The 72,089-nt window shown below is 41.7% G+C and overlaps 1 protein-coding gene across 1 annotated transcript; it reads right to left on the reverse strand.

The window, feature by feature from the left end:
• Positions 1-4,282: 4,282 nt before the first annotated feature.
• On the reverse strand, positions 4,283-53,886 carry smarca2 (SWI/SNF related BAF chromatin remodeling complex subunit ATPase 2). Its single transcript, XM_084551401.1, has 34 exons — positions 53,763-53,886; positions 52,422-52,680; positions 51,840-51,969; positions 51,158-51,577; positions 50,716-50,817; positions 49,744-49,996; positions 48,649-48,775; positions 47,105-47,278; positions 46,239-46,412; positions 45,775-45,945; positions 44,977-45,027; positions 44,759-44,889; positions 42,945-43,002; positions 42,593-42,690; positions 42,101-42,248; positions 39,236-39,399; positions 36,996-37,062; positions 36,787-36,897; positions 34,422-34,664; positions 32,857-32,970; positions 32,159-32,263; positions 31,266-31,352; positions 31,090-31,136; positions 30,149-30,315; positions 27,835-27,998; positions 26,342-26,569; positions 26,164-26,241; positions 25,005-25,223; positions 21,628-21,851; positions 16,820-16,925; positions 16,300-16,401; positions 14,893-15,019; positions 13,332-13,465; positions 4,283-6,693 (listed from the first exon to the last, which is right to left on the reverse strand). Exons 2-34 carry the CDS (start codon positions 52,647-52,649, stop codon positions 6,658-6,660), a joined length of 4,788 nt encoding a protein of 1,595 aa, XP_084407527.1. The 5' UTR covers positions 52,650-52,680; positions 53,763-53,886; the 3' UTR covers positions 4,283-6,657.
• Positions 53,887-72,089: the final 18,203 nt, after the last annotated feature.

Below are 72,089 nucleotides of genomic sequence, written 5' to 3' on the forward strand. Positions count from 1 at the left end.
ACAGGATACCAAAGCTCTTCCGGTTTCGCGATGTCCACCGTGTGAAATGTCACGGAACGGCAGTTTCAGGAGGTCGTGACTAGATCTAGAGATGACAAGAAAAACTTTCTGATAAAACTGCATAGAAAGTTTAAACAAAACCAGGCAGCTGCAGGAAGGTTTATCAGGTGACACATGGAGGGATTTCAATCTTCTGCTAGAACCTTGAGGCACAGCAGGTGGATTTTGGTAGAAAGTCTCTGATGAGTCAGTCAAACTCACCCAAGTGTCATCTGAATACTTGCTCTGGGGGGTTTCAGGCTCCGGGTTTGGTAAAGCGTCTTTTAATGAACTAGGATCCCAAGATTCATGCTTAAAATTCATAAACTTCAATCTTTCAGGGACTCAAACTAAATTAGCATCGAAAGAAAAAGCATCCTCTTTCCATTGCAGAGGTTCTGAAAGCAAAGTGTGAACTTACAAAATAATAATAATGGATATCGAGGTGATGCACTGCACATGTAATCATACTTGTATTTGTGTATAACCACAACTTTACAACAACATGACTTCAGCTTCTTAGCTGTGCAGGCAGGTACTGGTAGACGCCCGCTAGAACATGTTAGCACTATTAACTACATGAGCATCAAATTTTATATTATAAATATGATAGGGGTTGCACAGGTTCAGATTTGTTAAAGTCGACTATTATGTGATGAAAATCAAGTCGACACCGACTAGTCTCTGGCGAGGTCTCTAATAAAAACACAGTAGAAAGTAAAGAAATCTATATTCCTGACCTGAGTACATGTGCTGAGAAAAGACAGCTCATCAGTCAGACATTATTTGTACAGCACTTTTCATACAAACAAAATGTAGCACAAAGTGTAATCCCACCCTTCCCCCAACACAGACATACACCCACACAATTTAGTAATCCGTTAAGCACTACAAATAGAAACAGCATTCATTAAAACAAGAGCAAGAACTGTGGAAACGCTATCGTAGGTAAGGAAACACCAGAGGCTAGATAAAACCAACAACAGCAAGGTAAAAGCAGTCAATAAATATAAACTCCAGAGTAGTAGAAATGGAATAAAACATAAGAGCCTAAAGTGAGCAAACCAAAGTAAAATAATAAAAATGCTAAAAGGCTAAAATGCCTAAACTAAAACAGTGCATACGTACAACCTTATGTAGCTCATGTGCTACATACTGTCAGCTGCAGATGTGTATAGCCTGTATAAAAACAGGCAGCACATCAGCACCTTCAACAGCATTTAATAGTACTCCACAACGTGTTGTTAGATGTGATAGTGTAGCCGGGTACTTCTCTGAAACATTCTCCGTGTACTGCAGCTAAAGGTCTAATAACTTTGACGATGAAACTGACTGCTGTCCAGAGGATATAGACCATTCCTCTGCTAGCGTTAGCGTTAGCCTTTTCAGATGCATTGCAGTAGCACTTTTGTTGTATTTCTGGACTGCTGTTAGTTTGCTCCAGCCTGCTCCTGTCTTCTTGGAGGCGTCCATGTTGTTATTGTCACGTGAAGCAGTGTACAAACCGACAAGTTGACTAATCTGTACCACCCCTAATATATGGCAGCATATAAGGAAATTAGTTAACAGGTCCCCTTTCAAACTGCACAATAACAGCCAAACGCAGGTTAAGCTATTCACGTGGACACTCCACATCGTTGAAGAGGAGCTGCCTTTTATTTTTCAAGACGAAATTTAAAATTCTTCTTCAGGCAAAAGACTGTCACAACAACACAAACTGCCAGACGTAGAGAGGTAGCATCCTGTCACCGAGGTCCCACTGAAACCGTGAACTTTCATAAACGGTATCACGGGTGACAGGAAGCTTTTTGCCATGAGGAGTTGCTGCAGATCTGCGTTTTATATGTAAACCAAATCTATGTATGGGATAGTGAAGCATGCGTTATGCTAAATCTAGGATTTGACAGTATATTGTATAATGCAGTATGTTTTTTTATGCAAGCTACTGATGGAAATTGGTCAAACAACACCAGCAATTTTAAAAGAAAACACGTTTGCTGCTTTCCTAGTGTTTTGGCTTATTGTACATTTTTTTAAAATCTAATATACACAAGCAATTTGTAGATGAACATTTTCTACTATTTTCTGACCTTTTATAGAACAAACGATTTATCATGAATACAACGGAGCGTCAGTCAGTCGGGAAAATCCTTACGTGAACTTTGATAAACACATATCGGTGTTTGAACATGAAACCCCTGGTGTCCTCTGTGATGTAGCCCTCCAGATTACGGGGCCTCGGCGCCGCAAAGAAAAATGAGCCTTTTCCTCGATCATGCGTTAAACTGATAGTGAACCCCGGAATCCGAAGGGAGACAAAGCCTCTTCCCCGCTCTTCCTTTTAAGTTGTGCAAGAGTAAGCGTCGATAGGGACCGTTTCCCCCGCCTTGAATGCAGACGGGTTACAACACCAGATAAACTGGATTTTCTAATAATAGAGAGCACCTGGCCCTTTCAGGTCACCATTCGTGAGTTATTAGGAGGGAAAATTCCTTGATTCAGTTCGGGGGTTGGAGGGACCTGCATATGCTGCTGCTGCTTGGGAGAATGTGATGACGGTGGAGCCCCGGACAAAAGCTACAGAGGAATAGCGGGAATTGCACTGGCACCTGAGTTTTTCCAGCTGACATCTCTGGCACTCAGACAAGGATTAACATCCAATTTGGCCCTCTCTTCTTGGGCTCAAGTCTACCCCAACAGTTCGGGACTTCAAAGGGGCAGATAAAAAGGGGGCGATGGATGGTCATTCTTCAGGGGGAATTGGCTTAGTGAAGCTCTGTTTAAAATGGCAGGGATACAAAAAGGAGGGCTGTTTTGATGTGCAGTGGAGTGCGAGGGCCTCGCCAGCTGTACAGTGCAAGCGGCCCTTCTTCTGCCCGGCAGCGCTCGAGCTCCAAAATAAAGCCGTGATGCCATGAAATACAGTATGAAGCCGAGGGTAGAGCGCACGGAGGCATGGGCCACGGAGAACTTGCAAAGCATCAGTGGGATCTCAATGTTGAAGACGTATCACTCGGGTGAGGGCTACAAAACAAACCGTTAAAGGCTACATACCAAGGTACACTTGTTTTTTCCTCAACAAGTGGTGGGAAAAAATATATGATACAACAGTGACATCATCATGAACAAAAGCCCCTCCAAAGTAGAGGGTGGCAATTTTTCGGGACTTTAGAAAAGAGAACCACTTACGTTTGTTGTTGATTGGTAGCCTATCAGAGCAGCTGCCTTGTTCACAAGTCAATTAATCGGCTTCAGTGAGACAACATAGTTAGCGGGACGGGATTTAGGAGTCTTTCTCTCTGGATTTTGCGGGACAGGAAGTTTTTTGGGGGGGGGGGCAGTCACGTGATCGGGATATGACGGGAGTATTTTTGTGGAATTGGGATGGGATGGGAGCGTCAACTGACTCCCGTGTCACCCTCTACTCCAAAGAGAAAACTGATCAGGGAGTCTGTTAAGAGGCCAACAAGTGCGGCAAGACTCGAGCTTTTTCGAGCACAGCTACGTTTTGCAGAAACATACATACCCAGAACCATGTGGAAAAATGTGTCACAGAACATTCAAAATTGTAAGAGGTATGTGCGACATGAAAACAACACAGAATATCAGTAAAAGAACATCTTACCCACGATGAAGCACTGGGGTCTTCAGCTGCAACGCATTTCCTCAACCGGGCTTCATTTTGCTTCCCAAGATGGCGACCGCCGTTCCCCGCCAAGCTTAAGCTTCAAAAATCCAAAGGGTGAGCTTGTGTATTGTTACATACAGTTGATTTATTGGAGGAGGAGGGAAACATGACTATTATGAAGAACCAGTCAATTTTGAAACTAAACCTTCTGGTGTTTGCTTTAAAGTTGAAAATGAAGAGAGCTCTAATATTTCAGCGACTGAGCGACGCATAAAAATCAAACCAAAGTATGAATTCAGGATGTCTAGACTTTTTCTCTGAAATATGTTGCAGTATTTTACAAAAGTCACGACTTGATTTATCTTTGTTTGATTATTTCTAAGTAACAAAGCTGCTTTTTGGATTTCTAAGCACTGTAAAGACCTTGGCAAACACTTGCAGACATCCTGTTCCTAAACTCTAACAGAGTTTACCAGCAGTTGCTGTCATGTAACCAAAAAACTTGAAACTAAATTCCCAATCGAGTTTTCCACTTAAAATGGAACGCATGTCATAAGCACAGATGGTAGAAAAACAAACAAACCAAAAAAGAAGAAAGAAACAACATTTTTGTGCTGAAAGTCAGTGATATTTTATTTGCCCTCGGCTATGAAATACAACCACAAGACACTGTGCAAAGAAAGCAAAGATTAAGTTACACTTATGGAGAGTTGGCAAGCACATATTACACAAAACAAAAAATGAGCTATCTGCAGGTGCACGGTATACTGTCAAAGGAGTTCATGCTACAAACATCTAAATCAATAAAATGAGGGCTTATGTAACCAAGTCACAAGGTACACCTCAATCCAAAGGTATAAATCAGCATTTCTCTTATTTTTTTATTTTTTTATTTAAACGTACTGTTATACTGAATGTCACTCGATCGATTTTAATACTGTTTCTTGAATTCACTGTTGTCAATCATCACTGCTGGAGTCCACATTTATTCAGACGCTACATTTACTGCTACGACAGATAGAGTTCATTTTTAAAAAACAAAACAAAGCAACATGAATCTGATTGTATTGCTTTGAAGGCCAGTTCCTCAGTAATTATAACAACAAAAGCTGTGATACACAACTTCCTGAAAGCATTTGGACAAAGAATACATAAAATACAAATGATGTGCCTGACTGTGTGTGATTACATGTCAATAAAAGCAGTTTGAGAAGCATTCAGCGTTTAGCTCAAATGACTTTGCAGCTATAGATACGTGTATGTGTGGTTCACAACTAAATTGTCTTGTAACTGACCATTAGCTAAGCCCCGCCCATTGCTTTTAGAGGCGCTGCAACTGTTCTTCTTGTTCTTTCAGACAAAAACTGACATTTTGAGCCAGCAAAAAGGACAAGAGATGCTAAAAGACATCATTAGCCATTGCCAGTACGCTAATTAGGCTAATGCTAATTACAATTACTACCTGGTAATGACTGGGAGAATTAGAGCAGTGTGAGAGGTGGGTTGCAATATATCAGCTCTCTCTGAAATAAAAGAAAGGAAGGGAGGTCTTCAGATCATGTCCCGTTATTTTGATCCTGTTTCTGGACAGAAGCTAACGAGGACAGCAGTGGAGGAGTGAAAGGAGTCAGATAAAGACCGGACTGTCCTTTGAACACGCTACACTGTATTCTATGTTGTTGTTGTACGTTTCTACCATGGCTGTCTGACAGCCGACTAAATCACTCATGTACTCCTGTGGCTTTGTGTCACGCTCTGGAGCCTCTGAAGTTAAACAGCTTGACCCAAGTAATGCCTTTAAACCGTTCAGCATCGCTGGCATAAATAAAAACCGTCACAGTTAGGTCTCAAGCTGCCCAATTAAGCTGAACTGATGAAAAGATAATTTGTTGCTGCTATAAATTTAATATTAAAGTGCTGCTCAGGGCTGCTTTTATTGACTTTAAAATATTTGTCTTGCTCTTAAGTTGGATTAACAGCAGCAGTGAATTAAAACAACACAGAGGACTGTGTTATCTCCACGGGACTCCATTTTTCCACACCAGTGGTGATTCGTCTAGAAAACGCTGCTCATGAATCGCAATGTAGTACTAGAAGACGTTTAAGATCAGATTAGTGAAGAGAGTTTTAGTTTGAAGGCTCAGTAATGTGTTTGTGCCCATACTTCATCAAGCAACGTTAGGTTCTGGTGCTAACTTTTGCTACGTTCCTTTTCGCTGTGTCTTAGTATCCATAGTTTCCATCCTTGTATGCTAATTAGCCAAACGTTTGCTAACGTTTCATTGGAGAAGAAGCCACATTCCAGCAGATAAAAACTCTCTTAATTTAATTTTACTATTTGTTGGATTTTGTTCCGTTAACGCAGAGATTTATATGCAAAAAAAGTCACAGTTATTAAGCTATGATTGAGTCTTTGCTCGTGGGCGGGGCTCAGCTAATGGTTCGTTTTTCTACATTTGGCACTGCACAAGGTGAAAATCCAAAAACTCTTAAAACTTGATTGATCATCGGCTAGTGGTTCTCCAAATTAACTTGGATTTCCTTGAATAAAGTGTTTCTGTGTGTGTGTGTATATATATATATATATATGTTATATATGTTTTGACATTCAAATTGGGATTGTTTTTTCTAAAAGTGCAAGCAAGCAAGTACAAATAAAGCAAAAGCGCATACAGAATGTCTTTTTGTTTTCATACAGAATTTTTTTGTGCTTCGTTAAAGCACACAGTTAAAAAATATACTACAAAACTGTCTTAAAAACAGGAAAATAAGCGGATTGGTATTGCTGTATGTTATCGGTTATTAGTAATACATTTCCAAGCTGGTGGCGGGGAGGAGACGACGACAATAACACGCTACGGACACACGAAAAAAGACACATGAAGTAAGATTTTTTTTTAAAAATACAGAATATGAACCTGAACAACAGCAATGGAAGATATTTTCCTTTTTGTTTATAAGTGCTATAAACAATATCCTCACGTCCTTCCTCACTCATCGTCGCTTTTGCTCTTGTCTGACAGATCCTGCAGAGAAAGAGAGAGAAGAGAGGGTGAAGAGAATTAAGAAAGAGGGAGGTTAAAGGCAGACAAAGGTACATAGGGGAGAGGGATGTCTGTAGAGAGGCGCGGCATGAGAAAACCATAAACCGAATATATGAACAAGGAGCGGACATCTGAAGTTGAAGCTGCTGCCCTTTCCTCAGATCCTCTCGGTCTGTTTTGATTCTGATTCTGCAGGCAAAATAACGAGGGGAGCAGTGATGGAGGAAGAGGAGTCAAACTTAGAGAAAGACAAGAACGTCCTGTGATACTGTGAAGAGTACGTCACTACCACGGCCGGCAGACGGCTGATGAAATCACTCGCTGGATTAATATTCAAAGTAATGTGGGTCTGGGCCGTGCTCTGCAGCCACTGAAGTTAACATGACAAAAAGATTGTGTTTAAACTGTAAAATTTAAATGGACTGATGGCATTCCAGTATAAAAAGACGATACAGGGCTGTACTGATGGGAGCGTTTTGTTTAAAGTGCTGGAGATAAATTTACATATGATGCATTTAAAGGCCTATTAGTGTGATGAGATAAAAAGTAGAAATACGACATGTGACAATGCAGTTAAAAGTTAAATCTTCTAGCCACATAACCCTGGTAGCTGTTTTTATTTAATGGTATTAAGGGCTTTTACAAGTACTGATATACACCGATCAGGCATAACATTATGACCACCTTCCTAATATTGAGTAGGTCTCCCATGTCCCTCATGGGCCTTCTGAGGGTGGCCTGTGGTGTCTGGCAACAGAATGTTGTCACGGGGGGAGGGGCTTTGAGGGGAGGGGCCTCTGTGGATCATCCCACAGATACTTGATCAGTTTGGGATCTAGTGAATTTGAAGGCCAGGTCAACACCTTGTGCTGTTCTTCATGTTTGTTTGTTTTTTTAGTTGTTCCTAAAGTGTTTTTGTGTGTGTGTCTGTGTCAGGCTGCATCCTGCTGGGGATGTCTGCTGCCATCAAGGAGTGTCATTGCTATGGGGTGGGGGTGCCTGGTCTGGTCTAGGTGGGTGCTACATGTCTAAGTAACACCCACACCAATGAATGCCAGGTCCAAAAGTTTCCCAGCAGAACACTGAATTGTCACAAGATGCTCAATGTTATTTACTTCTCCTGTCAGTGGTTTTAATGTTGTGGCTGATCGATGTTGAGCTTTTGTTCTACATTCATGCCTAGCATCCACACTACTCGGGCGACACCCAAGATAGAGACTTAAACAGGGAGCAACAACACAATGCAATAGATTTTCAATGGAAGCCGGTGATACTGAAGTGACAGCGTTCGATACTCGTCGCCATGTGTGGCTCCATCTTTTTGTCACTCCACAACAAACCAATAATATGTGTTTGATTAAACAGTTGCTGTGCTATTCAGTCAGTGTCTGTTCCAACCCCCCCATCGATGACACTAAATGTTGCTGGCAACCCTGACAGATAAAGGTTTTGTCGTCCGTAGTGTGAACACAACATGTTTTAGTTCAGGGACTGAACTGTAGTCCGGACGGGCAGACTTTTGGAAATAATAATTTGAGGAACACTCAGGTCTTATCAGCACATCCATATCATGTGACCCTTTTCCAACACCAATGACATCAGCCTTGACTGAAAGGGGTGGTCTATGCTAGCAGCTGTTGTGTAGTTACAGTCTGGATTTTAAAATATGGGAGTCACTGAATAACAGTCATGTGACATGAGTTTTCTGTGTTAAAAATGCTGCACCGAGATAATATTGCTTTTAAAACTAATCAACGGGTGTGGACGGCGGAAATCCATCTTTACTAACAGTCTAAACACCCGTCTATGCTCCAGAAGGCGGGTTTGTGAAGTTGTTTACATAAAATTAACATTATTCATGGTAAAACTTGGAGCCACATGTAATAAATAATGCATGGTCCCTTATGCTGCACCTTTGATGACAGCATCTGTAAATGTTAGATTCTGTGGAGTGGACCATGGACCTAAATCTGTTTCTGAGTGAAATACCAGGTTTGTGAGAATACTGAGATTTCAAAATGTGTAAACGCTTGTAAATGTTTTGCCAGCGATGCTAGATGTTGCTAGCTTTATAACCACTTGCCAACAACCAAGTAAAACACGTCTCCAAATGTAAATTTCAGCCATTCCTGACAAAGGCTTTGTAAAGACACACTTCCTGCAAAAATGTCAGAGGGGTTCCATTATACCGAAGCCTCCTAGGGTCTATTATTCAACTTTCCGGTGTGATATAATGTGTATCGCCCAGAATATATTACAGAGAGCAGGAGGAAATAGATGTTTTTCACATTTCCATCACTTTAAATGCTGTTTTTTGCGGTGGCAGTGTACACAAAGCCACAAATGATGGGCCGCTCCTAAAACACGTAACTCCACATTCAGGCTGTGACAAACTGTGAGCTGTGTCTGCGGTGCGTATTGTTGGCAGTGAGTACAACATAAAGCAAAGCTGTTAAGTTCTGCTTTTCAGCTAAGCTTCTGCAAATGACATCTCTCCCCTGTTGTCTACCCCAGCGAGTGAAACAAGGTGAGAATGATGACTGCACACAACAGTTTGATATTCAGTAATAAAACAAGCCGGCCGCCTTCCCACTGTTTGTATGCATAGAATGATGTGGTAACTGAGGGGAACCGAAGCAATGATATGGTGCAATCATGTATAAACACATTTAATCTTCAACTGTCAATCACAACCTACGCTGCAGGTGTCTACAACGGGATTCTTATTCCGACTTTGTGCCAAATATAAATAAATCTCTCTGACTGCACATTTATTTTTTTGTGAATATTGACAGCAGCGACAGCATGATGTGTTGTTTTAATTTAGGAGATCTGCATGTGGGAGCCTCCGCAACCGACAATTATCCATAACAGCCGTCTCTGCATTGATTTAAAAAAAAAAAAAAAAAAAGAAACTCCGGTGAGTCAGACGACTTCAGACGGCAGTAGGGACAAAGCTTGCAAATTTGTCCAACACTCGACAACTAACACAACACAAACATCAATCAGTACCTTACAAAACAAATTACTTCATTACCACTGCTATGCAACACTTCATTTAATCACAATTATAACAAGCCTGTGTTTTAAATTGTGGTGTTTGCTATATCAGATCTAGGGGCCCTGTGTGTGTCCTGGTAATCGGATCATGATCTGAGACAACAATGCTGCTTTTACGTATGGTCAACAGAAAAGACGTGAGCACCCCTAATAGGCCGTTTATACTTCTGCGTCAATTTGAGGCCATAGCTACGGTGACAGTGCAGACCCTACGCCGACCCTAACGCCGTAGCCTGACGTGCACCTCACAAGAAATGTAACTCTGCATCGCGGCAACACAGACCGCAAGAGATGTAATCGGTCCGCTTGGTAGCAGCGTATTTCCTCTTTAGTGTTTCCGGCTGCTTCTCCATCTCCGCAAATTTCGAAATGAATTGTTTTAGACCAGTAAAGGTGGAACACATCGAGGAGAGGTTAACTGAGGAGGTTCGGAGATACAAACGTTTGTATGACTTGTCTTCGACGGAATTTCGGTGAAAGTTTCAGTCGCCTTTATTGAAAGTGAAGCAGGAGGAAGAAACAAAAATTAACCTGACTGGCACCGACTAGTGTTTGGGTGGCGTTGTTACAGAGTGAGCCAGACTGACGAGCACACAAGTATAAATGGCTCACACTGGTGTAGGCTAGTTAGTTACGGCGTCTAGTCCCGCAGAGGTATAAAGTAGCCACGTAGCTACCACATCCTGAATGTGGCTGGGTCATTTATTTACCTTTATTATCAGAGATTTTTCCCACTCACTCTGCTGTAAACAGAGCAGCAGCAACATTACTTGTTTATATGGATGCTTGTAGGGTTGAAGTTCAAATCTGAGGTTGGAGAAGGTCTCCGTCTCTAAAATAACTAACGTCAAGGGCATAGATAAGTAAAATAAAACAGGCGCACTTTTGGGTGAGCGAGAGAGGCATCACAGTTTTATATTCATATCACATCATATTACCGTGTGTGCACACAACAAACCGAGCTGTTGTTTAAGACAGCAGCCAAATGATTTAGGTGCTTATAAGCATACGAGGTGTTGTGGGCCTAACTTAACAAAACATCGGTGATGGGAGGTGCCCACTTGAAAACCCCAATGACATGCTGCATACTGCTGTTGTTTAGGCCAGGTTCCTGATGTCTTTATGTTGCTTGGTAGCTATGGTTAGCTGCTGAGCGGGCCATACAAGCCAGCAGCGTTAGGTTAGCTCATATTTCACAAGGTTCGAACTATCCTCTGCTGCTCTGTGGGCCTACAAGCCAGCAGCATTTACTTAGTTTATTTAGATTGTAGGTTAAGCTAGCCAGAAACATTTGGTTAGCTTATATTTCACAAGATTTGAGTTAGCGTCTGCTGCTGAGCGGGCCATACAAGCCAGCAGCATTTACTTAGTTCATTTAGATTGTAGGTTAAGCTTCATATCACATGACTATAGGTTTGTTAGGGTTTCTCAGTTGAACAGGGCCTTTTTGGCACAAGGGATTGTAACATCTAATCCTGTGTATTAATGAATAGAGAGTGAAACTGTGATTGAATCAAACATGGACACTATGGACATGTTAATGCTATGTGTGAACGCACACGTACTTGTGATCTGATAATCCAGGACATGTCTGTGAGGATTCTCAGTTGTCCAGGTTGATCATATTGTTCAGGTTTTTACTTAAATGTACAACAGAGAAGGCAGGAGGAAACGGATGGGAAGATACAAGGTACCTCTTGGGTGCCAATTATTTGACAATGGGTACAGCAGCAATGGCTGTCATGGCTTTCATTTGCCTTTACCAGCTTCATTGTATGCTGACAACAAATTAGATGATGTTAGACTGTTTGAAGTGAAAAGGAGGATAAACAGAAGGAAGCGGACAATACGGGAAAATACAGTCATGCCTGAATGGAAGTATAATGGAAAATTTAATAGAAAACTGGCAGTTTAATTCAGAAGGAAAACAACTGAAAGTACAGTAGTACTTCAAAGTATTTGCACGCCCAGAATTCAGCATAAAAATGACTCAAACCTTCTGTGGATTTTCAAACAAGTCCTGACAGTAGACAAAGAGAACCCAATCAAACAAATGAAACTGAAATATTATGGTTTTGTACTTGTTTATACAAGAAAATTAATCATTAATACCTTGTGCAGCAATAACCGCTACTAAATCATTTCTGGTAACTGCTGATCAGTCGTCTACAGCAGCTTGGAGGGATTTTAGCCCATTCCTTAGTACAGAACAACTTCAGTTCTGAGATGTTGGTGGGTTTCCTCACATGAACTGTTTGCTTCAGGTCGTTCCACAACATTTCTATTAGATTAAAGTCAAGACTTTGATCTGGCCGTTCCAAAACATTAATTTTGTTCTTCTTTAACTGTCCTTTTGTTGAACGACTTGCGTGCTTGACTCAGTTTCTCTTCAGATTCAGTTCACAGACAGATGTCCTGACATTTTCATTTAGAATTCACTTGTGTATTTCAGAAAGCATTAGTCCATCAGTGATGACAAGCCGTCCTGGTCCAAATGCAGCAAAACAAGCCCAAACAAGGACATTACCAGCCCCGTGTTTCATGGACGGGATGAGGTTCTGATGCTGGAATGCAGTGGAATGCAACCAAACAATTTAACTGTGGTCTCGTCCATCCACAAAACATTCTCAATAGTCTTCTGGCTTGTCTATATGATGTAATAAACAGCAAATGGGCAGAAATGTTCTTTTTGGATTCATGAACGTTAACATTAGCCAATGTGAGAGAGGCCTTTAGCTGCTTAGAAGTTCTCCTGGATTTCTTTGTGACCTCTCAGACTGTTATGGAGTGATCTTAGTTGGTGGACCACTCCTGTGGAGGGTAACAGTCATCTTAAATCTCCTCCATTTGTTGTCAATCTGTCTGACTGTGGATTTGTTGATTCCAAACTCTTTACAGATAGTTTTGTAACCTTTTCCAGCCTGATGAGCAACAACAACTCTTTTTCTGAGCTCCTCAGAAAGCTCCTTTGTCTGTGCCATCGTGCACGTACTACAAACATGTGTTGTGAAGATAAAACTGAGACAAATCTTAGCTTTTTAAACAAAACGAGACACTGAACGGAGGATGGACTCTAATTTGGCCTTATAATCCTAGAGGTGCACTTACTTTTGTATCTCACATGTAACATTTTCCTCAGTAAATAAATACCAGACCATAATATTTCTGTTTCATTTGTATGATTGCATTCTTTTTGTCTTCTGTCAGGACTTGTGTGAACATCCATTGATGTTTTAGTACTTTTCAACCTCACTCTTTCCTGCTGTAACACTGATGCTGGTTTCTCTTTGGTATTGCAGGTGTGAAACAGCTTCTGATTGAGCAGCAGGACTGAAACCAGCAGGACAGTAGGGCATGTGCACCTGCATGTGTAACTGTGTAGGAATAAGCAGCTTCTGTCAACCTTTCTTAAGCTGTGGTAGCCAATATTTTTAAAATGATTTGACAGTTGCAATTCATGTCAGACTTTTCCACATAAATTTATTTCTATCATATGACTGTTCAGAATGACGCTCACATGAAGGAGACCTTATGAAATGCAGTGCAGCGCAGTGACCTACATTATCGTCCTGGTCCTCGTCGCTGTCGTCATCGCTGACCACCGGCTTTGCCTTCCCTCGGCTTAGCCTCTTCTTGCCTTTGTCGTGGCTGCGTGCTTCTCTGCTCAGCTTGATCTTAACCCGCACCGACTTAGCTGCATGAAACAAGAGACCACAAGTAATTTAAACAAGCAACAGGTGTTATTTGCACAGAGTACATTGTGAACGCTGATAACATAAAGAATCACTTATTTGTTCAGCATGTATGTAACTAGGGATATTTGATGTGCCGATAAGACCTGAGTGTTTCTCAAATTATTATTTCCAAAAGTCTGCCCGTCCAGACTACAGTACAACCCCTGAACTAAAACATGTTGTGTTCACACTACGGACGACAAAACCTATATCTGTCAGGGTTGCCAGCAACATTCAGCGCCATCGATGGGGGGGGGGGGACACTGACTGAATAGCACAGCAACTGGTTAATCAATCACATATTATTGGTTTGTTGTGGAGTGACAAAAAAGATGGAGCCACACATGGCGACGAGTATCGAACGCTGTCACTTCAGTATCACCGGCTTCCATTGAAAATCTATTGCATCGTGTTGCTCCCTGTTCAAGTCTCTATTTTGGGTGTCGCCAGAGTAGTGTGGATGCTAGGCATGAATGTAGAACAAAATCTCAACATCGATCAGCCACAACATTAAAACCACTGACAGGAGATGTAAATAACATTGACCATCTTGTGGCAGTTGAATGTTTTGCTGGGAAACTTTCGGACATGGCATTCATTGGTGTGAATGCTACTTAGACATGTAGCACCCACCTAGACCAGACCAGGCACCCCCACCCCATAGCAATGACACTCCTTGATGGCAGCAGCCATCCCCAGCAGGAACAACTCAAAAAAACATGAAGAACAGCACAAGGTGTTGACCTGGTCTCCAAATTCACTAGATCCCAAACTGATCAAGTATCTGTAGGATGATCCACAGAGGACCCTCCCCTCAAAAATTTGTTGCTTTTCCCTCTGTGATGTTTTATTATTTTATCAGCCGAACATATAATTACTAGATAAATTGAAAATGAGAATAATCTGTAGCACTTACACTAATGTCAGTTGTTAAAAAACATGATTGTATTGTATGCATTGTACTTTAGGATTGACTTCTTGAATAACTTGGGAATACAATAAACATTTCTTTATTCACCATCTAATTAATAGCTTAGCATTGTAGGGCTTTCTTTTATTCTGTCTTTGACTCATTTCTTCTACAACTTTCAACTGGTTTTACTCTGCTTTGGAAGAAATGTCCTTCCAAAGCAAAGTACTTTCAGTCGAGGTTGTTTTTCTTTCCCCGGTCGTCGTATTTTAAAACCCCATTTACAATATGCAAACAACAATGTCATCTGTGTTATGGTTTGAAGGCTACAGTAGTCCACGACACACTCACTGGGATGGCTGTGAATGTAAAATAACATCGACTGGTTTCACAGAATTTATATGAGCTTGGACAAGGTTGCCCCTGTTGAGCGTGTGTCTATGTAACTGTGCACATTCCAGTAAGTGTGTGCCTCACCCTCGGCCTCTGAGTCATCGTCGTCGTCATCATCCTCATCGCTGTCTTCCTCGCTCTCTTCATCCTTGGCAATTTTCTGTCTGGCACTTTTAAACACAGACTGAAGAACAATGGAGTCCTCGTATATCTGTGAAGAAAAAACAAGATTGGATGGTTTGAGGAGTTCCTGATGTTCCCAACGGTTATTAAAACTGCCAGATGTGGGTAGGAATAATTAATTTTTTTCAATTTGATGTAGAATTTCAAACCTTTTTGAAAATTATATCTTTTCCTAGATATACACCGATCAGGCATAACATTATGACCACCTTCATAATATTGTGTAGGTCTCACTTGTGCCTCTAAAACAGTTGATCAGAGAATGGTGTCTGGAAAACACAGTCTTGTTACTAGGGGCCTTTGAGGGGAGGGGCCTCTGTGGATCATCCCACAGACTCTTGATCATTTTGGGATCTAGTGAATTTGGAGGCCAGGTCAACACCTTGTGATGTTCTTCATGTTTTTTTTTGAGCTGTTCCTAAAAGTTCCTCTTTGTGTGTGTGTCTGTGTCAGGCTGCATCCTGCTGGGGATGGCTGCTGCCATCAAGGAGTGTCATTGCTATGGGGTGGGGGTGCCTGGTCTGGTCTAGGTGGGTGCTACATGTCCAAGTAACACGAATGGCAGATCCAAAAGTTTCCCAGCAGAACACAGAATTGTCACAAAATGTTCACCGTTATTTGTCATAATGTTTTGGTTGATCGGTGTATTTTTAATTAAGATAATGAAACAATGATCTATCCATGGAAACCTGGGCTCTGTCTTCGTCACAGGAGAAATATTCAAGCCACGTCCACAAGTGGTTCCACAATTAAATCTGCTAGTTTTAATTAACAGTTTATTCTCGTCATTGCTGTCAGAAGTGCTCATAATATTTTTCTAGTTGCCTATGGAGATCACTTCAGTGCAATTTGTCTGATAAACAATCCACAACCCAAGGAGATTTAAATTACAGTTATGTGACACTTAAATAAGCAGCATGCAGACATGAGTGGTTGGAGGTAAAGATGTCTGTACGTGGGCTCTTCCTCTCTTACATTTGACCAAACAAATGAAGGTGCGTCATTCAAAATAATTGCTTCACCTCAACAAGGTCATGAGGAGTCATCTCAATCAAGCTATTCATAGATAAAAGGCTATGTAAGGGGATAAACTAAATCACTCTTGAGACTCAATTGTTTTGAGGCAAGATCATCCTGACAATTTACGTCCAAACTACAGAAAGCTGCAGTGTCAAAGTCAAAGTGGCAAAGGACAGAGAAATGATTACACATTGAAGGTTGCAGATGAGTACTCGCTTACAGAGTGTGTCAGCTGACTGAAAGACAATAAAATATTGAAACAGAGCAGGTAAATCAGAGACTTCTGACCTGAGATCCCTCCAGGTTAAAGGTCTGTGCATTTTGACAGAGCAGCATCACGTCCTTCTCCAGGTCTCCCACACTCCTGTATTTATGGTTTCTCACACGTTCCTGTACAACAGAAAAACACCTGCACTGAGCAAAAGCTTGATTCAACTCTTCTTTAGTCCTAAAATGTGAAAATTCACTTCTAAATTGTGCTAAATATTGTTTTTTATTATGGGTTTGCATGTTTATTTTCTGCAGAAACTGATTAAACGGTGGATCCACAAGATATCCAAATTCATTTCCTATATGTTTAACAAACCTTAAAAGCTGGATCCAGACAACCAGACATCTACATTTTTATTATCACAGTTATCAAAATACGCATCCACAGCATGCCAAAGATGCCAATTGTCTTTTTTCTTTTAATTTATTAACATTACAAAACCTTTATAGTTTATATATTCTTCATCAATTTGTACGTATCATCGTCACCACCATCAAATCCACCACCGACATTATTTGCTATTCTCAGTAAACGCACCTTGATCTTCTTGAAGTCCACAGGTTTCCTGATCAGCTCATAATACTCTGGGAGTTCCTTCCTGGAGGGAAGCTGCACAAAGACCTCACTTAGTTGTCTTCCTAACCTGGAAACAATAATAATAATTCAACATTATCACTTATTTCATGATCTACAATGTTGCTGATGGTAAACAGAAACTCCTCTTGAGGAAACATTACTTGTCCACTTTTTACTTTTGGGAATTCTTAAAAAAAGAATGATTTATATATTCACATTGTGGACTTATAAATATAAAAACGTGGGTTTCCTCTATTTTCATACCCAACAAAACAACATTTTCATTGTACTGATGGAAAACCTGAGACATCGTATCCAGACATGTTTCTCGAGTGACCGCTTGTGATTTGATCGCAGCTCTGCGTTCTGTATGAAAATTCATTTATCATCCAGAAAGCAAACAGCCTGCTGTCAGAGCGCGAAACGAAAATCTCTGTAATACAAGCCTTGATTTTACATAAATTGATTTTAGTTACCAGATGAAACTTACCAAAATAAAAGACCCCTGCAACACTGTGCCTGGGCCAAAAAAGTTTCACCTGAACACACCGCCAAGACGTTGGCATACATGTTGTATGGTTGCTTAAAACTGGAAGTGCTCCTATTAGCTAGTAGGCTAGGAAGCTAGGAAGAGCTACACACCATCATACAGGACTGGCCTCAAGGGAATCATGGCAGTCAGTACGTCTACAGTTTATTCATTGTAGATGAATGTGTCATTGTGAAAATATTTGAGTATTTGAATGTTCAGATTAGATAAAAACTGGTTGTTGATGTTGAACAGTTAGTCATAGTGACGTCTCACACTGACTCGTTGGAACAGGGGTCTGACTAGTTCCAACGGTGTGGGACACACCGAAACAATAGGAACACAGACGCTCACCAGAGACAAAAAAAACCCAAAAACAGCTGTGAAAGAAACTGAAAAAATGAAATACAGATGCATACAATGTTGTCATTTACCATTAGATCCTGACCTATTATTAAACTGATTTTTTGCAACTCTGTCCTTATTGGATCCTGCTGCTGTATGACGCAGAGGCTCCTACAAATAGCTGGAAGCAATGGAAACAACAAAGTCTCAGCTCTGTTAATGTTGCTGGTGAGTCTTGTTAATCTGACCTGTTACACCTGTATTTATCTCAGTAAATTAGTATATAGATAGATAGATAGATAAATATATATAGAGATAGATAGATAGATAGATAGTATACACATTTCTGTATAAAACGTAAAATTGTGCATGCAAAAGGAATGACACATATCTCCACTTATGCAGAGGATGTCAGCTGAGTGGGTGACACATATGCAAAACACTGCAAAAAAGAAAGTCGCTGCATGCGACACAGACCGCCTCTGAGAATACAACGAGACTTGAGCAACATTAAGTCAGAAGGTAAGTCCTAACTGAAATGTGCAGTACGCCTCTTGAGCTCACTTCTAAAGCAGGACCACTAAAGCTTCACACTAACAGTCAAAGTAATACCAAAAAATGACTTGTAAATGGGCCTCTTGAACTGTGAAATGATATAAACCAATCAGGCGTAACATTATGTCCACCTTCCTAATATTGTGTAGGTCTCCCTTGTGTCTCCAAAACAGTTGTGACTCATCAGAGAATGGACATGGTAACTGAGAAACGACAAAGTAACAACAAAGCAGCTGATATGAGAAATATGTTGAATTAAACCCACAAGCACAGAGCTGTAACGTGGTTGGCCTTAACATAGGAGCCAGTGGTAAACTGAGACTTAATTTAAGTCAAAGAATTTCAATTATTCTACAAGATTATATTTACTAAGGTAATATGAATAAGCTAAACATTTCAATTTCTCTGTAGGCTCTTCTGAGAGTAAGCATGACGAGCCAATAGGACGAGGAAGTGAAAAATCCAACTATCCTTGGATATGTATGTCCTGAAGCATGCATACAGATTAACAGTCTTAAACGACAATTATCTTCAACTGATTTCCCCAGACTGTGGGAAAATGGGAGAAGAGACATGTGAGTGAGAACTAATCAGAGTTAATGTTTTTTTTTTCTTTTCATTTTTACATAAACCTCGTAAACAGGCACTTGTAACACCAACCGCTGCTCATCCGCGTTACTTAAGCCCAGAGAGTGATTTGAGACTTAGGATAATCTCTAATATTCTTTTAATAAATTTAAACAGATCAGATACTTTAAGGATCCACTCGTGGCTTCGACTAATAATTAGCAAAGAAGAGGCCTGATAAACGGGTCACAGACACAAGGACACAATGGTGAATTAGCTGAGAAAAGCTGTGTACGGAAACTGAACTCCTGAAGTCAGTTCGCTTGGTGCGACCCTTAAATCTGCAGTGATTGATTTATGGCCACAACATAAACAACTGCTAAATGTCATTCCCTATTAGAAAACAACCAGCTGGGGTTTCAATGCTTTCACTCAGCTGCTCGGATTATGAGCAGCTAGACAAAATGATGTGAATATAACAACAATCGAGAGACGGACGAGATCAAGAGTGCAGGACAGTGTTTAGTCGTCCTATTGTAAAATAACTGGAACCCACAAAGATGCACTCAACGGAGTGTAATGCATGACAATAGAAAGCATTTATGCAATTTTTAGTTATCAGTTTCATTATAATAATCAATTTCTGGGTTTATCATTTTATCCTTAAGAAATAAAACTTCCAAATGAGCCTCACTAGAAGCAGCCGAGTAGCTCTGGCTGATTTCAGGGCTCCTCCTCACAGATTACTGTCTCTGACTTCAGAACGTGCCTTGAGCCGTGCTAGAGGTAGACAGAGGTACACTTGAGAATAGATTTTGGCATCTCCCTTGGGAACACACCCAACTGTTGACTTCCATCAAAGACACTGGAATTATCTGAAATGTGACAGTGATAACAAGAGGCTTGGAACGCGAGGGTTTCTCGCTATGGCTTGTGATAGGGAGGAAGTAATGCCATTGCTGATTTCCAAACAATCTGGTCTGTGCGTGACACACTTTATTTGGAGAGCGCAGCGTTCTCTGTTGCAATGAGATCTCCTAATCTGTCTTTTCGAGGAAATGGTGGCTAGACCGTTGCCTGGACACACTGAATAGATAAGAGTTTAATAAATTCCAACAAGTTCCCGAATCAAAAGTTGCACAAACATTTGCTTTATCTGGATGTGTACTTTGGTTTATTAAGTAACAACACTGCAGCCTTGGAAACCAAATTCCTAAAGGAAAAATTTTAAATTCTGTCCCCGTCTGCTTTAGTGAGAGGAACACAAGAGCAATGATTGAGACGCTCCAGGAAGAACAACCACCAACTGGGAAAGAAAGAATGTTGTGGCTGATCAGTGTATGTTCTTTGATGCATGAGTGCACGTCTCAGAAAAAACACACACTTATGCCTTAGTGTAGCCTCAGACATGAGTTTTCTTGTAGTAATCTAAAATACTTTAACTAAACAAAATATGTTTTTTACAGTCATTTCATAATATGATGGGTAAGGTGATACTGATGAACCCCCGGTTGAGCTGGATGGTTGAGCAGACACTGTCCCTCCTTCTGGCTGATCTCTCCACAAGCTCCTGGTGTATATTTATAGATTTTAACATATTTTCACTGGTGTGCTCTAAAGCACTAACACGTTTATTAGGGTGCAACAATTGAACTGAACACATTTAATGATACTGCTGGAACAGAATTTCAGCCGAGACAGATGGTACAAAGCTATCAAACAGTTGAGCCGGATGGCCGCTCACCATCAGCATCACCTTAAGCGATCCCTCCTCAGTCCTATGGGCATGCCTCTTAAAAATGTGACCTAAACACAGGACCTTTAGAGATCTAAAACTGTTTTCATGGGGCAGAGACTTGGTGCTTTTATTTTGTCTCAAAGGTTTATTTTGTTTTTGATAGCAGCACAAGGCAGAAATAAAATCTACCTGTTTATAGAGGTAGGAACTTGTCTATTTCTGCCTGTTACCTTAGCTCAGTCTAAAATCATCCATTATTTATACTGACCATGCAATATTAAATATTGTAATTATGCTGTAAGTTGTAAAGACATTAATTTGACACCTTTGCTCTTATATACACCGATCAGCCACAACATTAATGACACTCCTTGATGGCAGCAGCCATCCCCAGCAGGATGCAGCCTGACACAGACACACACAAAAATGCACAAGGTAATGACATGGCCTCCAAATTCACTAGATCCCAAACTGATCAAGTGTCTGTGGGATGATCCACAGAGGCCCCTCCCCTCAACCCACAGGACCCAAAGGCGTCCCATTAACAACATTGTGTTGCCAGACACTTCAGGACACCCTCAGAAGGCCCATGTCCAGTCTCTCATGAGTCACAACTGTTTTGGAGGCACAAGGGAGACCTACACAATATTAGGAAGGTGGTCATAATGTTATGCCCTGTTGGTGTATTTTCCCTACAATTATAAAACTTCACCTACATCAAATTAACAGTATGAACTTTGCAGAGTTTCTACTGCTCTGGAGACGGGATGTTGTTAAATATCACTGAAGACTGTATTTTATTTAGTCTCAACAGTCGCAGCCTTGTTTGATAGATTCAAATTGTAAATACCACCTTGCATTATTATTATAAGGCAATTTCTGGCTATTGTTTAAAACTATCAGGCAGTAAATAATAATAAGCGTGTTATTGAAATCACATGTAGTTCTGATCCATGTGGCTTTATTTTAATTTCTACCTGAAGTAACAACACCTTAATCTTCCATGTTTTAACTCATGCAGATACATCTCCTTACCCATCTCTGTAGTTAATCACTGTATCAATGATGGTGTTCATTTGCTTGGTGAGTTTGGGCGGGTTAGGGGAGAGCTTCTCCGCCGGCGGCCGTCCGCGTCTCTTCTTGGCCTTCGAGCTTCCGTCCTCTCTGCTCGATGAGTCCTTGTCCTGGCGTCTCTTGCGTTTGCGCTTTTTCAGGCGGATCTCCTCCTCCATCTCTTCTAGATTTCCATCCTCAATGGCCTGGAGGCGGCAAGAGACAAAGTTAATCACTACAGTCACTTCAGCTTGCACACACGTGATGTCGAGCTGTGAGGGGTTGCTGTCAATCAGCGACAGTTTTACAAAACATCTTTCATCAGATTTAGCTGCTGTGTGTTGCTTTAAACGATCTCTTGTTCTTTTTACAGACTCAAAAGCAAATCTCAGTGTTTCATCACGCCTGTTAGAAAAAGGCCAAATAGGACATGCTGGAGTTAATTTAATTTCACGCTTTTTGACGTTTGATATTATAAATCCATTATTGAGCGTTGAGAAACAAACATCTAATTTCCATGTGCAGCATGTAAGCAGTCTCGACATGTTGATTTTTGTTTTTCTTGCATTTTAATTGGGGCTTATCTGAAAGGCAGCTAACAGCAGTTCCAATAATTGCCTGTCACCTTGGTCTCAAAGTTTCTTCATTCTATTTTCGTTTTCCCTGAAACACCAGAGTCAAGTCAATAAAATGGATCTGCCAGGTCTGAGATACACTATATTACCAAAAGTATTCGCTCACCTGCCTTTACTCATTCTATGAACTGAAGTGCCATCCCATTCCTAACTCATAGAATTCAATATGATGTCGGTCCACCTTTTGCAGCTATTACAGCTTCAACTCTTCTGGGAAGACTGTCCACAAGGTTGAGGAGAGTGTTTATAGGAATTTTTGACCATTCTTCCAAAAGCGCATTGGTGAGGTCACACACTGATGTTGGTCGAGAAGGCCTGGCTCTCAGTCTCCGCTCTAATTCATCCCAAAGGTGTTCTATCGGGTTCAGGTCAGGACTCTGTGCAGGCCAGTCAAGTTCATCCACACCAGACTCTGTCATCCACGTCTTTATGGACCTTGCTTTGTGCACTGGTGCACAGTCATGTTGGAAGAGGAAGGGGCCCGCTCCAAACTGTTCCCACAAGGTTGGGAGCATGGAATTGTCCAAAATGTTTTGGTATCCTGAAGCATTCAATGTTCCTTTCACTGGAACTAAGGGGCCAAGCCCAGCTCCTGAAAAACAACCCCATACCATAATTCCTCCTCCACCAAATTTCACAGTTGGCACAATGCAATCTGAAATGTACCGTTCTCCTGGCAACCTCCAAACCCAGACTCGTCCATCAGATTGCCAGATGGTAAAGCGTGATTCATCACTCCAGAGAACGCGTCTCCACTGCTCTAGAGGCCAGTGGCGGCGTGCTTTACACCATTGCATCCGACGCCTTGCATTGCACTTGGTGATGTGTGGCTTGGCTGCAGCTGCTCGGCCATGGAAACCCATTCCATGAAGCTCTCTGCGTACTGTACTTGGGCTAATCTGAAGGTCACATGAAGTTTGTAGCTCTGTAGCAATTGACTGTGCAGAAAGTCGGCGACCTCTTTGCACTATGCGCTTCAGCATCCGCTGACCCCTCTCCGTCACTTTACGTGGCCTACCACTTCGTGGCTGAGTTGCTGTTTTTCCCAAACGCTTCCATTTTGTTATAATAGAGCTGACAGTTGACTGTGGAATATTTAGGAGCGAGGAAATTTCACGACTGGATTTGTTGCACAAGTGGCATCCTATGACAGTTCCACGCTGGAATTCACTGAGCTCCTGAGAGCGGCCCATTCTTTCACAAATGTCTTGTTTCACAGTCTGCATGCCTGAGTGCTTGAATTTATACACCTGGGGCCAGGCCAAGTGATTAGAACACCTGATTCTGATCATTTGAATGGGTGAGCGAATACTTTTGGTAATATAGTGTACATCTCAAGACGACGCGGTGGCACAGTTTGTTCGGCGGGGGTGACTCGGTGCAGTTAGTATCAAACTGAGAAAAACGCTGGGGTCCAGTTGTAGTTCTGACTTGAAGTGCTGACAATCAATAGTAACTGCTTGGTGTATAAAAAATATTCAGGCGTTATATGCCTGAAATGTCCCTCAAGTATACAAAGATCAGCCACAACATTAAAACCACTGACAGGAGAAGTAAATAACACTGACCATCTTGTAACAAGTCAGTGATCTGCTGGGAAACTTTTGGACCTGGCATTCATTCATGTGGATATTACTTAGACATGTAGCACCCACCTAGACCAGACCAGGCACCCCCACCCCATAGCAATGACACTCCTTGATGGCAGCAGCCATCCCCAGCAGGATGCAGCCTGACACACCCAAACTGATCAAGAATCTGTGGGATGATCCACAGAGGCCCCTTCCCTCAAAAACCCCCAGTAACAAGACTGTGTTGCCAGACACCACAGGACACCCTAAGAAGGCCCTGATCCATTCTCACAGTCACGACTGTTTTGGAGGCACAAGGGAGACCCCAATGTTATGTCTGATCAGTGTGTATTTTTTTATTTTTTTTTTGTAGTTGTAAACGTGATGCTTTGTAAAAGTTCATGTTCAACGTGGAGCTGAAATGGATCAAAAACTAATTTGAAAAGTAGGATTATCACTGTATACAATCTTTACTAAAAGGCCAACTACAATGCTATAACATCATTATAATATCACAGAGATCTCAGCAATTTCATATAATTTCAGTCTTCTATTCTTGTCAACAAAAGCACCATTGATCCCACTAATGTATCTTCTGAGCATGAGGACACCTGATATATTTCATCCCTTTTAATGCGTGGGTGAAAAAACAAGCCAGCAAGAACTACCAAGTGCAGTTTGAAAAGTATCTGCTAAAGAAGCTTTTTTTTTTTCGGGGAAAGCTAAAAAAAATATGTAATAAATATGTTGTGTCTTATTCTTTATGATGTGTGTCTTTGGTAAAGAGCCTATAAATAATGTAAACTCTACAGAGTGACTAGAAACACTGATTTCTAATTTGAGGGTGTAAGCAGAAGCAAAACAAAATGTCTTAATGTAATTAAACTACTGTGAGACTGCTCATTACATTGTAATGTACACCGACTGAATGACTTAACCAGTGTGGTGTAGAGTACAGAAGTTCCTTTTTATATTTAATTACTCAAATTAAATTAATGCAAATGAAACCAGTAAGCATGTTACACACGGCCGCTGTACTTAACTGCAGCGGTGGCAAGTGAAGATATGGAAAACTTTTTCAACTATTCTGCAGTATGGTACCTAATTATGTTTACATGTGTCACCTTGTTTGCTCTATTATTTCAGTCTTTACCCGTAGCCATTGTTTTTCGGTCAGCGTGTCACTGTAGTCCACGTCCCGACGGCAGCGTGACCCTCGGCCGAACAGCTTCTCTTCCTCCTCTTCGTAGGTGAGCCGCTCCACCTCGGCGTCATCCTTGATGATCCAAGAAGGCAGCTCGTCCTCCTCCATCAGACGGGGCTTACGCTTGGGGTTCCTGGCATCTTCCCGCCGGCGGTCCATGTCTATGCGCTGGAGGAGAAAAGTAGGAGAATGGCATCAAGCAGCAGGTGGTAACGCAAGTTAGTTTATGTTGTCACCTCAAGAACGGTTGAAATAATAATAATAAATGGATTTAAACGTGGACAAGGAGATTAATTTATTTCAGTCCCACTGCAGTATTAGAACCATATTACTCCTCTAGATTTCATTACCATATATCTACATAAATAGTGGTTGTATCAACCCATGGGTAATGTGTGTTCTTACTGTAAACTAAAAGCTCCAGGGAGCTATCGCCAGCCAGCTGAGGCCACCTTCTCTAAACGGGCTCAGCTCGGTTGATGTGTCCTGAAACGTGAGTGACTACATGCGTTCCCTGCAGCCCAGACGAAGGGGGCTGGGTTAGTTTGTTTTCTACCATGTCTCATTGTCAATCACAGCGTTCACATCCTTTCCTTTACTGTGACAGATACCTGGGGTCACAATGAATGAATGATCTCAGGAAGCAATGGGTTTGCAATGCAGATGGCTTTGTTATACATGCGTTACTAAAAAAACCCAAAAAAGACAACACCGTGGGCAAAGTGCATAACCACGACCTTTGGCTTGCTTCAGGTTCTTATGAATATAAGGTATTTGCACCCAGTCACCCCAATTCGAAATGGATGGAGATGCAGAAACGCCACCAAGAAGCAGCAAAGCCGGTGGTTGTGTAGAGATAAGTTTTTATAAAAAGCTAAAGTACTGTGAATGACACATCAGCTGTGAATCCTGTACAAATTACAACATTTAATCAGAACAATGATCATAGACATAGTGCGCAACCTACAATTATTTTGGGTTAAATGATAAGAGAAGCGGGTGTCTCTCTTTTCCTCTTTTTAATATTGTAAGAAATATGATACCAACTGTTTTACCCTGTAATTTAAATAATGTAGTTTTGATCTCACCAAAATGTGTCCTTGCTTACCATGAAGAGCTCAAACTCGTCTTCATTGCGGGCAATCATCTGGTTAAGGGTTTCATCATCCGGTACCTCGTCTTCCTCCTAGAATTACGAATGACAGAAAAAAGTCCTCCTGCATAATTCAGCTCAAGGTGAAGAAATTATTAAGGACATTTTGAAATATTTTGAAAACAGACTATACCTCGTTCTGCTCCTCGTGCTCTAGAATGGCCTGGAGGAAGGCACGGCGCTCGTGGCTGGAGGACTTCTGGTCGAACATGCCCGCCTGGATGACCTTCTGATCCACGTTCAGTTTGTATTTGGCGGCCGCCAAGATCTTCTCCTCTACGCTGTTGACGGTGCAGAGGCGAAGCACACGCACCTCGTTCTGCTGACCGATGCGGTGAGCCCGATCCTGAGCTTGAAGGTCCTGGGGTGAGCAGAGAGAAAGGGAATGTTTCACCAGCGCTTTCGCCAAGAACCGGGTCCGAAGTGAACACCTGATGATTGCCAAATGCTAGAAATGATCTATACTGTTAAACATACTGTCACTTTTCTTGCCGTTGTACTGAGTAGTTTAGAATAAACTGCTGCTTTTTGTTTGTGGAACCAGAAAATATGAGAAAATGGGTGAATTATTCAAATTCACTTGATTTAACAAACAGTCTGAAAACCGTCAACTGTGCTAAACACGTCACAAAAACTTAAAGTGAGGGTCGGCTGCAGACATCCAGTGACGGACCAGTGGCACTTGACGTGACGCCCAAAGTATCAGCTCCGTCAGCTCCCTCAACCTGCGACTTTCATCTGAATTTCCTGTTTACTAGTCATGTCATAACATGATGTTATTGCAAAAATGAGCCAGTGAATTCTAGACAAACAAGAGGGGGTTGTTTACTGAGCCCATCACACACTAAATGTTGCATCACCGCAACGCTTTTAGTAAAACATAAAGCAGCACAGGCACCCTTCAGCTAATTTGAATAGACTATAACTTTTTAAGTTGAAAGAATTTAGCCAGAGAAAACTAATTAAAGTTGTTTCATCAAACACATTCACAGAGAAATAAATCTTTGAGCTCAAAACAAGTCAGAGCTGTGTGCTTGCAACTGTATTGATTTCTTTTATTTATTTATTTATATGGACTGATTGCAATGAAATGTCCCTCTAAGGTGTCCCTCTAAGTATTTTTCTTTCTTTTTCTTGTCTTTTTTCCTCTGATTGTGTTCTGTTTACAACATAATAAGTAGAAAATGTCACAGTGGGAAACGGATTGTGGGAAAATTGTGGGGAAAATAACAGGTTGCCGGATTGCTGCCCACCTTCAGGTCCATTAAAGTAACTTTAACCACTGCATGGAAATGACAGAAAGTGCAGGTTTATTCGGATATGAGCAATCTGATGAAATAAATATTTCTTATCCATTCACCAAAACTTTGCACCACTGAAACAGGCATGCCTTAAAATGTATACCACAGTACATCTTGCATGAGACAAAGCATGCAATCTTCAGCACAGACCCTCAGTGTGGTCATTTAGCAAATAGGACGAAAACAAAGGTTGTAAATCTGGCAAATATGTCTCGAAATCTGCTCACTTTACAGTTTCCTTTTGTTGACTTCCTCAAAAGTGGAGCCACTACCATAAACAACTGCAAACACTCTATTTTTTATTTTTTTTGCAGTCGTCGCGTACCTGGTGTGGGTTCCAGTCGCTGTCAAAGATGACGACAGTGTCGGCAGCTTGCAGGTTGAGGCCGAGGCCGCCGGCTCTGGTGCTGAGGAGGAAGATGAAGTACTGAGAGCCTTCCTCGTTAAACTTCTTCAGCAGTGCTGCTCGGTCCTCAGACTTGGTGGTTCCTGAAATATCAAACCTTATATGTCAGAAACCAAAACAAAACAAAACAATATTACACTGATAGAACCATAACAGGACTCTTACCTCGTTGAGCTTTTGGGGGCTTAATACATTTGTAATTTGTTCCATCTATTCTATCCGTACTATAAGACTCTAGATGTTGCAGGATTACTCCTAGAAGCCCCTAATAGGATTTCTAGAAAATCCCTCAAATCCTTTTGTAGTACACAGAGGAAAACCACCCTGAATGGCTTTTCTGACATAAAATATGTCCTTCCAATAATTTTTGAACTCTAGACATTCTGAGCCACAATTGAGGGGTTCACATTTTCTCAAGCTTCTTCTTATCTGAGCTGTGTGGCCACCACTTTGCCAGTACCTGTGGAGTCTGGCAGTATTTTCTTAATAATAAAAACAAGAATAGTTATGCATTTTTTTTTTTTTATCCCTTTCCCATTTGTCATGCTTTATTCTTGAAATGCAAAGTCTGTCAAAATAACTTTGAAAAGTTTGCTTGGATTTCCTCTTGTTCTAATGATTTTATGTCCCTTCTATCATGCGTCTCATAACTCAGACGTGTCTTAAAGGAGTATCTGGTGGACCCAATTAAGAAGGCGGCTTCAAAATGTGACGAAACCATCCAACAAACGGTTTATATGTCTGATTTAAATATGCTAAACAGGAAAGTTCACTCCTTGACAATATGCAGCTGTGTGACTACAGGGTGATGTGAGGTCTAGCTGTGCTTAATCCTGATGTATTACACGCAGAAGCAAATGTCAGACTTGGTTGTTTTGAAAACCACTTTTAAAAAAAATAATTATTTGTGGAGTTTGCTATAAACTGCCACCAGCTGCCACTGCTGGGAATACGTCTGCCCCTCACACACAGAAGCCAAAGTACAACGGAGTGAGGAACACATTTGCTCTCACGCTGCACATTTTAATCAGCTTCAAGAACAGCCCCAAAAATCAATCAGTAAAACGTCTGCCGTGAACTCGGATTACTGCTGCCAGACCCGGTGGCTAATTGGATTGCTTTTTGTTTGAGATATGGATCGCGCTCAATGGATGTTACCCTCATTATTTTTCTTTTAGTCTGACAAGTACGAGTGAGACGCAAATTAGGAATAATAAAAAAAAAAAACGGATAAAGGGATTAAAAGATATTAAATTTAGGTTTAATCTCACATAAAGAGTTGTCTTGATACAGGGACAGACAAGGAGAAAGCTATATCTCTTCACGCAGTGTACTAACTGGATAAAGGATTTAGATGTATCTGCTGGGTGCATAAAATACTCTGTGTACTGATGTATAATATTAGCATTTGCTCCAGAGTTTGGGACTTTTTGTACAACACGGTTGCATGTTTGAAAAGATACCATGGAGAGCTTTATATTTTCTCCCACTTCAATATAATACTGTCCTGAATTACACAGAGCTGGATCGAGAACATGAAGTGTCATTCAGCCTTCAATAAGGCTAATTATTTCTGTTTGTAACAAAGTATGATGTGGTCCTTTAGAAACTAACAATTATGAGTCTGGTCAGATAAGTTCACATTTTCCTTTGTTTTATCAAATATGATTAAAAGAACAGCTATCAAGCCTTATTGTCAGTGAGCTACTTTAGCCAACTCCTTGTCGATACTATTCAGCTGATATGAATGGAAGCTTAACTACAATGTGATTAGATTGAGAACATTTGTCACTGTGCAAAGCTGATTTAGTTTTATAAGTACCTGGGTCTACAGCTGGAACACAAACTGGACTGGTCGGCTAATACAGACTGCCCTCTTCTACGCTGTGGTGTGCTGGGGAGGCAGCACTAAGAAGGAGGGCACCTCGTGGATGGACAAGCTGATACAAAAGGTGGACTCTGTGGTAGGGGCAGAGCTGGAGTCCCTGACATCGGTGGCAGATGCAAGAACACTCAACAAATTCTTTTATTCTTTTTATTTCAGCCGTCACATGTTGCTGGAGTCAAAGAAATCTGGCTGGGCCTTCACAATTAAACCTGCAGGCGGCTGAAGCTTGAAACACATTGTAATGACGTAATTGTAATTTATCTATCTATTAAAATATGGCCAAATTTGACTCAGTGGTAATCTTTAAATCCAGCTCTGGACACCTCACATCTACGTGTATCTTACCGTCCAGACGCAAATACTGAAAGTTGCGATAGCCGAAGTAGTCCTCCATGATTGTCATCAGGGAGGTCATCTGGCAGAACAGCAGGACTCGGTGGTTGGTGGCGTGGAGCTTCGGCAAGATACGATCTAGGAGCTCAAACTTCCCAGAAGCTCGATACAGGTCGGGCCTGAGTGGAGACGACAAAATATCTTAAGTTATCATTAACCAGGCTGATTCTGACAGTGGCTCCAACTTGCAGTGATGGGACTGCTTGTTAACACTGGCTTTGGCGGCTGCAGCCTTTTCAGTGAAAACTCTTACATCCTGGAGGACCATAACAGAGTGTCAGCCATTAGCCCTTTCAATCAGCTTCGCCTGGCACCTTCACAGACACAGTATATTATAACATAAAGCAAATTCGATATTTCCATGTCTTACTTAATCCGCTCATAAGAAAACCTTGGAGAGGTTCATAACATCCATATTTAATATGACAGGAGACCAGTCCACAGCTCATTATTTTAATTCACTCCTTCAGTCTCCCACTGTGACTTTTATTGCGACTATACTGTAGTCAAACTCATGCCTTCAACTAAAAAAAATCTGGTAAAGTTATTAAAGCAAATGATCAGGCATAACATTATGACACAGCACAAGGTGTTGACCTGGCCTCCAACTTCACTAGATCCTAAACTGATCAAGTATCTGTGGGATGATCCACAGAGGACCCTCCCCCCAACAACATCCTGTGGCCAGACACCACAGGACACCCTCAGAAGGCCCATGTCCATTCTCTGATGAGTTACAACTGTTTTGGAGGCACAAGGGAGACCTACACATTATTAGGATACATCCATTAGGTCATAATGTTATGGCTGATTCTTGCATACTAGTTGGAAGATAAAGATACAGTAAAATGAGGTGTGTAACTGCAAAGGACAGGCTTTTTTGTGCGACTCACCCACTGATGATGCCGTTCGGATAGCCCAGGTGCTCGGCAAAAGATTCCTGAATCACAGAAGATATTGTTAGATTTTTAACAAATGTCATAATAAGACAGTACAGTAATTTGTCAGGGCATGTTGCCATATATATATATATATCGTTTTAGTCAAATATCATTTCAGAAGAGCTCACCTCAATGTGCTGGAACATGTACGGATGGTTACAGATCTTCTTCAGCTGCATGATGGTGTTCATCAGGGTCTTTGCGCCTCCTTTGCCCTGGAGAAAAGTGTTATTGCGTTTATAATAGACAGTCCAGACCCAAACAATGACCAAGTCTTGCAATAATGTTTTGATGACCAACTGTGTGAAGCAGGAACACAACATAGACGAGTAAGGGACCAGCGTTTACCACCTCTTCGGACATAAGAGACTCTGTTTTTGGTCTCAAAAAACTCCTGAGATAAAAATGTGTTCTAAATGATTTATTGTGTTTACCAGTTAGTCATTAAGCGTGTTGGGGCTTAGTGCTACTTTTTTTTTTACTTCAGGTGATAATTCTCTACAGGTTAATCACAGCAAATTCACACTCTGTCACAAAGTTTTCACACTATTGTGATAAAAATATCTAATAATATCTGTCTAACATCTGCAGATTCAAAATCCCTAGGAGAGTCTTGTCATAGTCTGATAATGGAGACAGTTTTACAGGTCTCAGTAAATCTAAACAACGTTGTGGTGAAGGAGAAACTTAACGACAGCTGCGTCTGAGTCTGACATATTCAGATCGATGCTGTTATCACGTTGTCATCACATTTTCATCGTACGGGGTACAACAACACCGCTACAGCCCCAAGCAACACGCTGCCAACAACTATAATCTCACAAAATCCTGTGGCAAACATTGTGGCTGCTGCAAACTAACCTAATAAAACACAATATACCATTAGTAAGCACAACGGGTTTGTTTTTAAAAGTGAAGCACAGAGTACTACAATTATACAACAGAAGTCAAGGACCTCCTGATTGAAAAAAGAGGGCAATTGTAAAATGTTACTGAAGTCTCCTATCTTGGTAACATTTACCTTCTTGTCCTTCTCTGAGCCGTCGGTGAGGAGGATGCCTTTCTGCATGTGGCGGTACAGAACCTTCTGAATGGCAGACATGTCACACTTAATGACGTACTCCACCTGTGTGAGTGACAGAAAAGAGTCACAGCTTCAGTGGCAGAGTCGTGTCTTTTCAGTGGTAAAGAGGTTTGAGCTGACAACACAGAATTGAAACCATGAGGAGAAACAATTAATGAGGAAGAAAATAAAACCAAGACAAGTTCCACTAGGTAACTTTCAGTCTGTAATCTCTAAGGTAAGTCCTCTACTTTGCAAACTTCTTAAAGTTTTAAAGAAAGCAAATGGTCACAACAAGTCTTAGTCCGTTTTTGTGTGTGCATCCTGTTGGGGATGGCTGCTGCCATCAAGGAGTGTCATTGCTATGGGGTGGGGGTGCCTGGTCTGGTCTAGGTGGGTGCTACATGTCTAAGTAACATCTACATGAACGAATACCATGTGAAAAACTTTCCAAGCAGAACATTAAATTGTCACAAGAAGGTCAAGGTTATTTACTTCTACTGTCAGTGGTCATAATGTTATGCCTGATCAGCGTATGTATGCATTAAAAGCTATTTTCTCAATTCCAATGCCAACTTGGAATATATTAATTTCAATTGACGTGAAATAAAACCATGCTACGTCAAATAAAGTATATAAATCTGTCTCAGTCTCACCTTCTCTGGCAGCTGAGACTCCACCTCTTTCTTCAGTCTGCGTAACAGGAAGGGGCGGAGCACCTTATGCAAACGGCGAATGATCAGGATCGTCTCTTCCTCATTTAGGTCAACCTACACAAGTGAGAAGGTTCATGTGATTAGAGCTCACACATTGTTACGTTCCACATACCGGGCAGCAGCTTGAAGCAGTTGACACGTAGCTAACTGCAGCTTAAGCTCCTGAGATAACATGATTAAACAGAAACAGGACACATCATTCAACCATGTATGTGACTGAATAAACGTTGGCTCTGTTTAGGAAAACTGGTTACCAGATTACATGATAGCACCTCATTTATTCCTAGCTGCTCAGTGGTGCTTGTGCCTCAGAGATACAAAGCTCCCAACATGAGATACTCCAAGGTTCCACTCGTTTCAATAAAAGTTGGCCCACAGAGCATACAGGTGTTTTCTGCGGAGCATGCATGACAGAGATCTCTGCTGGCTGAGCTGGCTGGCACTGGAGAGATGACAGGAAATGTCACAAAAGTCTCGAGCCAGACCCGATCTTTGACGTTTACGATAGCTATCTTGACGCCAAGGTCGGCACATAACCTTTATTTGTTTACAGCAAAACATCTCATGGCACCTTAAGCCTCAATCCAGTCGTCTAAGTCAAAGAAAGGGCACAGAAACAACGATGGAGTGTAAAAAGTTTCAACTATTATCAAATTTCATTAACTTTATCTGATTATTTACTTTCTGAAGCAAAAGAGACTCTAATGTGCAAACCTAGTCAAATGTTAAATGTGGGGTTCACATAGACTGACTATAGGAAGCAGCTGTTTGTATTTTGTTCCCGTCTAACTCGTGCTCTCAAAGCATAAACATCTTTTTATTTCACAGTTAGTTGGGTTTATAAGTTCCTTGGTGTAGATGCCATGTGAAGATTGACATCTCAACCTTGAGCAATCTTTGTGTGAATGAAAGAGGGATGTGTCATGAGTCCTTGAAGAAGAAGAAAAAAAATATATTATTAAAAACTAAATGGTACTGTATGCTAGGGTGTAACTGACCTTCTCTATAACTGCCCTGAGGGCAAAAATTATTATTACATTCATTCTTGAGTGAGCGTATAGAATAAACCTGTCTTATGCCTTTAAATAAGCTTTGTTAAATCTTCATGTCATTGGACTAAACTTTATACTTTCTTTTCAGGGGAAATGACAGATGAAATATGGATGTCCTTGGTCAAAGGGATTTGAAGACAGACCCATAAAAAAATAAAAATAAATAATAAAAATTCAAATGGGGACATCTTTGAAGAACACCTTCACCTTTTAAGATACTACTACTTTTTAAAGATAAATCAAATACTCAGTAGTTTTGTTGTTCTCTGATAACTAATCAGATTTAACAACGTTAAAAAGATAAAATAACTTTCTGTGCTCAATGCTTTGTTGTTAGTGTGCTTCTACTGTTCATGATAAGCAGGACAAAAGCCACAATCCATACCAAAGCAGCCAATTAAAATGACTTGTTGACCTAAAAATAAAACACAGAAAGTATCTCCTGGCAGTTACCCTCTCCCCCGTCATGGCGAACGGTGCGTTGAACCATTGCTCGAAGGTGCTGCAGCTCTTGAAGATGGTGGGGAGGAGGAAGTTGAGCAGGGCCCACAGCTCGGGCAGCTTGTTCTGCAGCGGTGTCCCGGTGAGCAGGAGGCGACGCGGGGCCACGTAGTGGGTGTTCAGCACCTGAGTTAACTTGCAGTGGTGGTTCTTCATGCGGTGACCCTCGTCCACGATCATGTACTTCCAACGAATCTGTCGGGGGAAGAAAACAAATGAAATCCCTTGTACACGTTTCTATTTGAATACTTTTTAATTGCAAAGGAGCTCGGGAGCTGCTGTAGGGAACAAGATTCCGACTCACTACTTGCATTATTCATTTCAGAGTACACAACATCATTAATTATAACAAAATCCCACACAATTGCCTAATGGAGCAGCCTCCTGTTAGTACACCACAAGCTCATTGGTTTTGCTGATGTTGAGCTTCACGTGACGGTTGTGGCACGAGACGAGGCAGTGTCTCAGTCCTCTTTTCAGCGTCTAACTGAAAATTGCATGTTTGTCTGGAAACAGAATGTTGTTAGTGGGGCTGCTGCCATCAAGGAGTGTCATTGCTATGGGGTGGGGGTGCCTGGTCTGGTCTAGGTGGGTGCTAAGTTACATCAATACCAATGAATGCCAGATCCAAAAGGCTCCCAGCAGAACATTGGATTATCACAAGATGGTCAATATTATTTACTTCTCCGGGCATACAAACAGAAGATGGCAATTCTTCTTGTTTATATGCCTGCTCATGCAAACCATTTTTACTGAACAGTCCATTGTTTTCTTAGTATCTGATGTATTTTGGCTCCTTGTGATTCCATTTACTGCAGCTTGTATGATACAAGAATTGTATAAAATCAAGGTCTTATACAGCTGTCACGTTTTGTATGCCCACCTGCTCAGTGCCAGATAAGAGCCGCTCTGCTCCCCTGGGCCGCCTCAACACTTCAAGCCAAGGACTGAACTCTGTGATTGATTGTTTAGGGGGGGTTCTGGCCCATTGTTACAACAGGTCATGCTGGTCCTGCAGATTGTTCAACCGACCGTTCACGCTTGACACGGCCTGCAGAACTTACAAATGAGTTGCATCCACTCCACGCTGATTTGCTACGACAATGATTAATGAATAATCCAAGACCCACTGACGGTTGTAGTTTTTAATGTGCGCTCTGAACACATGACTGATTCTGATCCAACTCCCCTATCGCACACAAAGGAGCACAGCAAAACAAGTGTGCTATCATCAAAAGAGCATTACTGACATCAGGCCATTTGTTTCTGCAGACACTCTGCAGCTTGTGCGTTAATTTAGAACAAATAAGATTGACCACTGTGCTACGCTGCTCTCAAGTCTCCCTGAAGAGTCAATAAATCTATTACGGCTCATTCAATAGCTGCTGTCAAGAGTTTTAACAGGAGAAAAGAATTGACAAACTTAACAGAAGTTCAACAGTAACGTCTATAAACCTCTTCATGGACTTACCAATGATTATGAAGGCATTTGCTTTTATATTGTGCTTTATAGAGCTGATGAACCGCTCGATTAACACAATTTTTAATGCAAATGTTCACTGTCAGTACTAAAGACAGTGGGTGGTAAAAATTGCTAAAAAAAACAAAACTTCTTAGCTTTGGTTGAAGTGTTAAAGTTGGTGTACTGATAAAAACTAAATGTGGCAAAGTTGAAAAGAAATGCCAGAAGTACATCAATCAGCCATAACATTATGACCTAATATGGTGCAGGTCTCCCTTGTGTCTCCAAAACAGTTGTGACTCATCAGAGAGTGGACATGGGGCTTCTGAGGGTGTCCTGTGGTGTCTGGCAACACAGTGTTGTTAGTGGGGGGGTCTTTGGGTCCTATGGGCATCCAGCTGGGGATGGTTGGAGTGTCATTGCTGAGTGTCTAGGTGGGTGGTAGTTTCCCAGAAGAACATTGTACTGTCACAAGATGGTCAACGATATTTACTTCTGCTGTCAGTGGTCATTATGTTGTGGCTGATCGGTGTATAAGTTGAATGTCTACTGAAAAAATGTTTTAATTTGCATGAAGTTATGAGACTCAACATGAAACAAACAGAAAGGTCATATTTCAATCACATTTTCCATATTGTGCACTTGAGGTTAGACTGGGCGTTTGCTAATCATATGATCTCACTAGCGGATGGAAAAGCTTATTAATCTGCATTTCATACACTGCTTTCTGGATGTCTGGTCAAACTTTGAACAAAATTTTAATGGAAACTTGACTAAAAAGGGTGTGTGTGTGTGTGTGTGTGTGTGTTGCAACAGGAGGCAAGCGAGAGAATGTATTATACAGAGAGGACAAACCTTGGCCAGTATGTGCTTGTCCTTGATGATGTATTCATAGGTGGTCAGCAAGACATTGAACTTCCCGCTGCGGAGCTGAGGCACAAGCCCACGACGCAAAGCGGGGGTGCCCTTATAATGGAAAAGACACAAAGAAAAGACAAGTCTGTGTCAAAAGTCGGGCGAGACCAAAGAGAATAGATGGAAAAAATGACGGGAAACGTCCGTACCTTGTAAGCAATTTTGACCACGGAGGGTGACCATTTGTCAAGTTCATAGACCCAGTTAGACAAAGTCCTGGAAACAAAAGTCAATAACAATCATGGCACATGTGTGAGAAAGTGGTTTTTTGACAGCAATCGAAGACAGACTCTTATAAGGCTACGGCTTCAATTACTCAGTGTGGCACTACTTCTGGACTCTACATGCTAAGACATGAAGAGAGTAAACAACAACCTGAGGAGCCACGCTTTAAGGGACCAGGTACTCAAAAAAATGTCTCCCATCAAGGCTCAGACATAACACACAGGCTCAGAGTCAAAAAAAAAATAATACTACTAAAATCTTGCAGAAGCAATGTGTGCTAGCTTTCCAACAGGTCAAACTAATTTCAGTTCACAATAAAAGACTTAACTGAAATGCTTTGTTCACAACCAGGCACCCCGGGGTAGATAATCAAAAGGACAGAGAATAGGCGAGATGCAGGCTTTTCTCCACATTTGTTCACTGCGTGTATTTAAAAGCACATTTAACACAGTGGTCTCCAGGCTCAGATTTAAGCCTCAGCTGTGCTCCGTTTGACTTCAAATAAATGTGCTCCCCTCAGTAACCATTTAAAAACATGCTTCCTGCCAAAAACAAAACCATTGTTCCTTCTAATCCTTTCACACCTGCACTTAAATCATAACTGAAAAGGAATTATTAATTAAGTCAAATTGCAATAAGGTGAATCTACAACATATGTGGGAGCAGCATAGGGGCTTTCATCAGCATTGTTTAAAGAGCTGAAAAGAGAAAAGAATCCAGGTCCAATAGCCCACTCATATATATATATTTTTTTAAATTGAGTGGGTTTGCACCTTGGTGTAACAGGGTTCATGCTGTTTGCAAGGAAAGTTTGGGAAGGTATTGGTGGATGGTGGGAGCTGAATGAAAGATTGACAGATTCCTTTTTAGTTTAATCAGTAATAATTCTATGTGAAATTTTAAAAAATTCGTTTTGAGCCTTAATGATACACAGCTAGCAAGGCTCTTCAAGTTTGTGTATATAAGAGTTATTCAAAGAAGTGTTAAAAGTGTTTGGGGAGCTCTGATTATTAGCTTGTGTAATATTTTTCCTCATGAACACGACTCAAAATGTGTCCTTCCTGCCAAAACTGGCAGCAGACTGAACCATTATGTAAAATTGTGATGTAATACACACCAATCAGGCATAACATTATGACCTAATATTGTGTCGTATTGTGTCCTTCATGTTTTTTTGAGTTGTTCCTAAAGTGTTTTTGTGTGTGTGCCTGTGTCAGGCTGCATCCTGCTGGGGATGGCTGCTGCCATCAAGGAGTGTCACTGCTATGGGGTGGGGTGCCTGGTCTGCTCTAGGTGGGTGCTACATGTCTAAGTAACATCCACACCAATGAATGCCAGGTCCAAAAGTTTCCAAGCAGAACATTGAACACATTTCTATTTAAATACTTTTTAATTGCAGAGGAGCTCAATAGTTGCTGTAGAGAACAAGATTCCGACTCACTACTTGCATTATTCATTTCAGAGTACACAACATCATTAATCATAACAATAACCCACATAATTGCCTAATGGAGCAGCCTCCTGTTACTGTGTTAGTACACCACAAGCTCATTGGTTTTGCTGCTACTGAGCTTCAGGTGACAGTTGTAGCACAAGATGAGGCAGTATTTCAATCCTCTTTTCAGAGTCTAACTGAAAACTCCATGTTTGTCTGGAAACAGAATGTTGTTAGTGGGGCTGCTGCCATCAAGGAGTGTCATTGCTATGGGGTGGGGGTGTCTGGTCTGGTCTAGGTGGGTGCTACATGTCTAAGTAACATCCACACCAATGAATGCCAGGTCCAAAAGTTCCCAGCAGAACATTGCATTGAATTGAATTGAATTGAATTGACACAAGATGTTATTTTCTGCTCATGTCAGAGGTCTTAATGTTGTGGCTGATCGATGTATTACTGCCCATGATTGCTATAATAAGTTACATACACTTGTCCCGTGTGAAAACCTTTTCACTGATAATACCCAGGTGTCCGATGATTGTTCCACCAGTTTGCTCAGTTTCAGATACTGACAACGTCTCAATTATAGAAGAGACAACTGGTTCTAGTGTTCTCTATTACAACTCTTGCAATTTAGCTTGATGCGGTAAGTGTTTTCATCAAATATATTATTTTTATTATCCCCCAATTATCCCCCAAAATGTTTTTCATAATGAGAGTCATACTGACGAGAGAGGAACGATGATGAGATAGGGTCCGTTGAGTCTCTTGTACTCCATCAGGTAGGTGATAAGGGCGATGGTTTGGATGGTTTTGCCGAGCCCCATTTCATCAGCCAGGATGCCGTTCAGATTGTTGTTGTACAGGGAGACCATCCACTCCAGCCCCTGGATCTAGAACACACAGAGAGATGAAGGTGTTCCTTAACATGTGGTTTTCTAGCGCCATGTGTGGATTCTTAAAAGGCAGAAAAGTCGAATATATTAAAGAGAAAGAACACTTGGAGCTGTGATGGGCAAGATCAAGGGAAATTACTGTAGTTTTAATTGCATGTGAAAGACAGAAAATAGGTGAAGTAAGCCACCTTAGGTAGCTGCCTGTTCTATGTGTGACCTGAAGCATCCAGTGTTTGTGTGAGTCTTGGCTCTGTAAATGGGAACAAAACAACATCCAATTACTGTATCTGTTGGTCAACTGTGTCAACACTGTGTTTGTGAGGGAGAAATGTGTGAGCAAGATGGAAATACAGTGCATTAGAAGATGAATGATAAATCCAGCTAATGCAAGTCCAGGAAGGAGGTTGAAAAAGAAGAGTTACGATCATGCAATAGTCATGGTAACCATGTCAAAGCCTTCAGTAGTGATGCGACTTCTGAGCGTTGAAGGGTCTGAAGATGGATGTGGAGGTTCTGCCCTAAGAATGGCTTAATGACTTTAAATGACCACAGTTTAGTTTGTTTCAAAACGCAGATGCTCCTCTGATTGGCTCCCTTAATGAGAGACCAAAATAAAGTTCTTGTCACTTTTAACAAAGAAATAGAAGAAAAATAAAGTAAAATAAGAACATGTTTCCTCTGCATCTTAACTTGTAAACGTGAAAACCTTAAGATATGTGTCGGCGAAGAAGTTAATTGGATGTTTTTGCCAGTGCACTTCGAACTTATTGCCACAGTGGCATTTTATATTCCTAGTGAGGGTACAAAAATAACAACTGTGTGACCACCTGAGGTAAACAATCAGCAAGTTGCAGCGTGAAGGAGAAAAAAAGGGCAGGAGGGCACAGGCAGCACAAAAAGGACCAATTACCAACTGAGTGTTGCTTAACTATATGTCTGTCAGCAAAGCCAAATCCACAGGAAAACGACTGGCTGTGGCTGAAAGAACCCAGAACCTGTCCTAGATAAACAGCTGACATAAATTCTTGTTGACAATTCAGGTTAGTTACACAGTCTGATCTCAGAACTCCCTCAACTGATCCAATTACGCTGCAGCTGAAATTTTTCCAATTTCCCAAAGGAGCAGCCACCACATCACATTAAAAATCTGGCACACCATAAATCAGAGGAACACTAAGACGGCTCCCTGTCTGAAGGAAAGTTTCCGGTCCCTGCTAATATACTACCGTATCTCTCACGAACATCTACTACACGACAGTGAGGACAAGATTGTAGAGCGCGGCACTGGAAAAGTGTGAGGTTGCGTCGTTACAAGCAGACAGCTGTCTTTGAGCTTGACAAAGACGAGCGAGCATGCGTCTGCCTAGCAGGGGGCTTGTTTGGTGGCACACTCCCTATCTGTGATCAAACTGTTTTTTTTTCCCCCTCACAGACGCAGAAATATTATAAACCCGACATGATGAAAACCAACAAGAACACAGCTCTTTAACGGTTTGTGAAGGAAGCTAACGTCACCATCTTACTTTACTGCTGCTGAAGAACATAAACACACTTGTAAGGATGATTACTATCACTGGTTTCACTTATTAAATATTTAATCTATGGAAAATGAGAAAATAATAAACTCTTCTAATGGAGAGAGATGCATTCGAGAGCAATAGAAAAAAAAAACCACAAGAACATCGTTGTTTGTGACATGCAAAAGTATATCTGATTCGTTATGAGACCACAGCGGAGCAAATTACACCCTGGTGGGCCGCCATAGTATTAAGATTGTATAGGAAACCATGTAATTTGCCTACAGTTCATTATTGCAGAAGATTAAGGCTGCGTTCAGCAACAGCTGCGCTTCGAAAATTGTTGATAATTACTTATTGTAAAGAACTAATCAACTAGAGATTTTTAATCTGTAGGTGTTTACAGCTGCTGCTACATGAAGCCTAATTAAGAAGAAACAGTCAATTTATTATTAGGTAACATCATTAAACAGAATGACCTTTAACAATAAAAACACACTAAAAAATATTTATCGAAAAAGTACACTGTGCAAGTGTGCAAATAAAAGTTAAACTTCAAGAGAACATTTAAAACAAATTAGATTTGTCTCGTCGTGGCAGCACTGGGTCAAACTGTGCAGCCAGGCCTGAGACAAGGTGTCCAGGAACATCGTTTGAAAGCCAATATCCTGGTTGCAGCAATCACAACTGAGATCAAAGATATTTGACAACAAGGGCAACGTCTTAGAGTAGCCAAGGATGATGGAAACGCGGTCTGACAGCTTCGAAGAATATCAATGATAACACAAAGGCTTCGTTATCTGTGTAGAATGACTTCACATCACTGTCAAAATCCATTTAAATGATCTGGACATACTGTAAGTAATGAATTACAGTCGATTCTCTGCTGGAAATGGCTGTCAAGTTAACTGATGACTTCAAGTAAATCAATTCTCCACTCAAAGTTTGAGAAAAGGCTTCAAGGTGTATTTTTCTTTCACCATCCCCTCTGGAAAACAACAGCCCAGTAGGAGTAATGAGTGAAAATGTAAATGTTAAAAGGTTGTCTGAATTCAATTTGAAGCAAGATGGATGAAAAATAATAACCTAAAATAATACTGTGAAAATGCGACGATGAAACTGCAGGAAACTGAACAAAATAAGAGGGAGAGCAGCTACACAGTATGTGTATATGTGTGTACCTGGTAGTGTTTGAGCAAGCCGTTGATCAGCAGGGACGACTGCCTCTCCACCCTCTCGATGACGGCGTGGGCGACTCCATAGTAAGACTGGGAGGAGGTTTGCCCGGTTGGAACACTGTACTCATCATCCACATCCTGCTTGGCCGACCTGAATGTGTGTTTGATGATTTATATGAAGAAAAAAAGACAGAAAAAGAGAGAGAGAGAAAGAGGGGGCATTTGAAACTATCCTTATCCCAAAAGAAGTACACACTTTGAAATCGATTTTAATGTTTCGAGCCTTAGCCGTGTCTGCGCAAGGGGCTCAGCTTGATGACAGTCTGAGCTCCTTACACCTCTGCACGTATAGATCCATAACAAGGACTGACAGAGCCTTACTGCTGGGTAAACCAGTAGTCTCTGCTGTGTATTGTTTTATGTTTAGTACCTTTACAGTAGTTCAAAATACTCAATTACTGTCAAGTATGTGTAAAGAATGAAGTAATACAATACTCTATGATGTGCTTGGCTGCTTTCACGGTCACTACGTGTCCATTGGGATCGATTATCTTCGTCTCCTCTGTTTCTGCCTTGGCCCCCTCGTCGTCCTCCTTGTAAGGGAATGTTGATAACACATGGCTGAGTGCATATGTAATACAATCACAACAGCAGAGACAGAACAAAGAAGCAGCTCTGATGAGGGTAAAACCGTGTGTTGTGCATTCAGCTACAGCCCCCTGGTGGATTCTGATGTGACTGAGATTTGTACTAAATGTACTCAGATAATTTATGGGATGGACAGGACCGGGGGGGGGGGGTCTAAAATCAATCACGGTGGAAGTTCATTATTGTTAAAGCCACTGACCTCCTCCTCGAACTCTGAGCCACTCTCCTCGCTGTCTGAGCGCGGGGCGACTTCGTACCTGTTTTTAAAACAAACAACGACAGGAGAACACAAATTCCAGTTACAACATTTTGTTTTTATATATTAAATACACCTTCTTTAACCAAACTGTCGTGGTAAAGAACAAGATCGCGAATACAAGTGGCCGAAATGAGTTTCCTTTGCAGAGTGGCTGGGCTCAGCTTTAGAGATAGGGTAAGGAGCTCGGACATACGGGAGGAGCTCAGAGTAGAACCGCTGTTCCTCCATATCGAGAGGAGTCAGTTGAGGTGGCTAGGGCATCTGGTAAGGACACCTCCCGGACGCCTCACAGGAGAGGTGTTTTGGGCATTTCCAACCGAAAGGAGACCTCAGGGCCGACCCAGGACATAATGGAGGGATTATATCCCTCATCTGGCCTGGGAACGCCTGGGGATTCCTCCGGAGGAGCTGGGGGAAGTGGCTGGGGAGAGGGTTGTCTTGGACGTCCCTGCCGAGGCTGCTGCCTCCACGACTCGGATCCGGATACGCGTGAGAAGACGAAGACCTTCAGTAGAATGGACGTCTTAACAAGCACTGGTTCCCCACACAAACAGGATTCACTCAACCTTAGCAGACTTTAAAAGCATGAAGCAGCCTTTACCTCTCTTTAAGGATGGACTTCCTGAACTCACATTTTTAGCACTAGCCTAGTGTTAACATAGGCACTCCCAAGATGTGTGCTAAATATACAAGAGATGTTCTATTTCTAAGATATTGACATTGAGAATATGCTAAGTGTGTTTTAGAGCAAGGTTAAAGTTTGTATTTTTTGAATGGTACGAAGAGAGACTCGGATGAGTCCATCAGATATGTCCTGAAGGATGCACATGACTCTAGATGGGACCTGGTCTGACTAGAGTGTTGTTCTCTCATTTGCACAATTCTGTCCTACTATGGATATGGTTCTTCTGTTCACCCGTCGATGTACTGATATAAAAGACATCTTTAGTAGCGCCACATATGCCACTTTTGCACCACATATTCCTGGAAAACCGAGGTAGGACTAACGGAGTGTGAGTTAGGGTGATCGTAAACAGTTTGACTGATTAGCAGCATAGTGTGTGCAAAGATGTGTGATTACAGTTGAATATATGTTATGATTGTGATTGTGAGTGTGTGTATTGTGTATGAACCGAAGCCAAAGCCTGTGCCGCAGACTAACGTACACATCCCTAGAAATATAACTACATGTCAGCTGTGATTGGTCTGAAATGCGTTTTCCCATTCATGTCTCTCTGTGACAGGACAAGCACAGAAAAAGCACCTTTGTCCGGCCTGTCCTTTCTATTTTCTGTGCTGCAGTGGTCTGAGCAAAATGCTTCCTTCAAAATGGAACTCGGGAGCCTGTGGTTAAGACATGAGAAGTTGTGTGCGCCACTTGTGAACTTGGACTTTAGCGAAAAAGTCCACTTAAGAGGTCTTGAACACCACAAGAGGGGGCAGATCATAGCGTGACACCAATTCAAGACAACAAAAGCAACTGTCTATCAACATTTATCACCTCCAACATGAGTCACTCAGCTCCAGTGGCTGCTGTGTGAAGTGCAGAGAGAAATTCAACACAGGGGGCAAACCACTCAGTGGTGTTTTAGTGGGGTAATAACAGAACAATGCCGTCACAAATACAAACACTTAAACCAGTGTAGAATCCACTTCCAAGAACTTCTGGAAGTTCACTTGTACTATCCAAAAACGCACTCAACAACACATAGATCCTGACAACAGTATTACTCATCATCAGTGTGCCTCCTTACCCTGGGTTCATCTCGAGCCAGGCCTCCAACTGGCTTGATTTGGGAGCATCCGTTCCCTGCAATACTTTCCCGGTCTCCGTCTGAATGACTTTGACCGGCAGCTCGCTCATCTGGCTGCTCTCGTCCATGGGCTGCAGGACAAACAAAACACAGAGGGATCACGCATAAATACAAATGAATTCAGCGTAAACAGAACACAATTTAGCTTTGCAACTCACCTCTCCATCAGGTCCAATGGCACTGGTGCCTTCACCATCTCCGTCCACCTTCTAGACGCATAACAAATGCATAAAATCAATAACACGTAAATGCAAATGCTGATACTCCATATCTCAGGTAGCACCAGCATTCAGAAGTAAATGTGGCTCCACAACGGTTTTTGCTGCCTGTAGTTGTATAAAGAGATGTAAGGTAGCCTGTGCTTAGCAACGGTTTTGTTACTGAAGAAGCCATTGCCAGAATCATTACCGCATGAAGTGGTTCGGTATACAGCTGCAACAAAAGCCTTGACAAATGGCAAAGATTAGTGTCAAGGATGTCATGGACTGTGGGGAGCCTGCAGGTGTTCGCTTCGGTGAAAATGACACCACATAAGTGATTTATTCAGCCTCTCTGACAGAAATTTTGAAAATTAGGGTTAGCAGGTAGTGACAGTCCATTTAAAGTGAAATAATAAACCATTGAGATTAAGATGATTATAAGGCACAATTCATGTCGCAGATAAATGTGGTTGATGCTCATAGTTAAGGCTGGATTGACGTTATGTAAGGTATATAAACCGAGCACCAATGCAAAAATATAACTATCAACCGTGTTAGTCTGTATTCTGCCAAAAAACTTTTCTAATTTATTGCTTTGTCCAACGTTCAATAAAAATGGTTGGAGTTGGAGTGCCACACACAACGCAAGGATGCCAGACAGTGCAAACCTTGGAGAAAAGTCTGAATACAGCTCTGATCTCCACCAGCATAAAGCAGCCTCCCATTAATAATCACCACTTGACCTTCCCACTGTACCTTCTTTTTCTTCTTCCTCCTCTTCTTCTCCTTGGCAGCTTGAGCAGCTTTGTGCTCATACACCAGAGTGGTGAGGTTGGCCACGTATTCATCTGTCTGCTGCAGCAAGTAGGCCAGACGCTTGTCTTTCTTTTGGTCGATAAGTTTTCTGTAGCCTTCCTCATCTTCTGCCTGAATGCATGAAAGTGACAAAACACAATGAGCTCAGTGCACAACTGGTGACACACGTTGCAATGAGTCCAGAAGATGCTGTGAGAAAAGAAGCAGCTGTGGGACGAAGGCTGAGCAAGGTATGGTCTGAATCTTTTTCTTGATGGTTTAGTTTATATGTACCAAAAAAATAATTCAGTGTATCAGTGCAATCTTTATAAAGTAGGTGTACTTCCTGAAGCCATGGAAAAGGTGTGGAGCTTCAGGGTCTGGCATAAATTTAATTGGATTTATTCTGATTTCCAGGTCCTTACCATAAGTCTCCTCATTCTCTCCTTCTCAATTCTCTCAGTCTCCTTCTTCTGTTCCCGCTCTGTGTTGGTGTGCCAGTTGGCGACAGCTCTGGTGAGTTTCTGCATTTTACCAGACACTGAGCGGTGATACTCTTTGAAGTCCTTAGCATGCTGGAGGATACTGTTGAGATATTCCTGGAAAAAACAATAAAGTGGCAAAACTTAAGTACACACAGCACTTTGACACTGCAGAAGCCTGTCTGTATATGGTCTAATTAAATGGGTGCAGCTGTAAATAGGAACCTATACTTCATATCCTTACAGGGTCAGGTGGTCCACTCAGAAGGTTAACAGCTTTTGACCGCTGGACAATCAAGTTACATTGTGGTAAATGATAAACAGAGAAATTCATCAATGTCGAGGAGTCTGGGGGCTAGATTTGACACTGCAGAAACCTGTCTGTATATGGTCTAATTAAGTGGGTGTCGCTGTAAATAGGAACCCATCCTCCCTGTCCTTACATGGTAAGCTGTCCCACCTGGAAGGTTAACAGCATTTGACCGCCGGACAATCAAATTACATTGTAGTAAATGATAAACGGAGCGATTCATCAATGTCGAGGAGTCTCGGGCTAGATTTTATGCAGCGTGAGTATCAGAGCGTCAGTTAAGAGTTCCGGCGTGGTAACACCTCAGTGGCTTAAAGTGTTGGGCTTAGTCTCTATAGACACAATGGCACAAAAACAAATCATTAACTTTCATCATGCTGCTTTCTTTGTCAGTTTGTCATCTACTTGGAGGGATTGTCATTCAGGTTTGATCATAAGCCTTAAAACAACACTTCTGCTGTTCCTTGTGGATCATTACATGGAGTCTAACGTGAATCACCTGATGTTTCTGCCGCCGCTTCTTTTCCTGCTCGAGCTTCTGCTGCTTCTCCAGCTTCTCCGTCATGCGGGCCTCCCTCAACGTCTGCCGCTTGCTGCGCCTGTAAGCCTTTGAGTTGAGGGCTGTCTCCAGCGTTGTGTCTCTCCTCATGCACGCCACCACGTCTTGCCTCAGCTGGAGGTATGCACAGGTTACACGGTGAATTTTGTTTGTATAATTAACACCATTCAAATTGTACACATTTAAGTACATAATATATAAAAATGCAGCTTCTGAGGCACAAATGGTCTAAATAATGAACATCTTAAGCCCTAGGGTGACGGAGGGTTCAGCTCAACTAAAAAGATATTCCCAAAAATAAATCAATAATAAAGGATAGCGCAAAAACTACCAGGTCCATATGCATGGCTATAAATATGTAATACTTCAGAGAATGGATTCCCAGTGTCAGTGAATTTACATTTTTATCTTGCGGATTACAAAGTAGAAAACACTGTGTTTTTAATAGTAGCACCAGTGTGCGAAATAGGGTTTTAACCTCTTGAAAAGTAATCTAGCTGCAAAATACTACTGATTCCCACTACAGAAGACAATTTGCTATACAATTCAACCTTAATTTAATTTAGCCTGTGCATCATTAAATTCTACCACTATGCACATAACAGAATCTATCTAAATATTGATATTTCCACCATATAGCTCCATGCACGTAACTTCCTAATGAAACAAGTCACCAAGGCTTGTTGCACATCATTGCAAATGTCTCATGCTTCTAGTCTGTGTGGACCATTGAGAAAGATGCTACAATGCAAAACATATTATTAAGTTTGGGGGTGCTGATAATCCAAAATCAAAATATTTTTTCTACATGAATTTATTCATTCATTCATTCATTCATCTTCTGTACCCACTTATTCCTGTTAAGGGTCGCGGGGGTCTGCTGGAGCCTATCCCAGCTGTCATCGGGCGAGAGGCAGGGGTCCACCCTGGACAGGTCGCCAGTCTATCGCAGGGCTAACACAGAGAGACAGACAACCATTCACACTCACATGCACACCTACGGCCAATTTAGAATCACCAATGAACCTAACCAGCATGTCTTTGGATGGTGCGAGGAAGCCGGAGTACCCGGAGAGAACCCACGCAGACACAGGGAGAACATGCAAACTCCACACAGAAAGGCCCAGTCGGCCCATGGATTCGAACCCGGGACCTTCTCGCTGTGAAGCATCAGCGCTAACCACCTCACCACTGTGCCGCCCTACATGAATTTATCTTTATAATATTTATAATGAATTGGAAAAACTGCCTAATCATTTCAAATGTCTTGACGTTAACTTTTACCTCAACTTATCCTAAAACAAACCATAACAATAGCACCTAGGCACGACACTAACACCTATCGTGTGTATTCAATGGTAAATGGAGCACATTGTATAGTATTGTGCAGTAGGTGTCCTGTCAGAGTGCTAGTGATAATAACCTCTTCCCCATCAAGTGTGAGTCATTCTACATTCACATCCAACATGTCAGCTGTTGCATACCTGTCGCTGGAAGTTGAGCAGACGTAGTGCCTTGAGTTCCACTGTGGCTTTAGTTCTTAGGTCGGGGGGCAGGGAGCCGGGCAGACTTTCCAGTTCCTGGATTCGATGAGCAATCCGAGCCTGTAACCTGCAAAGGGACATGATGAAGGACTTTAGTCCAGGTGTAAAAAACACACTGGACTCAAACACATTCGCACAAACACAAGGACTTTCATGAAGGACTGATTGAAGAAAGCAGAAGATCCATACCAAGATACTTAACAGTAGATATTTAGTATTTTCACGTAGGTAACCTCATCTCATACAAACCCGAGGGGAAACTGCATTAAAATTAATAACATCACCCCTGAAACTGGTTTGACTATACAACTACCGAAGTGTCTCAGATGTATATTAATAAATTATTTCTTTTGTGTGGTTTGAAAATAATAATAAAAAGAAAATGCATAAATAAAAATTTCAATGTAGCACAAGCAACGTTGTTGTTTTTCCCAGTGGTTCCACCTGAGGCACTGCATGTTGAGATGGTCTAATTAGACAGATGAGGTGAGGAGAGGTTATTTCTCCCTGGTCTCTAAGCACTTCATGACCAATACCACCTGTCAAGGATCTGAGAAAATCTGAGATCTGAGAGAATAACTGGCTCAGATTTACTGTATATAAAGAAATAAAGCCTTAGGGCCAGGTAAGGATTAAGGTTTGTGGAACCTTCCTCATATCTCCATCACCCATCTCCATTTTGTTATGTGAAGAACTTGAATATCAACATAAAACATCGCATTTTTTCAAGTACTTCGTGTTAGTGAATTCTCACTAGAGAGGAACTCAATTTGTAATTAGCAAAAAAAGAGTAATAATTCAGAGAACCTTGAAATTGCTATAGTTTATTTAAAAACCATAGGAGAAGGTGAGGAAAATAGTTACTAATAATCTCCAAAAAAAAATGGGATTAAAGTTTCACTTTGTGAATCATAAATCCATAACTACCTTGGCAAGTAAGTGTTGAAGGAAAAATGCTGATTAACGTCCGGTTCCATAATTAAATGTCAGAGGTAGTCTGTACGGTGGGCAAAGCACCGACTGTGTGATAAATACCTGTACTCTCTCTCTTGCAAGATTCCCACTGGGTCCAAGCCCTGGGGCTTCTGAATTGGTGTGATGCGGTTCTGCTTTTGCTGCATCTGCAGCATCGGGGACGCCTGCTGTCCAGGAGGCTGAGGAGTTCCTGAACTGCCTGGTACGGGCCCAGCCGGCACAGTGGAGGCCTGAGGTGGAGCAGGGGATGGGCGGCCGCTGGCAATGGACGTCAGGTGCTTCTGAGCATTAGCTTGATTGTCACTACCCTGACCTAGGAAGCAAATACTTAGGAAGTTATTGTGTCCAAATCTAGAAATAATAACGAGAAGTTTTTTTTTTTATTGATATATTATATATATTTGCAAACATAAACCACCAGGGAGGTATTGCCAACATACTGCCCCTAACAGAGAGCCATGGATTCAGTGTGGGGTTACTTAAGGAGAAAAAATTAAACTGAGGCAGACTTGGTTTTACGGGCAAGAGGTGGTCACTCCAAATATCAATTTAAATTTATTTTTTTCCCCTGTTTACTGCAATTTGTGTGACATTAAATGTAAATTTAAATTACAAATACTCAGGATAATGAATTAAGTTTTTCAAAGCTTTGAATTTTGAGTCGACCGTAAGCTCTCCGAATCCTGTGTGACCTCAGTAGGTGTTAAAGTTTTTATTTTTGCAAGTTGTGTTTTTGCATGTATTGTTATTTATGTGTGTTTGGCAATTAATACAAACTTTTTTCTAGTTGAAATATTTTGTCCTAATACATCTTTATTCCATTAATATATGGTTGAAATTATTTATGTACTATCTACACACCTATACTTGCTAAAGAGGCCTGCAGGGATCCTAAAAGACATGGCTTTATTCTGAAAACTATGTCACAACTATGTGACACAGACTGTTACTGGCAGGGAAAGGGTGATGCAGCTCAGTGTATTCGTTCACACACACAGTCATTCTGCAGCTCAGTTGGTTTTAGACATTTACCATCAGTCCAAGGCTTAGGTCCTGTGCTTTGATTGTGTCCTGGCATGGTTGGGGCTGGGTGGGGACTTGTCTGGGGACCAACCATAGGTGCCATTGGCATACCTGTCAACAAAATAAGAAAGTATATTTTAATACCTGTCAGTGTGTCCAAATCAGATTATGTGAGCCTGTGATGGTGTAGTTGCTAACAAAAGTCATTTTATTCTGTTATTTGTTTAAAGAATACGCTCCACGTTAACAATTATCTGATTATCAAGTTCACATCATCGTAAAGTGTTGTTACAGAGGCAAGAGGAACACTATGCACATAAAAACACCATCTAAATTCTGGTTAATCTTTAACTGTATTGGACACAGAAATTTAACAAGAAAAAAAAAACTGTGCAAACTAAAATAATTTTCATAAAAAAGCAAAACATATTATATTAGCTGATCGTCCTACCTGGGGGCCTGTTGTAAGGACTAGCACTAGGTGCCTGTTGCTGCTGCTGCTGCTGCTGCTGCTGTTGTTGTTGTTGTTGTTGTTGTGGCGGTGGTTGCTGTTGCATTGTGGGTAGGCTCCTTTTGCCCTGAACAGCCAGCTGGAGGTTTTCAGGCAGCGGTTGCCCACGGCCCAGGATCTTGTAGGCCAGAATCTGAGCTCTGAGCTGCTGCAGCTGGATCGGACTAAAAGCAGAAGGACCTCTACCCTGCTGACCCATGTTGGACATGTTGGACATCCCTCCTTGTGGATCCATTTGCATCATAGGGCCTGACTGTGAGGGAGGCACGTGGGGTGGTGTAGGTCCACCTCCACCTCCTGACATGGGACTTGAAGCATGCTCATGGACTCCCATGGGGGATGGGTGGGGGGACATGTATCCTAGAGCAGACAGAAATTAGATGATATAAATGGTTTTACATAGAATAGAGTATATATATCTAATATAGCAGCTAAATAGTGCTGAAACAAAGTCACGGATAATATTTAACTTGAATCATTGCACATTTATCATAGCCTCCGAAGGAACATGTAAAGAGGGATTGTTTTACAGCATCACAAGACCAAAAGGTTTACGAGCAACTGCCTCAAAACACTGACTGAACAATGACTTCGCTGCTTTGAATACAAAGGGCTAAGACACCTTGGCTGTGCTGGTCCATAGGACTCTGTGGAGGCCCCATGCCACTGTGGAGAGATCTCATTCCCACACCTTTCATGTGACCGAAGTGCATTGCCTCGGCCATTGTCTTGTCATTCATCCCCTCCATCGGCTGAAAATAGAAATTTAAAAAAAAAAGAAAAGATGAGAACATATTCGCTGCATGGTACACATTTTCTTCCCTTAACAGCGATTTCTAATGTTATTATTTGATGAAAATCAACATAATAAAGCATCCCACATATAAAACAGCTACAGCTTAATATATACATAGGATAAATATCTCAAATTATTAATACATGTTTTTATATCCAAATGGAAGGTGTAGCATTACCACTTTTTTCCATAAACACAAAATTTAAAAACACAAATCCAATTTTATATACTGTTCAAATAAAATGAATCATTTTCAAACTATGTCATAGATGATTTCAAACAAAACTTTTGATATTTCTGGCCTGAAGTTTTAAGCAACTTATAACGCAACGAGAAAACATAACTACAACACTCTCCTTGTGCAGCAGTGACACCAACAGACAGGTAACAGTAGTATGCCCACTGTACCTTGTGCATAGGATACATGCTGTCCTGAGAGTAATCACTTTGGCCTTGCATGCCATGAGGTGCATTCGGGGTCCCAGGTCCGGGGCTGGGGCCCATCATACTGTGAACAGAGCTTGGCGAGGGATCTGGCCCAGGGCTGGGCCCCAAGATGGGCCCTGGGGAAAGACCAGCCCCAGGAGAAGGGCCAGGATGGGACATACCACCTGACGTATCTGAAGGGGTGGACATCTACTGAACAAGCTGGGAGGAAACCAGACAGCTACAGAGGGGGATAAAACATATTTTTAATGCTGTGTAAACAATACAAAGACAAAATTAATTTACGTATTTTAACTTATGCTTTAAGGTGGAACTATTATGTAATAACTGCCAATTATCATTGTGTTAAATCAACTCCTAAATATCAGTTTTAATAAAAAATAAATAAATAAATAAAACGTGCTCCTGTTTTGTTGTATTATAATGCATATTTACATATTTATGGACTATAATTTAATATAAACAGTACATATGAGTGGCACCTGTATAAAGCTTTAAGTGGTTTGACTCCGTTTTACGATGTTTATGTTTACACTGTAAACAGAGTCCACCTGCTGTTGAAATTATCCAATAAAAGGCGAAAATGTCAAACCCAAAAGAATATTTTAATCACAGACAGTTTTTAATATAAGTGCGTACAAGACAAGACCTGATAACATACAGTAATGCTTACATTTGGAAAAGTAACGGTTAACAACAGTCATTATAATGGACGTGAATGTTATTGGGAGCCCGTATTTGCAGCCGTATAATCCACATGTACATTACCAAAAACAGAGCACAACAACAACAACAACAACAATAACAACAACAACAAATAGTGCGACAAAGACTGGCTGCATAACTGTACACCGTTAGCTACTGTTAACATCAACGTTAGCCTGGTGACTAGAACCAACTCTGATTGGATCATGGCTTCCCCAAAAACTGGTGGCCATCACGGATATGCGAACGAAATCAAAGTTAAGATGAAAGTCAAGCCCCTTAACGCGACCTTGACATCATTTTAAGGGGGCACAAATTAAGTTCCGCCGTACACGGAAATAAAAACACACGGTTATAACGGAACAACACGTCCAGGGACGCTGTAAAAGCTACCCGCTTCCTACGACCGTTTCGCAACTAAGCTAACGGCTAACTAGCTGACGTTAGCTAGCATCGCCTGCTAGCTTGCTCGTCCGGGGTGGCTCTGCCTCTGAATACTGAACTGTGTCCATGTCAGAAAGTTTGGACAGTTAGCGGTTACAAAGAGTGGTCACGCATCGGCATTTATCAAATACGAAGCGCAGTAAGTCGTTTTACCTTTCGGCTGAACTGAAACTGCACACAATTAGATGGAATTATTATAATGTTTCTTCAAAATATGACTGCTGTCCATAAGTTCACTCCTCCTCGGTGTTGTTTTGCTGACATATTTAAGTTTTTCTTGCATCGCCATTACTGATTTGTCATTGTCACAGGAAATCCCGCCCACCTCTGCGTTGATTGGCCGGATCACCCGTCAATCATTTTTATTTTGGGGGGCTTTTTTTTTGGGCGTGTATGCGCTCTGCAACCATTGCTGTAACTTTCTAAGTGGCCGTGGCTGCAAGGTGGACGAGTATGGTCAGGAAAAAGTTGAGTGGGGTTTATTTAGTAATAATTAGTAATAATTCTATGATAGTGCAATTATTATATAGTGCAATTACTAACTATTATTATTAATAATTATTATTTATTTGTTGATGGTTGAGCTTAACATAACAAAAGCAGTTTGCTACTGCTATATTCATATGTGACTTTGTGCTTCACATAGACACCGATCAGCCACAACATTAAAACCACTGACAGGAGAACATTGGCCATCTTTTGACAGTTCAATGTTCTGCTGGGAAACTTTTGGACCTGGCATTTATTGGTGTGGATGTAACTTAGACATGTAGCACCCACCTAGACCAGACCAGGCACCCCCCACCCCATAGCAATGACACTCCTTGATGTTCAGCAGCCATCCCCAGCAGGATGCAGCTTGAGACAGACACAAAAGCACTTTAGGAACAACTCAAATAAGCATGAAGAACAGCACAATGTGTTGACCTGGCCTCCAAATTCACTAGATCCCAAACTGATCAAGTATCTGTGGGATGATCCACAGATGCCCCTCCCCTCAAAGGCCCCCCCACTAACTGTATTCTGTTGCCAGACACCACAGGACACCCTCAGAAGGCCCATGTCCATTCTCTGATGAGTCACAACTGTTTTGGATGCACAAAGGAGATATTAGGAAGGTGGTCATAATGTTATGCCTGATATAGCACTGTTGCCTCACAACAAGAAGCTTTCTTAATGTTCTCCCTGTGCATGTGGGTGCACCGGCTTCCTCCCTTATACCAGGGACATGCATGTTGGGTTAACTGGTGATTCTAAATTGGCCATAGCTGTGCATGCAAGCAGTGTAGTAGTAGTAGTGTTGTTGGCCCTGACTCTCACAGCTGCAGCAGCTCCCTAAAGATAACTGGTTATAAATGATGAATGAATGAATGATGGTTTTCGTGTAGCTTTTTTTAGATGAATTTAAAAATGCAGACTTCTTATGTAAAGGAACTGAAATGTTCACGCTGCACCGGTGCTGAACATGTAGTGGTGAAACGCTGAAGCCACAGTAAACTTGTTGGCGCCAGTGTTTGCACAACGCGGCGTATTGTTGTGCCTTCCAGGAACTAAAATGGTCACTGCTCCTCTGCAGTCTGTGAAGCGAACACAAGGTGGAAGCAGTGACCAGCGGTTGCCTCGGTGAACCAGCCTCTGCGCTCTGCGACAGGGACGGCCGGCACCTGTGAACTCCTACACACATCTGGGCCCTGAACAAACATGCCAAGTGCAGGGTGATTGAGTGCTCACAGCTCCCATTTACATGCGCTAACCTCGTACGTCTGATGGTAGCATTGTGGAGTTTCAAAGGCAAGCCATGCAAATGATGTACAGGTTTAGCAAAGCTCAATTTGCATGAGTCTGATATCAGAAACTGTGTTTTGCTTTCTCTGGGAAAAGATGAAGCTATTTTAATGGACCTTCTTTTGTTTAAAGAAGGGATGTTTGGAGTGGAGATGTATTTTTAGTTTTTCCCCCTCTCCTCTTTTTCTGCATAATTTGTCTGCATTTACATCAAGTGTATCGTATCCAAATAAATTACAATAACGATTGTTAGCTACAGCTGGTTGGAGGGATTACATATGTTGATGTAGTTTATGGGTTCTCTGGGACCTGCAGCAGATTTGTAGGCCTCTGCTATCAGACTTTCAAATTCACTCAAAGCAAATAAATCATTAAAACAACCTGTTGGCCTTTTCTTACACACACAAACTCCACTGGATTATTTAGTTTGCAACTGGCAACTGGTTTTAAAAACTAAATTTCACTTGGTGCATATGCTCCCACTTTGATGATTGCTAAGACGTTTAAAGTCCTAGCCACTCATCACTTGAAATGCGCACAGCTCACCTAAACCTTAGTCTCACCTCCCCCTGCCTAACTATTACACCAGTCCTTACTCTATATTGGCGTCATAGATTAAGTGCAAAAGGTACCTGGATGTAAATTCTACTCAAATAAACAAACGTAATTAGCTTTGCGGTTGCAGCCGCCGCCACCCTTCGAACTCACCGAGCCAGGAGAGCGCTCGGCCGCAGTCATTTGTCAGTGAAAGGGCTTAGTGGTTGTGGCTTCCATTCACCTTGAAACCCTCCGTAAAATGCTCTGGCAAATCGCTGGTGTGGCATTACATTAATAAAGTCTAGTTGCATTGAAATAAGATTGAATTTACTTCATTCTTTGCTTTGGAAAAATTGCATTTAGTATTTTTTGAGTGTGTGTGTGTCTTTAAAGACTATAATCGAAAAATAATACTGAAAAAAAACTTTTTTATAGTCCTTGTGTTTTATGCACTTACAATACAAATTAATTCATGTAGAAATTATTAGTGAGTATGTGTAGCAGTATAGTAACATGTGTAAAAGTTGCTCAGTCCAGCTTTGAACTGAAGAAGACGGATAGTGTTTAGAACAAACTGAAGTTAGCGATTGTGATTGCTCTGAAACACATTAAATTTCCAAGTATTTTTTTGAATAATAACTGTTTGTTTGTATTTGTGTGCCTCTATTTGTGAGGATTTCTTGGTGCAATGTTGTTTTTAATCTTGGGGGAAATTCCTAATGACATGACGGTTAAAGTTCAGACAGCGTAAGAATGCAAAACCCTAAATTTGACTAGATTATGTTAGATACTTTAAACATAAAACCCACTTCCCAGTTAAAACTCTTTTTGAATGTTTATGGAGAAAAGGATTTAATTATTATTATTAGTTGTAGTAGTATTATCTCAGAGGAACTATGCTGAATATAAGAACCATAAAGCCAGGCTAAATGTTAAATGCTTCTACTAGACAAGACCATGCACATGCACAAAATAGTTCAGTGCACATCCACTAATAAATCCCACAACACAACACACAGTATCTATAATTTATGCTGTAAAGATAATATTTTATCCCTAGCGCCAAGTACCAAGATAGCACGGCTATTACTCCGCAGTGAGATAAGGTTACCTGCTGTTTAACTGCAAGCAACGTAAAGAAATAATTCAATAAAGAAGATATAAAGTGGATTTGATATGTAGCTATGTTAAAAAGTGAATGCATTTGCCATAATACATTTACTGTCAGGTCTTCGCACACACACACACACACACACACACACACACACACCCAAAGACAACACACGCACAAACACACCTGTGCATGCACTGCGCTGGTATCCGCAGGTGTGTGTGCAACCAGAGGGTGTGTTATAATTAGCTTTACACGAGCCACTTCTGGCAGCGAGCTGTTTGCTTTCTCCCTGCGCTATCTGAGAGCCCCATTTGAATAACCAGTGCTTACATTGTGGTGCACTTATTTTATTTCTGCGTCGGGTGATGGAGTGACTGTTCAAACAGCAAAAAGGCAGACAGCGGCAGAATAATAAAGCGGCCGCGTTTATCATGAGTACATACCGGCAAATGTGAATGGGCCTTGCTGCGGTTTACTTCAGCCCTCGTCTAAGTCGTGGTGTTTTCACAGTTTGACATATTTTATTCTAGTTTTATTCCATCCAGCTCGCTGCTTGTCTTTTCTTGTATTTTCTTTTACTTCATTTATTCATTCATTACACTTAAATGCACTTCAAATTCCTTGTTTAATTGCTTGTTTTCTTTTAAAGACATCAGAGGAAATTACTTGGAAGTTTTTCCCACACATCTCAGTAATTAGAGCTCTAACTGCCAGTTAGTTTACACAAACAGACTTTTATTCTCAGGACTCAGCTCAGTCACAAATGGAAGTTCAGTCAAGCGAACCGGTGCGTGAGAAAAGAGGTGACAGGAGGCTCTATTTGTTTTTCTCGTTCGTCTCATCTAAACTTTACACAAACATTTTCAAAACGTTCATCTAGAAAGAATAGACTGATCAGAATGATCTTCCCTGGCTTCCTAACCTCCCAGCTCTTCAGGTTTGACCTTTCAAACGATGAACACAGACTACTGCCACCTGCTGGTATGAAGAGTGATCTACTTTCAGGTGCATCATCTACACACCGATCAGGCATAACATTATGACCACCTTCCTGATATTCCTGATCATTTTCTATTACGCTGGACCCTGAGGGCTGCGTGACATCCTCATCAGGACAAGTTTCACTCATCACTAGGCAAGGCAAGGCAAGGCAAGTTTATTTGTATAGCACAATTCGTACACGAGGCAATTCAAAGTGCTTTACAGAAGCAGAAGATATAAAAGCAGATTTAAAAGCATAGAACATAGAATATAGAAAACACAAAAGGAAATAAAAACAAATTATTTTAAATAAAATAATTACAGTAATTGGAATCATAAAAGACTGATTTAAAATCAATAAAATGATAAAATGTGTCTAAGAAAAAGCTCCAGCAAATAACAATGTTTTCAAGCCTGATTTAAATGAATGAACAGTTGGTGCGGACCTCAGGTGTGCAGGGAGTGTGTTCCACAGGTGAGGAGCAGAATAACTGAAAGCTGCTTCACCTTGTTTGGTTCTAATTTTGGGAACACACAATAGACCTGTCCCTGACGACCTAAGGGGTCTGGATGCTTCATATGGAATTAGTAAGTCAACAATATATCTTGGTGCCAGACCATTTAGTGCTTTGTAGACCAGCAGTAAGATTTTAAACTCTATCCTTTGGCTCACAGGAAGCCAGTGCAGTGATCTGAGCACTGGTGTGATATGATCCATTTTCCTAGTGTTTGTTAGCACTCTTGCAGCAGCGTTCTGGATCAGCTGTAGTTGTCTAATGGATTTTTTGTTCAGACCAGTAAAGACACCATTGCAATAGTCCAATCTACTGAAAATAAATGCATGAACAAGTTTTTCCATATCTTCTTTGGACAAAAATCCCTTAATTCTGGCTATGTTTTTCAGGTGGTAATACGCTGATCTGGTAATGAGCTTTAGATGGTCATTAAAATTCAAGTCAGAGTCAATAATTACACCAAGATTTCTGGCTTTATCAGTTGATGTCAATGACATGGAGTTAAGGTGAGCCCTGATCTTTAATCTTTCACTTTTGGGGCCAAAGACAATCACTTCAGTCTTATCTGCATTAAGCTGGAGAAAATTTTGGCACATCCACTCATTGATTTGATGAATGCACTTGCTCAGTGAAAGTAAGGGACCGTAATCATCTGACGACATCGAGATATAAAGTTGTGTGTCATCTGCATACGTATGATAAGAAATATTATGGTCCTCCGTAATCTGGGCAAGGGGCAGCATGTACTAATAGGAGTTATGACAGAATGACAGGCTCTGTAAAGTAAAACATAACATTAAATCTAAAAAGAAACATACGCCGATCAGGCTTAACATTTTGACCACCTCCCTAATCTTGTACAGGTCTCCAAAACGGTTGTGACTCATCAGAGAATGGACATGGACCTTCTGAGGGAGTCCTGTGGTGTCTGGCAGCAGGATGTTGTTAGTGAGGGGGCCTTTGAGTGGAGGGGCATCTGTGGATCGTCCCACAGATACTTGATCAGTTTGGGATCTAGTGAATTTGGAGGCCAGGTCAACACCTTGTGCTGTTCTTCATGTTTTTTTTAGTTGTTCCTAAAGTGTTTTTGTGTGTGTGTGCCTGTGTCAGGCTGCATCCTGCTGGGGATGGCTGCTGCCATCAAGGAGTGTCATTGCTATGGGGTGGGGGTGCCTGGTCTGGTCTAGGTGGGTGCTACATGTGTAAGTAACATCCACACCAATGAATGCCAGGTCCAGCAGCTTCCCAGCAGAACAATGAGTTGTCACAAGATGGTTTGAATGTTATTCTCCTGTCAGTGGTTTTAATGTTGTGGTTGATCAGTGTAAGTGCAGCTTTCGGGCTTTCAATTCCTTTCCAGCTTTTCCCACTTTCTGACTTAGAAGTTGTTATTCATCATCACCCTTAGCTGTAACGGTGTTGCAGTTCATTTTAAACAGAGGTAACGATGTTGTCAGCAGAGGTTTAAGGTTCTTTCTATTGTCTCATGGCCGGCTCAGAATATTGATGTTTAACGTGTATCTGTAAGTCATTCTTAAAAGTTATTGGGTGTGACATTACAAGAATAATCCACATTCACACAGACTGCTGGAACAACAGGCGTTTAGTGTGTGCATGTTTGACTTTTGGATCTGAGACGTGTCCAGTTTGGCCCCCATCTGTTGTGCTGTCCCAGTAAATGATTTTCCTAAGCTTTTGTCCAACTGGCAGACTTTCTCTCTGTGCTTTATCCCCCGACCCCCTGACCAGTGTTTGTTATTTCTCTCTTCGAGTGCTTCTCATGAAAGGAAAACTCGGGCAAGATTTACGGGCAGGTGCACGGCGCGCTCCTTCATCACTCCACCCCGAGGTTTCTGCCTGCCAGTGCTCAATTTGCGAGAGCTGCTTTTTGAGCGCTCCCGGGGGACCGGCGTCTGGTCCGGAGCAGCCAGCGCTGAGATCTTTTTCCAAGATGGTGCAGGGGCCATGTAGGAGGCTGGGAAGAGAGGAAACGCTGTCGGAGGAAGCTTCTTTGTAGTTGCCTTTGTTGCAGGTGTGCTGCCATTCATTGTTAAAGCACTCTGTTTAATATTACAACCTGCCTGACATCTGGTGGCCACGGGGCGGACCGGGGGAAGCGGCGGGATGATAACCCCGCCTGATAATATCCTCTGACAGATTACACATGAGCAGATGTTGATTACCGACAGATGATGTCTAAACATCGGCGTCGCTTCGTGCTTTCACAGAATCCACAAGGCGACTTAAATTACGCTGTGAATTAAACTGCAAAATAACACGTTTGACCTCCAGCATGATGCTAGATTTTCTCATGTGGTGTCTTTTATTAAAGGTGCTCTGTTGTTTGGGTCGAGATATTTTTAGAAAGCACAGAACTTTGCGATTCAAATGGTGTAAATCAGTTTAAAATGCCAAAAAAAATCTATCTATCTATCTATCATATGTCACATTTCCAAGGTTAGATCATTAGATCATACCCACATTCTTATTGACTGTCATTTAAGTTGAGAGGACTAATGTTTTTTAATTGGAGGGTCGCGGGGTGCCTGCAGCCTATCCCAGCTGCCGTCGGGCCAGAGGCGGGGTACACCCTGGACAGGTCTCCAGTCTATCTCAGGGCTAACACAGAGACACAGACAACCGTTCACGCTCACACCTATGGCCAATTTAGAATCACCAATGAACCTAACCAGCATGTCTTTGGACGGTGGGAGGAAGCCGGAGAACCTGGAGAGAACCCACGCAGACACAGGGAGAACATGCAAACTCCACACAGAAAGGAACCAGTCGGCCGATGATGGATTCAAACCCAGAACCTTCTTGCTAACCTCAGTGCTAACCACCACGCGACTGTGCTGCCCCAAAATCTAACATTTATATTAAAATATAGTCATATATAAAGGTTGGTCACTTGATGCCATTTAGGAGGTTTACAAAGGAGACTTTGAGATTCGTTCCAACAATTACGGTGCCAGTATTTTTTCGCTGTAATACTGTGGTTTAATCCCTTTTTTTGTGGAGCCCTGGGTATCACCAGTTTATAGTAATAGTTTTGTCTAATTAAAAAAATAGAAAACGGTGGCAGCCTCTGTATTTCCAGGTATTCATATCACATCAGCCCTCCTCCTCCTTCTCTTTACCCACTGACTTTTCCGACTGAAAACTTAAAGACATGATGTCCAGTCAATGGATTACTTGAGTTCAATATCAAAAACATTTCACGATTATTGGAGTTAAAGAGAAGAAACACGTTCACATAACTTAAAGGAGCTGTAAGCGTTAAAACTGAACGGGCAACGGAGCAACAGAGCAATTTTAGAGAAAAAAAGGAAAAGAAAGTTGAGCAGCTGCAGCGAAAGACAAAGATTAAATATTCGACTGTAACGTTTTGAAGTGGAAATAAAAAATAGAAACAGCTTCTGACTCATGTCGGGTTAATGGCGTCTGTAATTGAGTTGTGTCCTCGTCCTCCAGCGCGGCTTGGAGTCGGATGAAACGGATGCAGCGGGGCAAGAACGGTTAGTGTGGCTCTTTTTTACCCCGATGTGTTTCCAGCCCTTTCAAGTTGTAGCAGAGGCCGAAGCCGAAAGTGCAAAGCCAGCATGTGTTTTGAACTTGTCACAGTGGATCGCTGCAGCTCACGGGGGGACGTGGGGGGATGAAGTCAGGCCTGAATACCTGCCCACCATCAGCGCACGGTGAGCATCTGTGAGCTGTTAAGACCACTTCATCTTAACCACATGCACACGGGAGTAGGGGTTAGCGGTGTTAAGGTGTAAAGAAAGGTACAACATGTCTGTCCGCATTTGTAAAGGAATGTGTCTATTGCTGCACGGATGTTCAGATGAGCAGAGTTTGGTCTTGTAGTTCCTGCGCTGGGACTAATTGCTGGTTTCGACTTACTCGCTTAAATTTAGCATGGAGCTCAGATGCTGGGCCATTTTAGCATCATTTAAACCATTAGATAGTTTCCTATTGGTCCACCTTAAGAGCAACCAGAATAAAACGGGATCCAAAGCTTTACCAGATCTATTTTTTGTAACAAGTGGTTACAGAAAATAAATGAATGAATGAATGAAGGATAAACGCTAAATTCATGACTTGACGGCCTCGTATGACAGTGGAGTAAAAAAGATAAGCCACATTTGCAAGTAGAAAGTCGAGAGGACAAAGCATTCTTCTTGAAACATGCTTTTATCTCAGAGCTAGTCCCACTTTAAACTTTGGTTTCTACCAGATTTTAATACACCTTTACGCACCGATCAGCCACAACATTACGACCACTGACAGGAGAAGTAAATAACATCTTGGGACAATTCAGTGTTCTGCTGGGAAACTTTTGGACCTGGCATTCATTGGTGTGGATGTTACTTAGACATGTAGCACCCACCTAGACCAGACCAGGCACCCCCCACCCCATAGCAATGACACTCCTTGATGGCAGCAGCCATCCCCAGCAGGATGCAGCCTGACACAGACACACACACAAAAACACTTTAGGAACAACTAAAAAAAACAAAAAACATGAAGAACAGCACAAGGTGTTGACCTGGCCTCCAAATTCACTAGATCCCAAACTGATCAAGTATCTGTGGGATGGTCCACAGAGGAGGCCCCTCCCCTCAGAGGCGCCACAGGACACCCTCAAAAGGCCCATGTCCATTCTCTGATGAGTCACAACCGTTTTGGAGACACGACGTAGACCTGCACAATATTAGGAAGGTGGTCATAATGTTATGCCTGATTGCTGTATTCCTTACATTGTTGTTGCCTCATCATGACCTCAAAATGTCTTGTTAAGATGTCTCCTATTATGTGTTTGTAGTGTTTTTGTGTCTTCTTCCTTTTGTTTCTCTGTTTCCTAATTTTGCACCTTCACCTTTGACCTGTAATCCAAATGCATATTTTTATTTGTGCGTATTTGGTTCATTTCCTTAGACACAGATCACGGTGTGAGCTCGTACTATAGCCCCGTGTATCTCTGCAGGTTATCACTTGCTGTAATGCACACCATTCTTATCAGAGTGCGTAAACAGAAGATGATGTATGTTTTGTCAGCCCTGCGCGATCTGACAACTCTCACGGCTTAACCTGCTAACCGAGGCAACGACAGACGAGCCTGTGACACACGGGATCGGACGCTGCCTTCAGATACATCAGCCTTCATCTTTTGACTCGCCACTCAGCACTCACTTTGGGAGGACAATGCGCCAGATAAGTATTTAGCTGTTGAATTCAGGCCTGTGGTATTTCACCTGGCGCGGCAGACGAAAGCTCACTGACAGCAGCGGCAACCGCCCCGCGCTGCAATTAATATGTGATTCCTCCGCTCACAAAGAGCTTGTCAAAGTGCCCCACCTCTCTCCTCTCAGGCCTTTCACAATACAAATCCTCCCCCCGCCACTCTCCATTCATAAGGTATTTTCCCCTCCTCTGTGTCGGAGCTTGTGTGTTCGTAACACCCTAACCCTGGACGGGAGTCTTGTGACGACTTGCTCCCACACAGATTGGCCTGTCATATTTGTCAGACTTGTGTTTTGTTATGGTATTAAGCAGCGAGAACGTTCGCAGGACAGTCAGTGATTGGTCCACATCCAAAGCACTTCTTCTCTGTAACCTTTCCCAGAGGTGAGCTTATGCTGCTGTTTTCGTTGGGCGATTGTGACCCTCTGTGTTACTGTCAGCTATCATAGAGAATAAGTTTCCTTCTAATCCTCCTGACATTGACATCCAGTCAGAATTTACAGTATTAGTAGAGCAAATGACAAAAATAAAGAAGAACAGGAATGTAATCTTTACAGTTTATGGGATCCATGGTAGCACTCAGCATAATTAATTGAAAACTCAGCACTATTAGCCTACTGTTTCAACTTTTTGATCCCCCGTACATGGACAGCATGCTGGAGAGTCCGTGAGCAATCGCATGTGTGTGCTTGTGTCAACGAGTGGGTAGATGCTTCACTGTGACCGTAAACGCTCTGAGTACCAGGAAATAGAAAAGCGCCATATAACTACAAGGGCACTGACAGGCCATTCATCCTCTGCATGCGCTGCAGGTCCTGCCAACTTCAGCTGGTCCAGCACAGGCACAACCTCACGGGGAAAGCTGTACTTCTTAAATGTATACTGCTGAAACATGCGCAAGAAAAGAAGTACGCAATCTGGACTAAACCAGGGACGTTTAACACTATATCTTTTAAACTAGAGGTATTTAATCAACTCTAATTTTTTATTTTTTTATTTTTTTTAGAGAGAGTTCCCACCATGCTTTCTTGTCTGCTGACAACTGTATAAAAAAAACCCAAATAATGCCAGAAAACGTTATAAGAATCAATGTTGTGAGTACTCAGGTCTGCCTGAGGTCTACAGTATTTTATTTTATTTTAATAATAATATTAATAAGAACAATAATTCATAATAATAATAAAATCATAATTCATAATAATAATAATAATAATTTGCATCTACAGTATTTTATTTTATTTTATTTTATTTTATTTTATTTTATTCATAACCCTAATCATACTTAATAATAATAATAATACTACTAATAATAAAAATTCATAATAATAATAACATCATAATTCATAATAATAATAATAATTTGCCTCTACAGTATTTTATTTTATTTTATTTTATTTTATTCATAACCCTAATCATACTTAATAATAATAATAATAAATAATAATAATATATTATATATAATAATGGTTACAGACAATAATACAGACAATAATAAGTATTATTTTTATAATAATAATAATTATTAATTATTATTATTGTTGTTGTTGTTGTTGATGTTCTTATTATTATTATTATTGACAACGATTAATAATTCTAATTTAATTTTTTATTCTTATATGTTTTGTTATATCTTACAACTTCTATTCTTTTGACTAGTAGTTTTCAAGAGTATTTTTTATGTGTAACTGAGCTACTATGACCAAACTATTTCACTTGTAGATCAGTAGAGCCCATCTAAGTCTAAGTCTAAATCAGTTTCAGCTTGTTAATTCTGATCTGTTCAACAGCCTCAAACGTCACACGATCCAACTCTTCTTGTGCGCCCCATGCAACAAATAAAAACATTTATATATACTGACTATATTCAAATGAATCCACTTCTTTGATGCCCTGCGATAAAGATTAAATACATTTTATAAAGTTTTCACCAATTGAGGATGAAACCCATGTCCTGATGGTGACCCTGTTTATTTCCTGCTGTGCCGGACCGCTGAATGCTGTCCATCAGCTGCGTGCATGTTTTGTCCATTTTAAAAAAAAAATATGTATCCAGAGAGCCACAACATCAAACTCTCTGTAAGAAAAAAAAAAAAAAAAACTTCAGAAGCAGATCCGTCTGCTCCATCTCATGGAAAGATTATTTATGGTGGTGTCGTTTGTGGTACATTCAAAGCCTGTATTACCCTGCTATTCATCTCCTGACAGGTTTCCACTGAGCTCGGTGTGTGAAAAGAAAAAGCTCACGCATGAGCTGAATGGCATCCTCGAGAGGTGTGACACAAGTCGGTTTGCTTCTATTTTTATTTTGACTCAAGTAACACACATTGCAGGAAGGAACATCTCAGAAAATCCACTTGAAAAGCCAAACATGCCCGAAATTGTCGCAGTGATGTGTTTTCCAGAGGTTTGGCTGTACAGCTGGGATAAGTTTGTTCAGGCAAATTGCTGTGCGAGTCCATCGGTGAAATGTAGACGGGGGGCTGGCGCGGGGCCAGGGCATAGCAGGCCCACTGCAGTCATCAAGAGGAATTTGATTTGCAGTCAAAGCAGCGAGGAGGGAATAATGATGTGACCAGTAGAAACCTGTTGATGAAAGACGGTGAAATGTGTGAACAGTGGCGGTAAAGCCCCGCGGCCTGGTGGCGTTTTAACGCTGCAGAGACGCATTCTGCTTTGCTCATTACTGTCACTTCTACCGACATCAGATCAACAATAATGTCAATATTCTTTTGTGCGTCGTTTGTCTTTTCTTCCAGGGTGTCGACATATATCAGGGAGAAAGGTTCAGTAGTGGTTGTAACTCTTCCAGACCTGTATGCACCGTCACGTTACAGGTGGAAAATACTTATATATGAAAGTAGCAGTAAGAGAGGGACGCTACTGGATAACCTGGGATATTCAAAAAGGGTTCAAAAAAGTCTGCAGGTCCAGTTGCATCAAGTGTCTGCATCCCAGGCAAGCAGTTTTCATCCCAGGTTATCATCTGTAAAGGTACTCAGTCATCCAGGTCATGGTTTATTCAAAAAAGATTCAAAAAAGGCAACTGGACTTGTAGAGTTTTTTTGAGAAGACATTTCACCACTCATCCGAGTAGCTTCTTCAGTTCTAGGGGACTGGTGGGGAGTCTGAGGTTTAAATAGGAACTCCTACTGAAACTTGCTTGTTGTTTTAACAGTAGGAGTTCCCACCAGTCCCCTAGAACTGAAGAAGCTACTACTCGATAACCTGGGATGAAAACTGCCTGCCTGGGATGCAGACACTTGATGCAGCTGGACCTGCAGACTTGTAAACTGTCATACAGGTCCTCTCTGCGAACAATCATACACTGCATGTCACGTTCAAAGTCAGTGGCAGTTGGTCATTTATGCACTGATCATGCATAACATTATGACCACCTTCCTAATATTGTGTAGGTCTCCTCCAAAAGAGTCGTGACTTATCAAAGAATTGGACATGGGCCTTCTGGGGGTGTCCTGTGGTGTCTGTTAGTAGGGGGCAATTAGAGGGGAGGGGCCTCTGTGGATCATCCCACAGATACTTGATCAGTTTGGGATCTAGTGAATTTGGAGGCCAGGTCAACACCTTGTTCTGTTCTTCGTGTTTTTTTTTTTTTTTAGTTGTTAATGAAGTGTTTTTGTGTGTGTGTCTGTGTCAGGCTACATCCTGCTGTGTCATTGCTATGGGGTGGGGGTGCCTGGTCTGGTCTAGGTGGGTGCTACATGTCTAAGTAACATCCACACCAATGAATGCCAGGTCCAGAAGTTTCCCAGCAGAACACTGAATTGTCACGATTAATTTCTCCTGTCAGTGGTCATAATGTTGTGGCTGATTGGCGGGTATATAGGACTTTTCAAAGCAGTCGTTGACTCAGAGAACTGAAGGGTGAAGAGAAACAGAGTGGACATAATGAAAGAGGCAGATGAATGTAAACATAGCCAGAATACATTCTACGTATTTTCCAAATCTACGAGACACATTCAGGGTTGATGTCTCTTTCATTGCACCACATGTACACGGTTTAAATCCTAGAAACAGAAATGAGTTTCTTCTGACTCAAATATGTGGACATTCTTGAACGTTTATTAACCGAAAACAAACTTGATATCAGTTCCTGCAACTCTAGTTAAGCGTGACGGCCTTATTGCTTTATATTTCCTTCTCTAATGGTTTTAACAAGAAAGAGCAGAAAGTGTAGATGTCAGCAAACGTCTCATTTCACCTCCTAAACTTTGTGTGAGAAGACACCACCAAGACGCACCATCAGCCACAACATTGTGACCACTAACATCCTGTTGCCAGACACCACAGGACACCCTCAGAAGGCCCATGTCCAATTCTTTGATGAGTCACAACTGTTTTAGAGGCACAAGGGAGACCTGCACAATATTAGGAAGGTGGTCATAAGGTTATCCCTGATCTGTGTAATACTGGCTTCAATGTAGTGAACGTCTTGTGGATTATGGACTTTTTAGCCATCCGGTCTCAGAGAGTGTTAGCAAATAACATTATGTCAGACATTCTTTACACCTCCACCGGCTCTCCTCAGGCCTCATGTGCACATCTCCTCATGTGTCTCATCACCTCTGCTTTATATCCTCTACGCAGCCAAATCGCCATTTGGTGAAATCTGCAGACGACACAGTCCTTCTTTCCCTGCCCTCTGCCCCCAACACTACATCACAGCCCAGCACTGTTTTGCAGAATTTTGCTACCTGGTGTGAGGACGCCCATCTCCTGCTCAATGCAAACGAAACAAAACATGCTCCACAAAACAGAGGGCAGTTGGCAGAGGCGGTCACCACCACCAAACAAGGGCAGCCGGTGGAGACTGTGGAAGGATGCAGGTATCTGGGAACCGTTCTCGATGGCTCTCTGAGGTTCTCCCCCAACATCGAGGAGATCCTTAGAAAACGTCATCAGAGGCAATATCTGCTCAGGAAGCTGAGATCCTATTCTTATGACCTTTTATCACTCTTGAAAGTGTGCTCACTTTCTCTTTTATCCATTAGCCTGCAAAACCGGTTACGGCTGCATAACATCACAAAAGTCTGCTAAAGTCATCGGACATCCTGTTAGAGTTCTGTCCACTTTATAATAATAATTGTAACCTTTAATTGTCCCGCAATGGGGAAATTTCAGTTCCTGCTGTTTGACCCATCCATTCGTTCACGCATGGAGCAGGGGGAGCAATTTGGGGGTTAGATGCTGCTTGTTCAGGGCACCTCAGGCATGGATGCGGCGGGAGGCGAACCTGGGACCCCTCGGCCCCAAGCTGCACCTCTAACACCTGCGCCTCCAACAGCAAATGTGAACAGCAAACAATCAGAACCGCTCACAGGATCCTACAAGACCCCTCAGACATATCACATCCTGTGTTTGAGTGGCTTCCATCAGGACGCTACTTCTGTTCCCACAGTAGTCCAGCTCCTGAACTCTGACCCCTCCTTGCTTCAACATCGAACTGATGCTCCGTTAAGTTGCCTCTCAGGGATAAATAAAGTGCTTGGACTGAATTGTGTTTTATTCTCATAATTAAGAAGACATTAATGTTTTCATCTCGCTCTGTGCTAGCAGCCGTCTCGCTGACAGAGCCGATTTTTGTGTTTCCCCGTGTCCCCCTTTTCTTTTCTTTTTTAGTTAACAGTAACACGGTGCGACTTAAGAGGGAACAGGTGGACCTCCTTAAGCCGTAAGAAAATAGCAAAAGCATAACAAGGCCCCTGTGGTTTCCTAAGTGTGCCCTCATTTACAATATACACCCGCATATATCAGGGTTATAATCATTAACAGCCAGTTCAGCAGAAGTTCACCGTGCACCGTGAGCCTGCAGATGCCTGCTCCGAGGCGGGATATTTTGGTTTCCCCCCGAAACCACACGAGAGAGACTGACCAAATGTTATGGTTTGCTTGTTTCACAGAGCTCAGTGGGAACTATTTCCTTTCACTGAGGAAGGGAAATCAAACAGGATAGAGTTGCAAATGATGCCTTGTTCCTCGGCAGCTTCTCCCGCGGGTGAAGCCGGGTGCTGAAAATTCCCTCGGTTGCAGAGATTTAACATGCGTGACACATATTTAAGTTTTAATGCTAAAAAAAAAAAAAAAAACGATACTCCTGCAGGCGCCATTGTCCCGCTTTGCCCCCAAAATAACGATTAAGGCTTCTATCGGGTATCACCGGGGATCTTAAGTGGCTCTGGGGCGTCATGTTGTCCTCTGCACGCCTCATCTCGGCGGAGAAACATGATCACGGCAAAGCGTTGCTGGGGGAGAAAAAAGCGCAAGCGTGCATGCACCGATTGACTACTTTCAGAGGGTGACCATTAGACTGTTTTTTTTTTTTTTTAAACATGCTATAATATCTCCACGAGGCTCTCCTCTCATGTCTCTCTTTTGTGCTCAGGGGGAGATCACTCAAACTCAGGAATTTTACAGGCAGCCAGTCCTAAAGAAAGACACCACTTAAAAAAAAAAAAAAAAAAAGACCTAAACAAAGTCTTTGAAAAGCAGAGTGCACACAGTTTCAGACACACTTAAGATCCCCCCCTCTCTTGTGCAACAATTACCCCTTTTAGGATTGGTTAATCCTGAAATATGGGCCTGTGACTAATGGCGGAATTTAGCAAGAAATCAGCTCCAGTTTCACCGGGCTTTATTGACTCTAATGCATGATGCAGATACCTTTGGCTATGATGAATGAGCGTGGGGACACTGTCAGGTTCAGCCCTCCTCCTCCTCCTCCTCCTCCCTCCTCCTCCACCTACTCCTCGTCTTTCACTGTTGCTTTTGTGCAGGTGATAATGAAAAGTGTCAGAGAAGCACGTAACAGGCCCTTTTCACTCGCCTGCCAAGAGAATAAGCTGTCACGTCAGCGGCGATGCTGAATAGGTTGTTTTATTTCTTGTTGTTTTACAGGGCGAGGCGCCTCACACAGGTCCTTTTCGCCTCTTTAATAAACTGCGATATTGTATCTTATTTTTGAGCGTGTGCCAGCCTGCTCTGATATTTTTGCTACAGGGGGGGGATTGAGCGCAAAGCCACAAGAGCAGGGTTTAGTGCACTTTGCTGTACAAACAAGGCATCCGTCACGCTCTGAATGTGGATCAGAGTGGCATCAAACAACATTGTGTCCCTTTATTTGACAGTGGCAGATATTGCGATGATGAATCGACGCAGACGGCGGCAATAAAGCAACGCCGCGGCCTCCCAGCTCTGGTTTGGCTCGGAGGGAACGAGGTTTCGTGCGTTTGCACGTGTGGCGTGAAACACTTGGATAATTACTGTGTCACGCAACACAAGCTTTAGAGTTCAGCCGGCAGCTTCTGAAGTAACTCCTTTAGATTTATTGACTTCTTGGGAACCTGGAGGCAAAATGAACCATGTTAAGTCCATAAATCCATTTCAGTGTTTCTGTTTCTGTTTATCACCATCAAGGACAGCCTGACACAGAGACAGGACAGTTTCACACACACAAAAAAAAAAAAGTCACCACCTGGCTTTCACTAAACAAATAGGTAGGAGCCTCCTATTGGATAATTCCTGCATGGGTGATTATCTTTCAGCTGACAACAAGTTATTTAACCCCAACTGATGCAATGAGTAGCTTCTCATTTATTCAACAACCATGTCTAAAGACACATCCTGTGGTCGTGGAAAAGATGTTAGTCTGTTTGAGAAGGGTCAAATCATTGGCATGCATCAAGCAGAGAAAACATCTAAGGATATTGTAGAAACTACTAAAACTGGGTTAAGAACTGTCCAACGCATTATTAAAAACTGGAAGGATAGTGGGGAACCATCATCTTCCAGGAAGAAATGTGGGCGGAGAAAAATTATCTTAAACGTTTGGTGAAATCAAATCAAAGAAAAACAACAGTAGAACTCAGGGCTATGTTTAATAGTGAAAGTAAGAGCATTTCTACACGTACAATGTGAAGGGAACTCAAGGGATTGGGACTGAACGGCTGTGTCGCCTTAAGAAAACCACTAATCAGTGAGGATAACTGGAAAAAAAGGCTTCAATTTGCTAGGGAGTGTAAAGATTGGACTCTGGAGCAACGGAAGAAGAACTTTATTACACTTAAAAAGGCTGCATCCTGCTGGGGATGGCTGCTGCCATCAAGGAGTGTCACTACTATGGGGTGGCGGTGCCTGGTCTGGTCTAGGTGGGTGCTACAAGTCTAAGTAACATCCACACGAATGAATGCCAGGTCCAAAAGTTTCCCAGTCACAAGATGTTGTTCACTTCTTCTGTCAGTGGTCATAATGTTATGCCTGATCAGTGTACAGTACAATGAGCAGCAGCCC

The sequence above is a fragment of the Chelon labrosus genome, assembly GCF_963514085.1.
Source record: "Chelon labrosus genome assembly, chromosome: 9".
In the NCBI taxonomy this organism is placed as follows: Eukaryota; Metazoa; Chordata; class Actinopteri; order Mugiliformes; family Mugilidae; genus Chelon; species Chelon labrosus.

Excerpts from the sequence above, each read along its gene's own strand:
- smarca2 (XM_084551401.1), bottom strand. The coding sequence starts at position 52,649 with ATGTCCACCCCTTCAGATACGTCAGGTGGTATGTCCCATCCTGGCCCT. Across the intron at positions 51,970-52,421 it reads GCATGTATCCTATGCACAAG|CCGATGGAGGGGATGAATGA; the intron begins GTACAGTGGGCA and ends TTCTATTTTCAG. Across the intron at positions 6,694-13,331 it reads ACGAGGACCAGGACGATAAT|GATCTGTCAGACAAGAGCAA; the intron begins GTAGGTCACTGC and ends CTTTCTCTGCAG.